This window comes from Coptis chinensis, chromosome 1 (genome assembly GCF_015680905.1).
Source record: "Coptis chinensis isolate HL-2020 chromosome 1, ASM1568090v1, whole genome shotgun sequence".
Classification (NCBI taxonomy): domain Eukaryota; kingdom Viridiplantae; phylum Streptophyta; class Magnoliopsida; order Ranunculales; family Ranunculaceae; genus Coptis; species Coptis chinensis.
The window spans coordinates 37814288-37886376 of NC_141456.1; the positions used below are offsets into that span (position 1 = coordinate 37814288).

Here is a 72089-nt window from a genome sequence, read left to right on the forward strand (position 1 = left end):
TGGGGTATTGAGAGAGCAGTGGAGCAAGGATCTCTTTCAATTTTAATAGGAGGTTACTTGGTAAGCTTTGTTTATGCTACCATCATTATATTTATGTATATTGTTTTTCTACATAATAATATTTGCACAAAACTCTCTGACACTGTAGACTATGTCACCTTGATGGTAACTTTGTAGCATTTGCTAGTGGTGCAATTTTTGTTTGGGATTTTCAGTTATAACTTTTGTTTTATGCTTCATTTGAAAAAAGTTTTGTTCCATTTAGATAAAATTTTCCTATGCGGGTTCATAAAAGGATTTAAAATATTATAATGTCAATGAAACATGGGGTGTTATGCCAGATTTCAGTGAGGCATGGAGTCATGTTGTTTAGGGGTGCTTAGACATAGTAACGAAGACGTCCTGGTTTAGAAGACAACGCCATTTGTTCTGCCTTCAGCTTGAACATTACACAGTACACACCCAACCATAAATCATAAACTCATAAAGTAATATGTATTGTTCATTCGAAGGTTGCATACACAATTACACACTAAACCAAATAGATGTGATTTGGAAGCATATACGTATTTCCAAAGTATGGGTGAACATGCGTGAGTTTTTCTTCAAACAATTAACTAGCATGATCTTCCATTCATGTATACTATACCCAAATTAATTTTGGTGAGATGAATGTGACAAATATTTTCCATTTCCTACTAAATTTCTTCCATTAGTAAAAGCACATGAATTAAAGTATGTGTCCAAGACAAGAGTTGTGCAATTACTAAATTATTCATTAAGAGACCCGAGTAGTTCATTAAGACACCGATATAGTTCATTAAGAGACCAATATAATGTTGGTTTAAACCATGTCAATGAATATGAGTTACTTGCTGAATTCAATGTTTTTTTTTTTTTCAAATAAGAATTTAGCTGAATTCATATTGCTACTACCTTTGTGAGAAACAACGCAAACGAAGAAAATTTAAACGTTTCAATTTGGGTTAATGCAAATTTAATCAATAAACATTTCTCAATTATCTTTATTGCAAAAATTAATCAATAAAGCGTTTCCATTTGGGTTAATGCAAATTTAATCATCTTTAAACGTTTCCATTTGGGTCAGTGTAAAATTAAATCAATTATCTTTAATGAAAAAATTAATATATAAAACGTTTCCATTTGGGTTAATGCAAATTTAATCATCATTAAACGTTTCCATTTAGGTTAGTGCAAAATTAAATCAATTATCTTTAATGCAAAAATTAATCAATAAAACGTTTCCATTTGGGTTAATGCAAATTTAATCATCTTTAAACATTTTCATTTGGGTTAGTGCAAAATTAAATCAATTATCTTTAATGCAAAAATTAATCAATAAAATAGTTTCATTTGGATTAAGGCAAATTTAATCATCTTTAAACGTTTCTATTTGGGTTAGTGCAAAATTAAATCAATTATCTTTAATACAAAAATTAATCAATAAAACGTTTCCATTTGGGTTAAGGCAAATTTAATCATCTTTAATGCAAAAATTAATTAAGATAAATTGGCATCAAAGGTGGAGTTAAATAAATAAATGTCGTTTAGTTCAATAGTGATTAAGCATTTAAGCTAATAACGGTTGTTTTAATTTATAACTAGCTTCTTCTCACAAAAATCAGTTGTAGTGCAAATTATCTATCTCCATCAATAAATTTTTAGTAACTCTTTGACTCAACTTTAATAAACTTCATGAGATTCTTCTCACATTATTCCTCATATGGTGGTGTTTATTTCCAACTTGCTCCTATTAATCACAGAGCATTGCAAAATGTTTACTTCCTTTCAGTCATCGTTTCACCTTTTCTTCTTATTTTCCTCCTCGTTTCTCCCTGGTGTCGATTTCCAAGATTTATTAACCTAGTTTTAACTACAACCACAACATGGTTTACTTAGAACAATCTTACCAGGTATTGAACACATTTTACTTCATTTATCTCTATTTCTTTTCTTATGAATGTATGGATGATAGTAACACTGGGGACTGGGAATTTTTAATGGTATTACAGAGTTAAACATGGTAAAACTTAGAACATGAGATAACTAGACTGATTGGTAATATATTGTTTCATAAAAAATTGGTAATTTTATTGAGAATTTAACCATTATATTTGGACTCATTTATGGTCATTTTTTTGTCTCGACAGTTCCTGCATTTTTTTTTTTTTCCCAGTTGCACCTACCATCTCCGCATCAAATCAAGGTATACTCCTTGTAACTCTACCGTTCCAATTTTTTTATGAGATACTTTAATGTGATCTGCTATGAATTTGAGAATTGTTACAGTTACTCTATTTTGATGTATTATGTCTTCTTTTTAATTGTCGTGAACATATACACCCTTTTTTTACAATTATTTTTTACTTATATAAATTTGATATAGTAGCTGAATTTTTGTTACTTTTATATTTGAGTGCATTTAAATTGACGATAGTTTTTTTTTTTTTTTTTTTTTTTTTTTATGGGTTGTTGCACATCAGGGGCCAATTGTGTTGTCGTCCATTGCATTTGTTTGAGGCACCTACAAAAAGAATGACACATGCTTGCTTGAACCCACATATTTTCTTAGTTTTGTAACTTTTGGTTGCTTCATCACATTTTGTTTCATCTCTTACCTTAAATTTGGTTGTCTTATAAAAGTAATCCTATTTTATTACCTTCACCATAATGATAGTTTTTTATTAAGCAAAATAGCTATTCAAACAGTAGTTTATACATTGGATTTATGTAATATAGGGTAATAAAATGTGTAATATAACGTTATTTTATCTAATTATAAATTGTGAAACTAGGGAAATTATGGGTCGTAAGAGAAATTGGATTATTTGGAATTGTTCCATTCTTCCTCTCATAGTCCTGGTCAGACTTTGCCTAGCAAATTCTCTGATACCTCTAACATGAAACTTGAAGACCAATCATGTATCTTTCTTTCTCTACATTCCAACATTTTTCTTTTTCGTTCCTAGAAAAAGATTTTGAGAGATTTTTGTATTCAGGGTTTGGTTTTCAGGTTTATAATTCTCTTAAAAATGTGTTTCGGTTCCAAGGTACACCAAAGTCTAAAGTTCTTTAGAACTCCGTAACCAATATCTGGCGATGTATGAATACAAAAACCCTAATCCCTCTCTCTCTCCCTCTTTCTTTCTCTTTTCCTCTCTTCACCCCTCTTTTCTCTCTCATGCGGCCCCTCTCTCTCTCCCCACACTATTCCTGTTATATCTTCCTCCTCTCTCTCTCTGAGTCGTCCACCTGTCCTCTCATCTCACGGTTCGCCCCCCTACCGTACATATGCCACGTCCGCGGTCTAGGGTTCCGCAGTCACGATTCTGTGCTCCCCCCTTTTTCTTCAGTATCTGGCATCCTATCCCCTGCACCGCTGACTTAGTCCACTTCCCCACATTATGCCACTACAAATGCCCATTCTTGACTCCACGGTCCTATTAATGGATCCGGGGTCGAGAACTTTCATCACTTGTCTTTTTTGTCCACCGCCCACGCTCTCTTTCCTCGATTTGTGCGTGATGGGAACTATAATCATCATGCGTGTTTCCAGCCGCCCTCGTGTCTCGCGCCTCCACGTGTCTCATCCTGGCTGGATTGTCCCTCTAACTCCTCGAATTCACCACCTCTCTGCATTTACCCTTTTACCCTTCCCCTTTTTAAACCCCTTTCCTTCTCCCTCTTTCTCATTTCCTTCTTTTCCTTCTCTTGTTCTGCCATCGTTCTCTCATTTCCGATCAGTCTTTGTCAGCGTGTACTTCATTATTCTTCCTGACTTCCCTCCATTTTTGGCATCCTTTTTAGGCTTAACATCTCTTTCCTTGCTCCTATCGGTACGTTTTCTGGACTCCCTTTATTTTAGTTTGAACTGGTTATTTGGGTTTGTTCATATCTCGCGTCTGTTCCTCTACCCTTCCGATGTCGGCCACCGAATCCGACGATTCAGACTCTTCTCCATCCCTCGGGGTAGCGTCTCCACCCCCTTGCCTCTGCGGTGGTACCATCTACCTCGGGGCGTCAAGGTTCCTTGCTACCTCCACCATCTCGATGCCGCCTCCCTAATTTAGACTCAATTAGGGTTGCTTATGGCATTCCTTCTAGCATAAACCTAGAGCACGTGCCATCTACCACACATTACCCCCACCTGGTTCCCCGCCGTCCAAGGTACCTTGTAGTCACGGTGGGTCAAATAATTGCCGGTCTACGGCTTCCCCTCACCCTTCTGGACGTTGAAGTATGTAATCATTTCAATATCCCCCCATGCCAAGGCATCGGGAATTTTTTGTGGACTATGTATGCCGTGAATTCCTATAATAAAACTGGTGAACCCCAGATAACCAACCGCGATATCATCTCTCACTATTTCCTCAAGAAAAGCACCAAGGACGTCGATGTGGGGTACCAGTCCTTCTGTATGCGCCCTCAAAAGCCCCCCCTCTTGCTCCGCGTCACTACCTCCGATAAGGTGTGGCACCATTACCCTTTATACGTATCGGGGCAATTTCTGTCTGCAAAGCTTCCTTCAGGATTGACTCTTAATCATCTCGCCTTCATAGCCCGTGGTGAGTATCTTTATTCTTCTCATCTCTTTAACCGTCTGTCTCGATGCCCACTAAACTGCGGCTTTTCTCCAGTTTGCAGGTTGGCGACCGGATTCCAAATCCCAAATCTACTCAAGCATTTCTTGTCCCGTCTTCCAAAGGCTCCGCGATCTTGGTCTAGTTCAAGCCAAACTCCTAGGTATCCATCCTACCACCGCTACTCCCTTACTACAAACCCCTGGTCTACAAACTTTCCGCGGCTTCTCGGCTCCATTTTACCATCCTCCCCCTCCCAAAGAAAGGAAACCACAAGCCTCGCCCCCTCCCAGGAAAAGATCCCTCAACCAAGCCTCACACCGCCGTCATCCCCAAACTTCTTCTTAGTTACGCGAATCTCGCAATCCCCGCCCTTGCTCTGCTCCTGAAGACATCCCTTCTTACCGCTCCATATCTACTTAGGACGATCAATACACCTCTCCCCCTTCCCCCACTACCGATATGGATATTCGTAAGCAGAAATTGTTCGACAGCGACTCTGACGAAGATGATGATGTCAGGGAGATCCCCATCACTGAAGTCAATGTTCCTGCTAAGGCGCCACCAGCCAAAAGGCAGCAGACTTCCACCTCTGCAGAGTCTGACCAAGTCACTCAGCAAACATCCATTTCAGAAGATCCTAAACCCATCACTTCCCAACCCATTCAATCCGCAGTCCTTTCCCAGCACTCTCGCCGTCCTGGCAAAGAAGCGTGTCCCCCTGCTACTCCTGCTTCTGACATGACCCCTGTTGAGGAGTTTTGCCATGTGTTCAAGGTGCGCGATCGCAGGCTGAACACCGCGGACCCCACATTGGATAATGCGGCCGTCGCCTCTTCTCTATTCTACAATGCTTATTTGCCTAAGGACATAATGTATTCTGATAGGGATTCGTTTGATCACCATTGTGCATCACTGTATACCAATTGGGAAAGGGTACGCACTTTCTCTCTCTCTCTTTTTTTTTTTTTTTTACATCTCGCCCTATGATTCTAGGTAAGCTTGGATATCTCTTTCATGATTCGTAAGCCTCCTCAGTGCCAAGAACAAAGTAGTATCCCTGGAGAAAGAACTCGATCTGCGGCCCTAAAAGCTTAAGAAGCGCCTATGCTGAGCTTAAATCCGCTCTGGAAGCCGCCAACTTTGCCAAAATTAGGGCCCAGGATGAGCTTAGGTTCGCGGAGTCTACTCACCAACATGATATGGACAAAATCACCGAACGCCTGACCAGACAGAGGGAAGAACTTCTTCAACAACACCAATGTGATTTGGACGTCCTTGCTCAACAACATCAGGAAGCCGTGGACGCCCTTATGCAGAAACACCATGCTGACTCCACTGCCTCGTAGCAACAGCACCAAGCCGACATGGCGGCATTACACGACCACTTTAAGCAATTGGCCGACAAGCGAGTGGCCCGAAAGATTCAAAAAGAGCACGTACGACTCACTCGAGATGGAAGACTTCTCCCTGAAAGGCCCACCACCCCTGTGAATGAAAGAACTGATGTTGCAGTGGAGGTTGGATGGCCTACTGATGTCGTCCCTGGCCACACCAGTCAAGAGGACCCGCCCATCCAAGCAGCGGCTACTAATGAATCTGAAGCGACGGCCCTAGAAGGAGACTCTGATGTCAGGATTCATGATAACCCCGCATCCGAGCAGCTTTAACACTTCTCTTTTGTACTATGCTACATTTGAATTCATTATCTCTTAGCAGATCCACTATTTTATTCTGTAAACACTTTATATTCGTTTTGTTCCAAAAGATGCTTGTTTTTTCTTCATGTGTGTTGTCTCTTTAGTTGTGGATCCTAATGTTTGTTTAATTTGCACTGTACATATACCCCCGTCTCCTCATGCCTATATCTCCTGAGATTTTGCTATATCGACTTAGATAGTTAGTATTCTCTCTCGGCCGTTCTCTTTCTGCTCAGCTACCTAGCCAGAAAGGGGCCCATCTCCACGCCCTGCGTGTAATCTATACCTCTAGTCCGCGACTACATGCTTTAACTAGGACGCCTCACCTCGCCACAGGCTCCACTCCGGCCTTGTATCAGCGAAGGGCTCATCCCCTCCACTGTCTTTTGCTACTCCTAGGTTCAATCCCCCATGTGTAGTTCAACTCTCTTGTCCGAGAAGGGCTCATCCCACTTCGCGAATGGGGACAACTCCTCTTGTCCCCTGCTCAACAATAGAATTGTATCAGCGAAGGGCTCATCCCCCCTGCTGTCTCTCTCTATTCTGGGGCTCAATGCCCTACGTGTGATTTGTATCACTACGCCCGCGAAGGGCTGGTCCCGCTCCGCGGTGTTATAGACACAGGAAGCCACTTGGGGCATGTCATTTTGCCCCATGTATAATTCTGACCTTGTCTCAGCGAAGGACTCAACCCCTCCGCTCTCTTTCTCACTATGCTTGCATATCCCGTCCCATGTTCATTCTGGGGATCTTCTACTGTTACTGCTAACAATCTCATCTCAAAAGTGTCATTGTATTATATATTTACATACAACTACATATCTTTGCTCTGGATTTTCATTACATTCAAGTGTAAATTTTTTTGAGCATTCTAACATTCCATGGTTTCTCTACCAACTTGCCCTCCTTGGTCTGCAATTTGTAGGTTCCTGCTCTTCCTACATCTACCACGGTATACGGCCCCTCCCAGTTCGGACCCAACTTCCCATCATTCTCCTTTTTGTGCTAGGAGTCACTCGACGGAGGACCCGCTCGCCTATTTGGAATTGCCGCGGCTTGACCCTCTTGTTATATTGTCTCTGCAATCTTCTGTGGTACTCTTCCAACTTGATGCGGGCTATGTCCCTTCTTTCTTCCGCCAAATTCAGATCCTCTGCTAATATTCTCCAATTTGACCTCCACGGCCTTTGTCCGTGTTGTTGATGCTACCATTTCTGAAGGTATCACAACCTCCACACCGTAAGCCATAGAGAACGGGGTCTCCTGAGTGGATGACCGAGGTGTAGTCCGATAGGCCCAGAGTACATGATTCAGCTCGTCTGCCCAAGCCCCCTTTTTATCTTCCAACTTCTTTTTCAGATTGTTCATAATAGTTTTGTTGGATGACTCCGCTTGTCCATTACCCTCAGGGTTGGTACGTTTGCAAGAAGCCAGCCACTTTTGCTCCGGTGAATTGGGTCCCGTTGTCTACGCTATAATGGCATATGGTAGTCCAAACCGGCAAATGATATTCTCCCGCAAGAACTAGATTACTTGTGTCTCCTTCACCTGTTGCAAGGGTACGGCCTCGATCCATTTTGTGAAATAATCAGTGGCTACGAGCATGAACCTTCGCTTCCCGCTAGCCATGGGCAACGGTCCCACTATATCTATTGCCCACATAGCAAAAGGCCATGGAGTGGAAACATTGTGTAAAGGTTTTGCGGGGGCGAATATTAGTTGGGCGAATTTCTGACATTTGTCACATCTCTTAGCAAACCCCACTACATCCCTCTTCATGTGGGGCCAGAAATATCCTTGTGTCAATAACTGATGAGCCGTAGTTCTCCCTGTAGAATGGCTCCCGCAATCTCCTTCGTGTAATTCGGCCAACACCTCCGCTGCTAGCCGTGGACCTAAGCATTTTAACAGCGGTCCATTGAAGTTTTTCCAGTACAACTCCCCTTCGAGTAGAACGTATCTCTGAGAAGTCTGTTGCCACCTTCTTCTCTCCTTCTTGTTGGTCACTTCCTCTCCCGCCAAAAAGTGTTTGATAGGATCCATCAAACTCCCCTCTTCTCCCGTGACCTGATAGATTTCTATTGCATCCTCCATGCTTGGTCTTTCCAACCTTCTCAGTTGAATTGTTCTTTCTTCTGACCCGGGGATTGCGGCGGCTATATATGCTAGGGCGTTGGCATGCCTGTTCTCACCGCGACCCAAATGAATGAACCTAAGATTTGTGAAATAGGCATACCGTTTGCGCAACACATCCAAATATCTCGCCATTCGGGGACATCGGGCGGCAAACCCTCCATTCGCCTGGCATACGACCAAATTCAAATTGGAGTATACTGTCAGCTCCTTCACTCCCAAATCCTCGGCTATTCTCAATCCCGTAATTACTGCCTCATATTCTGCTTCGTTACTAGATGCCGCGAATCCCAATTTTGTAGTTTGTTTTATTCTGTCATTATCGGGTGTAACCAACACAACCCCTATGTCGCTGCATGCATCCGTGGCCGATCTATCGGCTGAACACTCTCCATCCGTTCCTCTTATCTCATGGGTCTAACAAGTCTAGCTCTACCTCTCTCTCTGGCTCCATGACCATCTCTTCTCCCCAGGTGGGATCCTCTGTGGGAAACTATGCTAGAAATTCCGCTACCGCCTGTGCCTTTTCCGTGGTCCTTACCTGATACTGTATTTTATAGGAACTTAGCATCACTGCCCATTTAAACATTCTACCAGATTTTTCTGTCCTCAAAACTTGCTTTAGGGGCAGATTCGTCACCACTACCACTACATGTGCCTCAAAGTAGGGTCTCAGCTTCAAGGTTGAGAAAATCAATGCCAAGGCATACCTTTCGATCCTACTGTACCATTTTTCTGCATCCAACAAGGTCTTGCTCTGAAAATATACTGGCTTCTCCACCTTGTCCACCAGGCGGACTAGCACTGAACTAACGACATACTCCGTGGCCCCAAGATACAGATATAGTTTCTCCCCTTGCTCCGGCCGCGACAACAAAGGCGCTTTGCCCAAATATATTTTCAACTCCTTAAATGCTTCCTCACACTCCGCGGTCCATACAAAATCAGGTGTACTTCTTAACAATCTATATAGTGGTCTGCACTTTTCGGATGACTTGGAGATGAATCTATTCAAAGCTACGACCCTTCTAGCTAGTCGTTATACTTCCTTAACACTCTGCGGTGATGGCATCTCCACTAACGACCTTATCTGTTCAGGATTAGCTTCAATTCCCCGATGGGTAACGATATATCCCAGGAATTTCCCCGTTGTCACCACGAATGTGCACTTTTCAGGGTTCAGCTTTAAGTTGTATCTCCTCAGTATCCCAAACGTCTCTCTTAAGCCTTATATATGTTCCTCCTCCGACATACTCTTTTCCACCATATCATCTATATAAATCTCCATCCCTTTTCGGATCTTGCCTTTGAACATTTTCTCCCCTAGTCGCTGGAAGGTATCCCCCACATTCTTCAACCCAAACGACATCCTCGTATAGCAATATGTACCCCCTTCCACCACAAAGGCCGTCTTCTCCTGATCTGGCTTATACATTGACAACCTGGTTGTACCCCATTGATGCATCCATGAAGGAAAATACTTTGAATCCTGCCGTCCTATCCACCAAATCATCTACTCGCGGCATCGGGTAACTATCCTTTGGGTAGTCGAGATTCACATTAGTGAAATCAACGCACATGCAAACCTTGCCATTCTTTTTTGGTACCGCGACTATGTTAGACAACCAATCGATGAACTCCACTTCTCGGATTATCCCAGCCCCATTCAACCTCGTGACTTCTTCATGGATTCCCTCTGCATACTTAGGTCTGATGCCGCGCTACTTCTGCCTCACGGGTTTGGCGTCTTCCTTCATGTGTAAGTGGTGACACGCGAACTCCGGATCTAACCCAGTGACATCCTCTATTGTCCAAGTGAAAACGTCTTTATTCTCGGATAAGAACTGTATGTATCAACTTATCTTTCCACTCCTCCGGCAAGCTGGATCCTACCGTCATGAACTTCTCCTCTTCCCCCTTCCCAATATTCACCATTTCAATTTCGTCGAGGGTCTTTGACCCCACTGACGTCTCCGCCTCCCCCTCCACCGAGGCGCACTGTAATTGCTATGCTCGCCTTTTTCTAGGATCAGAAGCCTCTCCTTCCGGTCCGCGGATCAATCGCTTCACGGTGCCCCGGTGACTATTCTTGGCTGTTACCTAGTCATCGTAGACCTCATACATGCTGGTAGGGGTTGGAAATCGTATCACTTGATAGTACGTAGATGGTACCGCCTTCATCTCATGGATCCATCGCCTCCCTAAAATTGCATTGTACTGCAAAACAGAATCTATCACCATGAATCGGGTGAAAACGGTCACCATCCCTATTATCACGGGCAATAAAAGCTCTCCCATGGGCTCTATCATACTTCCATTGAATCCGTATAGATTGGTTCGTGAAGGCTGCAGCTGCTTAGGATCAAGTCCCATCTCCTCCAACTCCCCTCTGAATAACAGATCCACTGCACTTCCACAATCAATCAACACTCTCTTCACCATGTAATTTCCCATCGCTACTGTAATTAACAAGGCGTCTTCATGCGGTGAGTCCACTGTACGGAGATCCGTACTGCTGAATACAATTTTGTCCTTCTCTGATGCCGCCCCTACATTCTGCCGTGGTCTGTCTATTCTCTCACTGATCTGTTGAATGCTCGCCGTCCGTCTTATCTTGTCTCTATGAGCATTGTGACTCAGGACCTCACCGTTGTAAATCACATTGATGGTTCCCAATATTCTTCCCTGCGGCGGCATACGTTCCTCATTCTGCTCTCCTCTCACAAACTCTCTCATCCCTCCTCTCTCCACCATCCTTTGAACCAGCCATTTCAATGCGTAGCAGTCATTAGTCTCATGATTCCGCACCTGATGATATGCGTAGAACGGTTTTTTCGGTATCTCTATTGGTGTACTCCGCGGTCCCTCGTACCCCGAGAGATTCTTGATTAAGGGCAAGATCTCGCTCAATGGCTTATTTAGCGGTGTCTGCTCTGTCTCTCTATATGGTTTTCTCTCCCGGTACTCTCGTCGGGAGCCCTCCCGATTTCCCTTTGCCCGTGCGCGGTCTCCGCGGTATCCCCCTCTTTGTTTTCCGAAGGTCTCCGCCCTCGTAGGCTCCTTTTCCTTTTCCAATGACAACACTGCTTTTCCCGACTTTCTAGAATCCTTCTACATCATGTCTTCATACCTTATGTACTTCTCCACTCGTGGATAAAGTTCATGTAAAGTCACAATCTCATTCTTTGCCACAGATTGGTGTACTCCTGTTCTCGGGCACAACCCTCTCTCAAATGCTATCACTGCGGTCCGTTCATCCAGATTTTCAACTTTCAATGTCTCTACCTTGAATCGACACAAAAATTCTCTAACGGATTCCGCGGATCGTTGCCTCACATTGAATAGGGCCGCAATATCTACCACTCGCCTCTTCTGGTGTATGAAGTGATCTATAAATGCCTGCTCCAACTCTTGGAAATTGTTTATGCTCCTCGCTGGTAACCTTTAATATCAATTTGATGCTCCTCCTTTCAGACTAGCCGGGAACATCATGCATCGCAGACCATCATACCGCGCCTCCTGCCACAGAGGCATCTGTTGCCGAAAATGATGGATGTGGTCCGCCGGATCTTCCTTGCCATCGTACCTTTCGAATCTAGGCTGAGCGAACCGCTTTGGGACCTCTGACGCCCATATTTTATCTGCTAACGGGTTGCGGTTCAACCCATCCACCACCTGACTGGCCACTCCTCCTTGACCCTTCTCTTGTCGACGGTTTGCCTCCCTATCGTTGTCTATCATCTCCTGGACTTGCTCTATGGTCAACCCTGCTACCGAGTTTTACACCAGATCTGGTCCAACCATCTCTTCCTCAGCTCTCTCCCCTTCAGATCCCTCATTCCCTTCTTCCTCGGCCTCATCCTCCGCCCTTTCTTTCTCCCTTCTCAGCTCTTCGTTCTCTTCTCGCATCAACCTCATTTCTTCTGTCTCCTTCTCCATCAATCACACCATCCGGCACTAGATCTGGTGTTGGGTTCTCAACCGCCACCCTTCTAGGTCTACCTACTTTCCTCTTCGGTGCCATTCCTATCTTTCTTTTGTTGTTCCCCACAGATGGCGCCAAATGTATGAACACAAAAACCCTAATCCCTCTCTCTCTCCCTCTTTCTTTCTTTTTTCCTCTCTTCACCCCTCTTTTCTCTCTCATGCGGCCCCTCTCTCTCTCCCCACACTGTTCCTTTTATATCTTCCTCCTCTCTCTCTGAGTCGTCCACCTGTTCTCTCATCTCACGGTTCGCCCCCGTACCATACATATGCCACGTCCGCGGTCTAGGGTTCTGTGGTCACGATTCTGTGCTCTCCCTTTTTTCTTCAGTATCTAGCATCCTATCCCCTGCACCACTGACTTAGTCCACTTCCCCACATTATGCCACTACAAATGCCCATTCTCGACTTTGCGGTCCTATTAATGGATCCGGGGTCGAGAACTTTCATCACTTGTCTTTTTTGTCCACCGCCCACACTCACTTTCCTCGATTTGTGCGTGATGGGAACTATAATCATCATGCGTGCTTCCAGTCGCCCTCGTGTCTCGCGCCTCCACGTGTCCATGACATGTCCAATTGAAGAAGTTGTTTTTCTATGTCCATATTATAGTGCTGAACTAAGCTTTAGGTCAATAGGATGCTCTTAGCAGTGCAAACTTCATGTTGAGCGCAAGAAAAGATCCCAATCTCGCTCTATGTTGACACTCTTGATTCTTGAATCAAATTAGTAAGTCCTACTACTATTTTATCCAATTTGATTGTGTTATTATCTGTTATATTCCTGTATACATAAATTTGTTGATTATATTGACTGGGAAAATAATTAGTTACTATTTATAAATGGTTAATTTTTGCAATAAACTTTTATGATGTACAGTGTTTGACAAAATATCATCTACTCTCATGAAGAACATTTTGTGGCATGTTTAATGATTATGTCACCACACAGTGTTTTCTTTCTCCACTTTTAAAATATTGCACCTTGCAACCTATGGTGAAGCAACTTTCACACGTGCATGTTTGCTCTTCGAAGTTAACGTTTCTATATGGCACATCACCACAAAGTAGATCCGGTTCTCCCAGTCGCTCTCTATCTCTCTTTAATTCATTAGTATCTTAATATGTGTTTATTTATATATTTATTTATAAATTTTTGCTTATTTGGTTCATGGCAGTATAGTGCATGGACTATGGATTCAACATGCAAATATATAAGAGCTTGGACCTATTATGGAAAGGACCGACAATATGTCATTTGACGTGGTGCAAGATAATAGTGACGTGCTACGAATACAAATGAGCAATTAAGTCCATCAACGAGAGGAGAATTAGTGGCACTGCCTTTCAACCAATATGTATTCCTAGAAGTCGATGTAAGGTTGGTGTATCCACTTTTGGCATTTAGGGAAAATAGTTTAGGCGGACTTACAAGTAAGCTTATAGGTAAACTCTGCGGTATTTGATTTTATGCAAGTAAAGTGACTATGATCTGAGTTAAACCAACATCCCTTGCTACTATCGATTGTATGCATAATTTTTATTTCAAGTATTATTTAGTCTAAAACAAAGAAACATATGAAGATGTTAGAGTAGAACTGACCATACATAAATCGGGTGTTGTCCTTGGCATAACATAGTAACATTATAATCATTATGATTCGTAGGTCTTTTTTCATAGGAATTTTATAATGTCATTTATATGTACATATGCATGCATTATTGTAATGAGCATTGACCCTGGACTACAAGACCATGTATTAAGTTTGGAAATAGTGTTGTGTTTAGAGAACGGCTGGGAATAGAACTATCGGAGGGATTGAATATGTGAAATTTTTGTGGCTACTTTTTGGGAACTATGAATCAAGAGATATCAATACCCTATTTGGCTTTAGAAGTCGCAATTAGTGCATGGTTAATTTGAATATATACATTGGTGTTTTCAATTCACAAACCTTAGCCTAAAATTTGTTCTTAGCTGACAACAATGTGAAGGGATTGGATCTAGGCTTCACATTGATAATTCAAAAGAATCATGTTAAATATATTTGTTTCGACCCCCACATACGTGGCAAACATCCATTAGTAGGGGTCTCTATTTTATTCATTTAATCAACGGGGCTAAATCCCAATTTACAATACCATGGATCAATGTACAGGCCCATTAACTTATGTGTCTAAAGCTGAACCTTAGCCACATGGCTTGCCACTAATGTACATTGATTTATGTCAAGATTCATTTCTTATCAAAGAGATAATTATCAGTTGACAGTTATATTCTATCACAATTACTCAAGCAACAAGATTACTTGAGCTACAAGGACTCTCTACTCTACCTATATAAATACCACATTATTTTTCATAAGGAACTACGTTGAAACTTGATCCCTAGATAATAGATCTTGGGTACGTAGGCAGCCATTATTTGGTTCAGTTTCATCTCCCCCAACATCAAATTTCTCTATTTCTTAGTGTGTTCTTTACCATTGCTCTCGTTATGTTGAAGCAGTTTATTGCCGAAACATAATTGGCGCCGTCTGTGGGGAATTTAGAATTCATTATCACATGAAACAATCAAGATGGTAAGCACAAGAAGCAGACCAAATATTCAACATATTCCTCCTGCTAATAGGAATTGCAACCCTCAAAATTCAAATCAGCCAATGCAAGAACCGTTGAAAGAGTTGATTGCAAAAGAACTTAACGATAGAGAGTCAAGGGATGTAAGAGTGAAAAACTTGACAGTCAATGATGGCGTACTTGATAAGTTTTCGCTCGACATTCAAGAAGCTTACCACCATCCCGACTTCAAACAACCCGATTTTGAACTTTATGATAAGTCGGAAGGAGATCCTGGCTTGCATGTTCTATCGTTCAAAAATAAGTTGGTGTTATGGGGTGGAGATGATCCGCTCATGTGTAAGCTCTTTCCATCAACTCTAAAGGGAGAAGCATTACGCTGGTTTAGTGAGTTGCCTTCAAGATCAATTCACCAATACAATGAACTAGAAAATCAGTTTGTTAATCGTTTCCGCCACAATTGCAAGACGTCAAAGGATGTCGACTCACTTTTGAACATCAAGCAACAACATGACGAAAACTTCATCCCAAATTGGACCGACCTAACAGGGAAGGCCAACCTCGCAGATTTGCGGAAAATTGCCATCCTAGACAGGTCCGTCTAGACAGGGAAAAAAGGCGTCATGGAAGAAAGTATAAGGAAAAACTTCATCCCAGACCGGACCGACCTGATAGGGAAGGCCGACCTCACAGATTTGTGAAAAATCGCCATCTTAGACAGGTCTGTCCAGACAGGGAAAAAAGACGTCACGGAAGAAAGTATAAGGAAAACCTTCATCCTAGGCTGGACTGACCTGAGAGGGAAAGCCGACCTCGCAAATTTGAGAAAAACTGCCATCCCAGACAGGTCCAACTAGGCAGGGATGGAAGGTGTCACAGAAGTAACTAGAAGGAAGACCATAATCCCAGACAAACTACCGACCTAGATAGGTTGGTTACACGCAAAGAAAAAAACAATTTCCAGTCGGACCCAAAAGTGTGTACCGCCTAAAATCTCTAACTCTTGTAAGAGGTAATGGCAGGTGTCATCTTCCACATAGGCTCGACCGGGGGCGTCTGTCTGTTTAAATCTTCTGGGTGAAATGGATTTCACTCTTCAATACAATTTTTTCCGATCTGCTGGGAAAAATAATGGAGGCTTATATCGATGATATAGTCGTTAAATCGAACAATACGGGTGATCATCTTTCCGATCTTTAACTTGTTTTTGATAGGCTTAACAAGTATAACATGAGACTCAATCTCGTCAAATGTTCTTTTGGGCCTCTCTTCTGGAAAATTTCTGGGATACCTCATGACTCGTAGAGGTATTGAGACTAATCCTGATCAGATACGCGCCGTTATTAATATGCCATCACCCAAAAATAAGAAGGAAATTCAACGACTTACTGGTCGGCTTGCTGCTCTTCATAGATTTATTTCTAAATATTCCGATCGTTGTCATCCCTTCTTCCAGACTTTAAAGAGGGCGGCAACTTGGAACATTGATTGTGAGATGGCATTGCAACAACTGAAGAAATACTTGGTCAGTCCTCCTATATTAACAAGTCCTTCAACGGGTCAACCTAGTGGCATATAGTTGGAAGCTACATTGATGGAAAAATCTATGGAAGACATTCTGCCGCCGCTAATTGGGGGCGACGAAGACCAACATGAAAACGCAATTCCTAATCCCATTGACATATGGATTGTTTACTCAGATGGCTCCCATAGTAAATTTGGGTCTGGAATTGGATGTGTTTTTGTTAAACCCGGCGGAGAAAAGATTGGGAAATCTGTGCGACTTGGCTTCGCCGCTTCAAATAACGAATTCGAGTATGAGGCTGCCATTTGTGCCTTGAGAACAGCTTTGACACTGGGGGCGCGAAAGCTCCAGTTATACACGGATTCTCGCCTTGTTGCAAATCAGTTTGGTGGGTCTTTTGAAGCAAAAGATGAGCGAATGACGGCTTATCTTAGTTTGATACATAGTCTTGCTCGACAATTTGATAGCATCTCTATCACTCAAAGACCCCGAAATGACTTACATCATGCAAATTCATTGGCTTATCTCTCTGCCGCCGTTAGAAGCGAAGGGTCAAGACACATCACTTTTGCAGTCAGCTTTTCGTCAGTATAAGTTTGAACGTTTTACGCTCGCTTAGTTCGTTACTCTCAATAAAAAAATCTGACGAAGTTACCACATTTAGCTTCATCAGTTTAAGTTTGAACGCTTTTTACGCTCGCTTAGTTCATTACTATCATTACGAAAAAATTTGACGAAGTTACCACATTTAGCTTTGTCAGTCTAAAGTTGAACGTTTTTTATGCTCGCTTAGTCATTACTATCGCTACGACAAAATCTGACGAAGTTACTATGTTTAATTTTGTCAGTCTAAGTTTGAACGCTTTTACGCTCGCTTAGTTCATTACTATCATTACGAAAAAATCTGACGAAGTTACCACATTTAACTTCGTCAGTTTAAGTTTGAACGTTTTTACGCTCGCTTAGTTCATTATTATCATTACAAAAAAAATCTGACGAAGTTATCACATTTAGCTTTGTCAGTCTAAGTTTGAACGCTTTTTTACTCTCGCTTCGTCCATTACTATCGCTACGACAAAATCTGACGAAGTTACCACTTTTAGCTTCGTCATTCTAAGTTTGAACGCTTTTACGCTCGCTTAATCCGTTACTATCACTACGACAATATCCGACTAAGTCACCGCGCTTCTTTTCGTCAGCCTAAGTTTGAATATTTTTACGCTCGCTTAGTCTACTTTTGCCAAGTTAAGTCAGCATTGGGGGCGTTTTGCTTTACATGGGAGCTTATCGTTCTATTTTATTTCAACTACATAAATCAACAATATTGTCAATTTTCTGCAGGTATGTTATCTGACATCACAACGATATTCAATTACCAACACATACTTTATTTTTATTTTCATTAAAAGAATTTTTGGTTTTATGGTATTACATTCACATAATCACATAATAATTGGTTTGGGAAAATCCAATGGTTCCTTACCAATTTTCCACTTATACAACTTATACAAATCTTTGTAATTCATCTTTTCACATTCTAGTTGATCTCCCGTGTCTGTTAACGTCTCTGTCAATTGTTTTACGGTCGCTCGATTAAATCTTCGTTTTCTTCTTCAAAATCTACATTCACTTCGCTAGCGCTTTCGGTTAACTATCTTCCAACTTCACTATTTTTTAAACATTGTGCCGATCTTTCTACGAGAAATTTTCCGAGCGAAAATTTTCGACAGCTTCGTTATTTTTTCTAAGGCATTCTGCCGATCTTTCTATGAGAAATTTTCCAAGTGAAATTTTTTGACAGTTTCATTATTTGTTTTTCTAAGGCATTGTGCCGCTCTTTCTCAACGAAACTTCTGCCAGCTTCTTTAATTTTTCTTTGGCATTAATTGACACCTTTCTGTGCAAAAATTTTCTCCGTCGACTTTTTGTAAACATAATTTGCTCGTAATACCGCCATTTCTTCGTACAACGAAAATTCGCATTACGTCAACTTTCTTAGCGAAAACTTTCCGACGACTTTATTATTTTTTCTAAGGCATTAAGCTGATCTTTCTGAGCGAAACTTTCCGAGTACGTGAAACTTTTCATCCGCTTCATTATTTTTTCTAACATATTGGGCCGATATTTCTGAGAGACACTTTTCGTCGGTTTTTCTGAGCGAATATTTTCTCCGGCTTTTTTATTTCTTCTACGGCATTGCAGCGCGATCACCCTGAACATAACCTTATTTTTTATAAGGCATTGAGATCTTTCCGCTCGAAATTTTTCATCAATATCTTTTGCTATAGTATTGTTATAGTCATTCAACAACAAACTACCTCTACTCCTCAATTTCAGGCCACCACCACCAATTTCCAACCCAATCTCCAACATTAAGTTATTCCACAAACTCATCAACTCACTGAATTCCAACAACAAATCATCCCTATCGATCTTTCACAACAATCACTATCCTATTCAAAATAAAAAAATTTTACAAGTTCGAGAGTTTGCAGGAATCATTGTAAGCGAAAAAGGAGCAAGAACTAAATGAGAATTCTTCTATAGAAACTGCTAATCTTCTATCAAGGATATTGAGTTTTGGGCATTCAGAGGAAACTTTCGTTGTAGATATGGTTATAAGCTTCATTGTAGCGACATACTACATCAGCAGCCTTGACATGGTTGTTTTGGTCAATCTCTTTGAATCCCCTTGTGGAAAAAGAGATACTAACAGAAATTCTGGCAATGAACCCCGATGTATCAGTTTATGACGAAGTAAGAGACATGGTTTACACTCCTGCATCGCTCTGTGAAAACATGATATTCTGAATTTTTTTCTCTCCACAAACTCATTATTCTTACCAATTCGAAATTACAGATCAAAAAACCCAAGTTAGAAAGCATCACTGTTAGTTACTTCGACTGCCCTCTGTCAAATTCATCCCCAAATATAAACTCATCAGTTTGCTAGCCGATCAATATCCTATTCGAAATTCGATTGAGATTAGGAGCCCCCAAATATATATTGCTCACGTCTCTTAGTAGTAGGAATCGGGTATTGTTTTCGTACCCAAATGGATTGGGATTAGAAAGGATTCGTGACTGTAATTGGACTAGTATTCGCGAGCATTTCGGTGATTGGGCGATCGAATCGGAAAGAGTGGAGTCGGTTTCTTCTGTTCGTGAGAAATTGGAGAGGGAAAAGGACTGTAGGAAACTATTGTTTTGACTTTTGATCCAGTGGTCCGGTTCTAGTATAATTTGAGGAGTGGTAGATCATAGCAAGGACTTAAGCCTTCATCTTGGGTAGCCCAAAGGCCCATTGCCCTTTTTAATTCCTTTTGTGTCTTCTTTTCTTTAGTTGGGCCCAATATCACAACTAACAAGGCCCATCCAAGTAAACCAAGCCATATCCAAATGCAAATAGTGAATTCACCAAGTTATTATTACGTAATGCATTCGATACAATTTAGGCCATCAATTTCGTTTGAAAATTTTTCTGTGCCCCCATTTCACTTCTCCTTTCCGCCATCTTTTATTTAACTACATTGCATTAGTTTGACATTATTTCGTTCCCGATAATTCACAAATTTTTCCCGACTGTCTATTTTCCTATCGTTTACGTTCACATGACACTTTGTTATACATTTCGCTTACTATTTTCGTATTCCATTTTTTCCTTGCTTTTTCTTCTCTTCTTTGCCATGTGAACTTTGTTCGCATGACAAAGAGGGGGCGGTGTTTCGACCCCCACATATGTGGCAAACATCTATTAGTAGGGGTCTCTATTTTATTCATTTAATCAACAAGGCTAAATCCCAATTTACAATACCATGGACCAATGTACAGGCCCATTAACTTATGTGTCTAAAGCTGAACCTTAGCCACATGGCTTGCCACTAATTTACATTGATTTATGTCAAGATTCATTTCTTATCAAAGAGATAATTATCAGTTAACAGTTATATTCTATCACAATTACTCAAGCAACAAGATTACTTGAGCTACAAGGACTCTCTACTCTACCTATATAAATACCACATTATTTTTCATAAGGAACTACGTTGAAACTTGATCTCTAGAGAATAGATCTTGCATACGTAGGCATTCATTATTTGGTTCAGTTTCATCTCCCCCAACATCAAATTCCTTTGTTTCTTAGTGCGTTCTTTACCATTGCTCTCGTTGTGTTGAAGCAGTTTATTGCCGAAACAATATTACCACCTGTTTTCCCCGTGCATGCATTCACCTTTGATGATTTGCATATGATTATTGTTAAGTTCTTGATTTTATTGCCATTTTATTTTCGTTGTTTAGATGCTACCGAAAATTGACGTAGAAGTAGCCAATATCATAGACATGGAGCCGAAGGGCGAGAAGGACATGAAGGAAATGGTTCAAGTCATGCACCGACAAATTTTATTGGAGACGGGCACAAGATAAGATAGTTGAATCATTGGGTGAAAATACAAACTGTCGCAGGAAAGTGTCGAATGAGGATGCTGACCAACATAGCAATCATGACGAATATGCATTAAATACATTTCATTGCAATTTGGTTGACCATCGGTTGGCAATCAATTTATGTTTCCGAAACTACTCTTGCATGTAATGAATCCCCAAGACATCCACAATACTTTTCCAATGATAATTGTAGGTGTACCAATGCATGATAACTTGGCCACCTACAGTGTAGAGCTATTATAGAGCGAAAAACTTATTATTATTAATTGATAAGATTGTTGTGGAAAGTGGGTGCTGTGAAATGACCTTTGTTAGTTCAAGCACATAGTTACTTTAATAAGATTGTTGTGGAAAATGGGTGTTGCGAAATGGCCTCTGTTTGTTCAAGCACATGGTTACATGGAATTAAGTGAAAAGATAGAGAAGGCAGTGACTAAGTTGATGGGTATATATGAAGAAATAAGAGAGAGGGAAATGAATGTATCCCCATCAAAACATATATGAGATAGATAAAATTCTCTATCTTTGTAGTTTATTTATTTATTTTTTTCTCTTAGTGAATTGTTTATTTATTTATTGACATTGTAATGTAAAAGAGAACTATTACCATATGTATAGCCTTGCAACATATTCGTTCTCCTATTTTCAATCATATGTTTGTGATTAGATTTCATGTGTTATGTCTTTCTCTTCTAAGCATACTATGTCGCATGTTCCATGGCACTAATATTTTCACTGTATTCTCTTTTGTAGACAACTTCATAGTATTTCTAATAAAGTTACAATATTATTATATCGTAGTATTACAATTTGTAAACATGCAAAGATGTGTCGTACTTACTATTAAAAACATCTATGTTTTCTCCGCGAAGGAATGAGTATGTTTAAGCACTCGATCACATGCATGGTTTGATTGTCATAGTGCGCGAATATGACTCATATAAAAAATATTTGATTGATATAATTCTTTTTTTTTCCCGTTAACGATTAATATAATTCTATGAAAAACAACATTAACGACATCCGTGTCGTGGGCACGAGCAATACCAAGATGCAAGTAACAAACAAGTTAGTTTGTTGGCATCCCTTCTTTTAAATTTTGTGCATAGGCCAATGTTCATGATTTCACACTTAATATCGGAATTCCACTGAATATTTCATTTTTTGAGAAGAAAAAAACATAGGGTCGAAATATAGTTAATTTCGGTTTTTAAGATTTTCAGAATTCCAATAATTTTGAAATCTTGAACTATGGCATAGGCTAATGTATTAAGGGTTAAGATTGTTGCTCATCATATGGAACTTACCATTTTGAAGTGCATGCATAGTTTGCTACTTTGCTCCTATCAATCTCAGTTACAGTTTGATCAGTCACTCTATTGCATTTTGTCTAAACATTGTCTAATAATATTCTTTGGAGTCTTAGGCTTACTTGACCATCTAAAAGAACATTTGAGATTCAAATTACATAACCATGTAAAAAAAATGATGCATGTCATATGCTCTAAACTTCTCAAGTTCTTTGAAAATAACTAAACAAAACAAGCTTCAATTCATTTTATTGTCCTAAGGTTTTGCCTTAATCAAGTAGTTTAATTCATATCTATTGTTTAGTTATGTGAGTGTGTAGTGTCATTTCACTTGAGAATATGGCTCACAGTGTGCTAAAACTACTCAATGTAATTTTATTTTGAAGATTAGAAGATTGTCTTGAAAATGAATATTGATGTACTGGACAATGTTTCATATGATTGTATATAAAGTTATGGAACAAGTTCATCAAAAAATTGTTGAAGGCGTGGTAGAGGACGACGTCCATGACAATTTTTTCCTGAATAGACTTTAGGCTGCTTTTGTTCTTTTTTTTTTTTCTAATAATTTATGTATAGATCGACTCTATAATATTGATTAGGTACAATTTACGTACCCAACTATCACTCATGTCCGAATAATCAAATTATTTTGCACATATCAATATTCAAATGTTCAGTTCATTAGATTTTAGCTTTGTAATTACCAGAAATGAATAAGGAGTAGCTGCATTTAGAAAAAGTGAAATTGATACCTGTCAAAAAGCTCCAACTATAAAAGGGCACAATGTTTTGGTCTGAGATACCACCACATGGTTGCATCCACAAAATAAACAACCACTTCAAAATAAAATGTCTACAAATTTCCACATAGACCACACATTTAAAAATATTTTGGGTGTACCAAGATTAATGCCACAAACAACATAATAAGTACTACCTCATAACAAATCGTGTCGTAGGCACGGGTGATACCTAGTACATAACAACAAATTTACACTTATCAAAAGTCAACAGATATTACAAGTGTTAAGTAGGTACAAACAATTACATTATCATATACATATCAAGCAACACAGCAGGTAACATTAGTACAACATCATCACAACATAGCAGCAGTAGGCAGTCACCACCACACCACTAGTCTAGCACACCCAACACACACACCACCATTTCAAAACACACACACACCACACATGCAGTAGCACCAAAAACACACTCAACACACTACCACCACTACCTGCCAGCACACACTCACATACACACACTACCAGCCAACATACACCACCTCCCAGCACTCTCTCCATGGAACCTCATACTAACACACTCACATACATTACACAACATACAACACCTGCCACCACCACACAATAAAACATCATCCATAATTACTTGCAATTATAAACAACATCACTCATTGTAAGTTATGTTGTTTATAATGCAAACAATTAATAATCCACGACATTGCAATTCACATGTATAAAATAACATCAACAACATAATATATATCCCAAAGGAAATTTAGCACCCCATTATTAGTTAATCACCACAATATCTAAAATAAACTTAGTAATACTCAAAACATAAACAAGTAACAAGTTCGCCTCAAAGTCCTGCTTAGTGTAGCTTCCTAATGAAGTTTTAGTAGTTGTGTGTAACTTCAAAAGAGTTTGTAAAAGTGAGGTTCATCCTAAATTGTTTAAAGTTTGAGTGTGGGAGTTAAGAAGAAGAAAGGTAGACTCTTGGTATAGACTTGTTTAGTTTAAGTTAATGAAAACATGAAAACTCAAGTTGTTGGTATGGAAATGACATGAAAACATCGAAAGAAGTATTGAATTGAAGATTGAAACAAGAACAATAAAATAAGATTGAAGATTGAAACAAACAAAACAAAATAACAAGATTTAAATAAAAGGAAATGAAGAACAATAAAGTAAAAGACTTGAATTGAAAAACAAGACTAAATCTAACAAACCAAATGGTATGGACCCTAAAACAATGGATGTTTTCTCTCTTCCTAACTTTTAGATTATATACCCCCACTTTTGCCTTTTATAGATTTGCCTTTTTCCATTACAAATGAGACACCTCACATTTAACTTTTGCTTTTTGATTTCTTCTTGACCAAGGTAGGTTATTGAGAATATCATATTTTGAGATAAGGGTCTCCTTCTCTAGTCTTCTGAGTTAAAGGCTTTGACCTTTGCCTTTGACTTTTTCAACACTTTTCCATCAGCTTTTGGTCTTTATAATAAGCGTGATTAAGGCTCCTTTTGGTGCTAAGATGCAGCTTTTATGATAAGTGGTATGAAATCCTTTGTAACCTAAAAAGACCAATAAAAGCTATGAGTTGCCTTTTCATTATACGTAAGAAAGAATGTAATGCAATAATATAAGGGTAATAAAATACACATTTAGGAGCTGATCACCTAACCAACCAAGAAACCTTCACACACACCAGATGAGCTTCAGAACCATCACCCCCACCTCCCTGGGCATGCTCCCCATCATCTAAACAAGTAAAAGAAACAATAGCTAATTTCAAAACAAGTTATACAAAAAAATTCAATTACATTTCCTTCAAACCAACTAACCTCCCAAATAGGATACTAAAGCCACTAGCCTCATTTGCATGTCTGCCATCTAACCAAGCAAGCTTCATTGATTTCAACCTTGATCTTACATTGTCACAGGGGCGGATGTAGGATTCTCTAATAGGGGGGGCTAATAGCACTAATTCTTACTACTATTTTTTTATTTATTTTTTCATTTTTTTTATGGGGTGAACAGTTACCACTTGATAAGAGCCTAAAACTATAGTTTTAACCCCTTAATAATATTATATTTAGATCAATTATGCTTATAATAAATAAGAGTTAGTACTGTTTACGTACTTTTATGTATTTCAGGTCTTGGAGCCAACTATGTGAAGAAATATGTCACTTTTGCAAGAGAAAGGATCAAAGGTTGGTTGCTAAGAAGTTCTATGATTAAAGCCCAAGTTTCAAGGAGAAAAAACTCTTTTCAAGCCCAGTCAAAGCTAAAAAAACAAAGTCAACGCGGGCAGAAATAGAGCATAAAAGTCAACAAAACTTCCGCATGCCGTTTCTTTGCAGTCAGACCTTGGAATTAGGCCTACTATATGTCAAACCGACCGACTCAGAAAGATCGGTCTAATGGTCCAAGCCTTGATCCAATCAGAGGATTAAAAGTTGACAAAAAGGCTATTGCAGTAATTTCCAGTAGAGAAACCCTTTATAGACTTAAGTAATTAGATTTTGGGCTTGATTTAATGGCCCAAAACATAGCTCCAAAGCCCGTGCACGAAATTGTAAACCTAACTCTCTCCTATGTAAAGAGGGTTAAGGCTAAACAAACCTTGGCTACTCCCCTTTTTAGATTAGTTGTAAATTAGGCTCTCTCTCTCTCTCTCTCTCTCTCTCTCTCTCTCTCTCTCTCTCTCTCAATAGATAATAAATTAGTTTTTTTCTTTAGTTTTAAAACTTAGTTATTGTTTTATTAGCCTAGCCACCATTAATTCAATCAAATCAAATTCCAATACAAGTGTTCTTTCATTATGTCTTCTTCTTTCTATTATTATGGCCATGATAGTCTAATGAATCATAGCTAAACCTCTAATATTAAAACCTTGATGAAAACTTGATGTGTTAGTATTGAATAGTTGTAGTAAGATATTATACTCTAGAAGGTAGTTAATTTACCATGATAATGGGTTTCAATTGCCTTACATGCTAATTATTAGTTGGTAGAGATGTCATGAATAATTAGGGATAAAAAGACCTAACATTTATGTGAAAACATAAAGATTAGGATTGCAACAACTCCGTACTAGCATATTAGGGATTAATCAAGGTGGATTTCAAATCACTCTATTTTTCTCCATATTTTATCAAGTCATATTCAATTGCTTAGTTAAATTATTATAAATTAAATTCATATATTCAGTTTCATAGTATAAATTTACATCCATAAATATTGCTCTCACCATTGTTTTCTTGTGTTCCATTAGTTAAATTCGTTTAAGTCTAGAGAGTTAAGAGTGGAACGATTCCTTACTCTATATATATTGCATGAATATATATGTGAGAGTAGAAAATAAATAATTGATAACATAAGATTAAGTTAGAGAAATCTAGTTTTGCATTTTTACGGTTATCAAATGGCGCCGCTGCCATCTTAAACTCATTCAGGACAAGAATTCAATTGGTTGAATCCAAAGGGCAATCCCCCATTCTCTACCTACCCACCCTTTTAATTTTTCATTCTTGTTTCTCATATTTTCATTACTGTTCAAGCTTGAAATTCACTGTTTTAAACTAAGAGAGCCCCCTCCCTCTCTTTTGCCTTGCAAAAGCGTAGCTCCCTTAAGATCTAGGACTCACGAAGGAAGAATCTGTGGTAAAGGTATTTTAAAATTTTCGAAAATTTTGAAATTTTTCAAGAATAATCTTTAAGATGTTGTTGATTTAATGGAATGTTTTCAGATTTTTCCTAGTGGTTTTACCTAGTGAACTATTACCATATTTACACCTGTATTTTAGTTTTGATTTCAAAAGTTCTGGGAAAACGACGAGTGAAAAATTCTAAATTTTTTACCATTATCTATCATAAGTCAGGAGTTTCAGTAAAATGTTAAAGAGTTTTTATTTGTTTTGATCACCTAACTAATAGATTGTTTCCAGTGTATTTCTATTTTTGCAACACTTAATTTCTAGAACAACAGCCAATAAGAAAGGTTTGTAGAACTCAAATTGATCTAAATATTTTATAAGAACACGCATGATCTATCAAGAGTCTCCAGTAAAAGTTTGGCAATTTTTGGTTCTGTTTTGATTGGTTAACCATTTGGTTGTTTGTATTGTGGCCAAAAACTATTTCACAAACTTTGCAGGGTAGTCGAAGGACTTTCATAACTCCGATTGTTCTGAAATTTTATAGGCTACTACGTTTTTTTAAATTTTTTATTTTTAACTCTATTTTTCTGAGCATGCCCACACCCTTCCAAACTTCTTTTTTGTTCAAGTTATTTTTTATTCAGTGTTCCAAACTTCTTCAATACACTGAGATTGCATATCAAAGACGTTATTCATACATGTAGCAAGGAGGCATTCTGGTACTCCTTCTTCCACTCCTCGCCTCTTCTGTCATAGGAGTTTCAATTCTAGTATATCAGGGTTGTTTGACTGTTGTTCATATTTCTTTTATATTGGACTTAGCCTTGCATGAGATTAAGGTCTGGTAAGAAAAAACCATCTAGAGTTATATATCGTAAACGTCAACACACATGCCTATCTAGAAATTTATAGTTAGAGTTTTGTTTGCATAATACTTATCCTAGAATATATTTTTAAAACCAATATGGCATATAAATATGTAAACCAACAATCATGTGGTTATTATGCAAACCCTCCACCATGTTCATGCTGTGGTAATCCTTACCATTGGGCTTCTCAGTGCCCATCATACCAAGAGTTTGGACCTACTATAGGATATAATAATAATTATGAGCCTCAATTTTCAAATTTTCATAGTAACCAATACAATCAAGAGTTTTTTAGTCATCCAAACTATACATGGAGTCAACCAGTGTCGTCTACTTCTAGTTCCGTGATGAGTGTGTACAACGAACCAAATATTTTTTTCGTGCACAATTTGTTCAGATCCAGACCACACCGCCCATTCATGTCCCATATTTATTCAACCTCAACCTAACCCATCACAGTACGAGATCAACCAGAGTCACTCAAACGCCATATCCCAAAAAGGACTCATATCATATCCATTCGCCAATAAGTATGACTGTCAAACACCATACCAACTAGAACCACACAACCAAGTTTCCCCTCCGCTAACAACATTCAATGAAATAATGGCCTAAAACAAAATAATACTTCAGAACCTAAAGATGCTAAGCTCACCTACGCTAGACATTTCCACCATACTAGAAATTACCCACCCATCTAGTTCTCCACCCTTCCTAGACCGAATTTTCCAAACTATGCTTCAGAACCTAACTATGCTTCAAAACCTAGCCAAGATGATTTCCATGATCCCCTCACCTAATACAGAACTTTCAACCTTGCCAGAGATTGACACACAAGTAGAACAACATATTTCCATAACCAAACCATTCGACCTAGTTAAGACATACCCTGAATTTCATGAACCATTACCTTCCCATGTCCCTCCCATTAATCATTATATTAACTCCACACACTACCTGGATGAGGAAATTCTTGAAGACGACTTTGTAGGACATGTTTTGGATGACCATGATGACATTGAGGAAACTTATATTGTTTTAGAGGATGAGAGTAAGGAAATAGAAATCAACAATTCTAATCTAAGGTATGAATAAGATAATGTGCAAGAATTAAACGAAGTAACTTCTTTAGCGCAATGTGAATCTTAATTTAGTGTGGCAGCTGAGGATCCACCAACTAATGAACCACCAACTGACCACCATCTACCTGAGTTACCACCTCCTAAAATCCAATCGTCTACCACAACTAAGGCATCCATTCACCCACCATTTCAGAGGAACCTCAAATTTGCACTTGAGCCAATTTCCTCAGAGACCTTCTATAATTTTTCAACCCTCACAGTGAAGAGTGTTTGCCTAGCACACAATCTCATGAGTATACCATTCCTGTAGTTGAGAGCCAAGCTTTGACCGAGTGTAGTGAGAAACCTAGTTTGTCTTATTTTTTCTCATTTGAGCCTCATGAAAGACATCAGGATCCATACTTCATTTCTTTCTCACCTAAAGTATCACTAATTCATCTTTTGGGTCATTCTAATTCTTTAAAATAGCTACAACATGATGGTTTACATAAGTTCTTTGATGGGTTGCATAAGTTTTCATTCATTCTTCTACATGTTTGCTTCCAATTATACAACTTCATTCTGTTTGGGGGTGCATTTAGTATCATATTTTTATGGCTAGACCCCCAACTCTTTTGACTATTAGTTTATAGTTGAGCACGCATCATCCATTTTGTGCCACCTCAATTTCTTACTTGTTTGGGGGTGTGCACAATCTAGGGAATCTAACTTTAAAAGACCTATATAATTTTTTTGTAAAATACCACCTTAATGGAGTATAGGCCACAAAAATTTTCAAACTTAAAAAGAGTTTTCAAATTTTATTTGGGGTTGGCGTATTTTGGTATTTCATTTCAAATCTTTTTGCCACCCTTTCTCTGTCATGTTTACTCCAGTATAATTTATGTTAGTTAGTACGTAACAGTTTAATTGTGCTTCATGTTATCATATTATCTTTATAATATTTCTGTTACAGGTACTGCCAATTTTTACCACATTTCTATGGTAAATTCTTTCCTTATCTCTTTACACTTTAAGGACAAAGCGTTCGATTGTTTGGGGGTGGGATAGAAACATTTGAAAATTTTTAAGGCACCTATTAGGATATATATGTATAATATGCACTTTGCTTTCAATATGTATATATTAAAAAAATAATTAAAAGTATTTATATTATGCACTTAGGAATATTGGTATTGTTTCTTTTTCTGTGATGATAGTAGTCTAGAAGTTTCACTTTAGCTCTTAAATTAGAATAACTTTTAGAAACTTAGGTTAATATGTAGGTAATAATTATTGCATCTTTCCATAAATATATTGCATGAGTATCTATATTTGTATTGGCAGTAAGTTTCTGAAATCTAGGTTAAAGTACTTATTCTACAAATTCTGTGAGAATATAGCCTAAAAAGCCTTATGAGTGAAATATCTGAGTAATAACACAAGGGAGAAGTAAATTCCAAATAGAGAAATCACACGTCCACTTGCTTGATCATTATACCATATCATAAGCGAGAATTTAGGCCATTTTTGGATCGATATAGCCAGAAATTCAAACCTTTATGAAATTATTTTCCGCTAGTCGCCCCTCTGAGCCTTTCTTTAGCCTTTCATAAACCACAATTCCTTTACCCTTTTACAAAAACAAAACAAAATAAAAATTAGCCTACCCATTTTTGAATGAGTTTGAGAATATAGTTGAAATAACGAATAGGAAAGAGAAAGACCTTTGAAACCAAGAATTTGTTGGTTGCTTCAATAAGAAAATAAAGTTTTCATCCAAAGAAAAGAAAAATAAAATAAAATAAAAAGTTTGTGAGTATCTTCTCTGGGAAACTCTCACGAGGCTATAACTTGTCCACTAGAGAATTCCTAGTGGTTTAAAGCCTTATTGCATATGGTCAATGCAATTTCACTCAGCGAAACGAGATTAGTTAGAACTCCATTTTTTGTCACTTATTTTAATTTATCATATTTGCTTGAGGACAAACAAAATATTGTTTGGGGTGGTTTGATAAGTGCCCAAAACTGTAGTTTTAACCCCTTAATAATATTACATTTAGACCAATTATGCTTATAATAAATAAAAGTTAGTACTGTTTACGTACTTTTGTGTATTTCAGATCTTTGAGTCAACTATATGAAGAAATATGTCACTTTTGCAAGAGAAAGGATCAAAGGTTGGTTGCTAAGAAATTCTATTTTTAAAGCCCAAGTTTCAAGGAGAAAAAAACCTTTTTAAATCCCAGTAAAAACTGAAAAGTCAAAGTCAACGCGGGCAGAAATAGAGCATAAAAGTCAACAGAACTTTTGCAGATCGTATCTTTGGACTCAGACCTCGAAATTAAGCCTACTATATGTCAAAACGACCGGATCGGAAAGAGATTTCTAATGGTTTAGGCCTTGATCTAATCAGAGGAGTAAAAATGGATGAAAAGGCAATTGTAGTAATTTCCAACATATAAACTTTTTTGGACTTAAGTAATTAGGTTTTGGGCTTGATTTAATGGCCCAAAATATAGCTCCAAAGCCTATGCACGAATTTGTAAACCTAACCCTCTCCTATATAAAGAGGGTTAAAGCTAAACAAAACATGGTTACTCCCCTCTTTAGTTTACTTGTAAATTAGGGTTCTCTCTCTCTCTCTCTCTCTCTCTCTCTCTCTCTCTCTCTCTCTCTCTCATTAGATAATAAATTAGTTTTCTTCTTTAGTTTTAAAATCTAGTTATTGTTTTATTAGCCTAGCCACCATTAATCCAATCCAATCAAATCAAATTCCAATACAAGTGTTCTTTCATTATATCTTCTTCTTTCTATTATTATGTCCATAATAATCTAATGAATCATAGCTAAACCTCCATTAGAGGGATTTGATTAAAGCCTTGATGAAAACTTGATGTGTTAGTATAGAATAGTTGTAGTAAGATATTCTACTCTTGAGGGTAGTTAATTCACCATTAGAATGGGTTTCAATTACCTCACATGCTAATTATTAGTTGGTAGAGATGTCATGAATAATTAGGGATAAAAAGACCTAACCTTTATGTGAAAACATAAAGATTAGGATTGCAACAACTCCGTACTAGCATATTAGGGATTAATCAAGGTGGATTTCAAATCTCTCTATTCTTCTCTATATTTTATTCAAGTCATATTCAATTGCTTAGTTAAATTATTATAAGTTAAATTCATATATTCAATTTTGTAGTATAAATTCACATCCATAAATATTACTCTCACCATTGTTTCCTTGTGTTTGATTAGTTGAATTCGTTTAAGTCTAGAGAGTTAAGAGTGGAACGATTTCGTACTCTATATATATTGCATGAATATATAAGTGAGAGTAGAAAATAAATAATTAATAACGTAAGATTAAGTTAGAAAAATCTAGTTATCAAATGGCGCTGCTGCCATCTTAAACTCATTTAGGACAATTGAATTCTTGATTTTTGGCTTTAAGTCCCTGAGTCCATAGCTTTCAGCTTTGAGTCTTTGACAGTTGACTCACTACAACAAATAGGCTTTTTAGCGACAAAACTTTTAGTGACAATAAAAAAACATGGCTAATGATCATCTTTGGCGATGTTTATAACGTCGCAATTTCTCTAGTGTCGTACCCTTTGATGAAAAACTTTTGGCTACGATTTTCATGTTGCTGAAAGCCTTGTTCAAAAATTTTGGAAATTTTATAAATCAGAAAAAATTATTTGGCGACAAAAGGACGGTTGGAAAAACATTTTATCAATGACGACGTATTTAAGCGTCGGTGATGATAGAGTATCCCAACGTTGAAAAAAAAACGTAGCTAGAAATTACTTTTTTGGCGGCATTTTTCATCGTAGCCTATAGTTTGGCATAAATAGAAATTAAAAATCCATATATGGCGATGATACCAATTCTGAATTTGAATTTGTGATTTCAGCGAGTCAAAATTTTTGTTTCGAAAAATTTCAGGCTCTAAAATTTTTTGGTTATCTCGTGCCCATCCAATTAAAAAGAAAAGGAAAAAAAAAGAGAGAAAAAGGAAAAAAGAAAAAAGAAAAAAAACCTAGCTATTAGTACTACTCAGTATTCACGCACTCTCTCTCCCACTGAACCGCCATTCTTCTCGCCTCCACCACCAATTATTAAATCACCTCAACCAATTTGAATAACCCTCCCCCATCAGATCGGAGAACCGTTTCAGTAGAAGATACACTCTCCATCACTCTATTCTCTCTCTTAGGGTTTTAAATTTGATTTTTGGGGTTCCAGCTCGATTAGCAAATGAAATTCATTCTAGGGGGTTTACTTAATTCTGGCTGCATATTTTGTTTTTCTCTACTATTTTTTTCAGTCATGGGTTTCTCACAAATTTCTTATAGAAATTGTTGCTGCAAGGTTTCTTCTCTGGTCTCTCAAACAGAAGACTTTCTAGAAACCAACCTGCTACAGGTGCGTGTTCTTCTTCCATTTCTTTATTCTTTCTTTCTGCAAATTAATTGTATAAGAACAAATATGCCCAAGTTGTTATTTTCTGTTTTAGTTGATGAAGAAGTGGAAATGTTACTCAAATGACTCAAACTGAGACAGTGGACAAACATTTTGAGCTTTTTGGCTATTTGACGAGTTATATTAGAATCCCTTTTCTCCTTTGTCCTTAAATTTTATATACTATGGTTTTTACCATTCTGAAATATGGTTTTTCATCTACTTTGTTTGCTTATTTTCTTTGTTAAGTGTTTTGTTTTTGTTCCTTTTTGCATTCTTTAAACAGAATCCAATTCTTAGATAAATGAGTATTATGAAATTAATGTTGAATTGGAATTGTACATTTCAGGGAGCTATCCAAGCCTCTCGGGTAAAATGGAGGGCAAGCTAGCACCCTCCTAGAGGCCGGAAATTCATATGATTCTTTTTCATGGATCGTTTCTGAAGAACAATTCCTCCAAAATGCAGAAATTGTTTCTAAGAGGCTACTAACTCATGGATATGAGGTCGAAAATATATTCCAACTTTTGACAAGTCAAGAGTTACCGTCTATGTTAAACACATTATGAGCAAGTATCCACAGAGAGATATTTTATTACTATTATGTTACTTCCTTGACTTAATTTTTTTTTCTCGGCAAATATGTTGTGGTGGATTTTCTCCGTATAGGAGGAAAGTTAAAGGTGCTTATACAGATTCACTCAGATTTGATGTGATCGATTAGTGGGAAAGATGATCCTTGACCCCAAAAGATGGCCTTCGCCTATAGATGGGAAAGGGTTCAATGAAGTAGCCGAGGAAAGTACATGGCATAGGTTTAAAGTTTGGGATTCATGTCATGAGAGGAGTAAGTACACAAGCAAATCAATGCAAACTCTCCCATCTTAGACATTACCACGGTAAACCCTTCAATGTACATTGCACTTTTCCTTTTTTTCTTTTTATTTAAATAAGCTACCATTACCAAAAGTTTGGCACATAACAATCATCATAATCATACAAATGATTTGAAAGGGTACCCTTATGAAATATAATTGAAATTAGATTGCAGCATGTGTGAGCCTCATTGAAAGCCGATAAACATTGAGATATACCTACTCCCTCACATACAAATCTAGAGAAATAAGTATGGCCATTTGTTGTTGGAAATCTCAACCGACACTAGTGGTTTCTCGGGTTGGTTATATGGAGTCCGGAAGACAATGGCGTGCAAAAAGATATAGGCCCGACAGATCGAAAATGTGCATGGATGCCACATGGTTTCATGGCGTGGATACTAAGTTGGGAGCTGGAAAAGCCTTCTTGAGGTCACTCTGTCATCAGAATGCTGAGTGGGGTGTGGATTTCGGTAATATATTTCTTTGCAGTTGAAACATATTTTTGTCTGCTAAAGCGTGCGTCATCTGACATGGTACTTTAATCTAAATGGAAGAGCATTCTTCAGACACCGATATACAGATGAAACCACATTCAGATTTTCGTACCACTTTTGTATGCTATTTTGTGCTCTTATTATCCTAACACTGCTACTATCCACGACCAATCAAGAGGAATTGTACTATTTGGAATTTGTAATATCATATGATCCAAGTTTTCAACATGAATTGGGTATTATTCTCTGAAAATTTTGTTTAATGTTTTCCCCATTTTTGACACAGTGAAGCATTATTGTATCTTTGGCGATGATTTGAACATCAATGAAGTAGCCATAGTTTCAAGGTACAATGTGACAAATTTTCTTCTTCTACCAAACCGGTAATTTTCAGCTAGAACATTTTAGAGGGGGTTGGATGATTTTGTGGAGGATTTGCATAAGGAAGAGATGGCATAAAGAGCTCTAATTTATGCAGTCTTGAAGGAGCTTGATCGTCCTATCTTGTATTCTCTCTCTCCACGGAACCAAGGCAACACCAGCCATGGCCAAGGATGTGAGTTATCTTGTTAACATGTATAGGATTACTAGAGATGATTGGGATTCATGGGGTGATGTGGCAGCTCATTTTAATGTATCCGGTATATTGGTGTTCTACTCTATTAAGCTTCGAACTACTAACTCCCATTATTAATGTCGATGAGGATTGCATGCTCACTATATTTCTTTATGGTTGCTCGAGAGTTATGAAATAACGATATATTGACTTGTGGGCGGGGACTTTTCTCTGCTGCTAATATGATAGGAACTGAGGGATTAAAAGGAAACTCATGGCCCGACTTGGACATGCTTCCGTTGGGGTGGCTTCTTGATCCGGTAAAGAACATTGCTAGATATGACACAATCAGTATTGCCACAATATTGCTATCACCTGTTTCCGCGAAACATTGTCCCCTTCAACGTAACATTCATAACCTTGTGAAAAGTTAAGGTAATTTTGAAGAACTTGCCGCGATCTATCACTTCGCGTTTTTCACAAGATCACACACAATAACTTCGCCTTATCTAACTCCTTCACTATGAAAGATTTTATTTGCTTCGTGCAATTCGGGGATGTGTTTGCATGCAAACGTAGTTTACTAAACCATTATAGGTTTTGAGGGATTAATATCTGGTCAAACTATTGACACCATAGTAGCAGAGACCATATTTGACCAAGTGATACTATATACTCTTTGAACAAAAGAAGACTCTTCTTCAATGAAATATATGTTTGTCACGCTTAAATCTCTTACGTGTTAATTACTGTATTCATGGGGTGATGTGGACTTCTTTTGTTCAAAGAGTATATAGAATGAGAAAATATTAGATATTAATGTGATTTAACTTCTTTCACAGTTCTCATTATAATGTCCAGCTGCCGCCGCTGCTGCTAGACATTAGAATGAAAACTGTGAAATATTAGACATTCTTATTTGAAGTGGAAATGTGATTTTGGCTTATATATTTGTGGTCTTTAGAGTCTATGCTTTCTTTAGTGCCTTGCTAAGGAGGTATATAACTTCGTACTGCAGACTCCTCTAGCCTTGTACCTTTGTGCTTTCATATTAATGAAATTCTTGTTTTGTATATAGTTCAATTCTTAGATTTATCTCAATGAATACTAGCTAGTAGAGGTCTAATGGATAAATTATTTGGATACAATTTAAACTTAACATAATTGTTAATAGTTCACGGATTTTAATTTTGTCGGAGGAAACTATTATATTTTTGTTTCCATTTTTTTTTGTGGTCTAATAGATAATATCTTTGTATACAGATACTCTTACGTCAAAATGGATTGGTTTGGTATTAGTTTTTGTGAAGAAATGGCGGTTTGGAATTGCAAGAGGCACTAGAGGAATCTAAATGCTATTTATTATCATTTTTTGTGAAGATGGTTCATTCACAAGCTATTTGAGGGATGTTTAGAAATGTTTTTGTTTAAGTTAATACTTTTCTTAAGATGAGTTCAAAAATAAAAGTTATGAAAAGGGATGATGCAACTCTATTTTGTTGCTAATGGAGTGAATTAACTCACTTTTATTTATTGAAAATTTGTTGTTTAAGATAATTGATGCTCACGTTATATCGTTTATTTGTTGAATAGAGGGGGGGGGAGACAATTGTACAAATGGTGCACAATGTCGGCAACAATATTAGTGATCAAAATAGTGTGGGAACATGATCACAACTAACCGATAGCTACAATCAAAACGTCACTTATAACACTAATTTTTTTTAATTTGTTTTACCTTTTTTTCGACGATAGAAACGTCACTAAAAATACACAAAATTCAAATATTTTAGATCTTTAACGATGATAACAACGTCGTTTATATAACTAAAGTTTTAAATTACTGATATCTCTAGTGACAATAAAAATGTCGCTAATAAGATTTTTGATTTTTAATTTTTTGGGACTTATAGCGATGATTAAAACGTTGCTAATAATGCTAAAATTTTCAAAATTTTCAGACTTTTATTGACGTTAAAAGCGTTGCTAGTAATGCTTTATTACCGGCGATTTTAAAAATGTCGCCAACATTTCATCTTTTGCGACGTTACTATATTGAGAATACCAAAATGAGTTAGCGACGAAATTAGAGAAATAGCGATAGTAATAAACGTCGGTAAATATCTGCTATTTTGCGACGTTAAAATAGCGTGGCTACATATCATTAACGACTATAGCATTAGCAATGTTGACTCGACACTCCAAAAAGCGTCGCCAAGTTGTATTAGCGACGTTTCTGCGATTTTCAGCGACAATTTTTTTTGTCGCCAAAGACCTTGTTTCTTGTAGTGACTTTGACTTTTCGGCAGTTTTGCTCCTAAGCTGGAATCTTCCCAAGCAGCATCAATAACAATCTTTTTTGCGCTAAAATGCACGTATTAGGAATATACGTCCTAAATGGCATGTATCCTGCAAACGGTAACAAAAGCTATAAGTTGTCTATTTAATAAGCATAAAAAGGGCATAATTGAAGTATTGTAAAGGTAACAAAATGCACATTTGGGGTCTAATCAACTACCCCCAAACAGCATTTTGCTTGTCCTCAAGCAAAGATAAGAGAAAAAAAACTAAGATCACAAATGTGTGATTTATTATACTTGTCTCATTTCGTGAAGTGCGATACCATTGACCATATGCAACTAGGCTTTCAACCACTAGGAATTCCCTAGTGAACTTTAGTACAAAGGGTCTCGTTTCCTTATTTAATCTTAGAGGTTTATACATCTCATTAGCGGGGGAATAAAGAAAAGATCCTTTGAACTCATAATAATATATATACAATAGTTTAATCTTCTAAAGATAAACGTGCAAAGCATGAGCGGTGAAATGCAAAAGCATAGTCATTTTTTAAGCTTTTGGAGAGCGTCCTTAAGCTGAGTTCTCACAGGGGTGTGTTGCAATAACAACTCTCTTATAGATTCACTCAAGTTTTGTTTTCTCAAGTGCAGAGGGCACTTATATTCCTCATATACGCGAATGACGTCCAAGGAAACCGGGGTCGATTGATCACAATATCCACTTACTATCACACCATTCTATTCCTAGTTGAACTAAAGGTCTTTTATTAGGAATTATGGGGATAAGGTAGTGGTTTAGAAATAAAGGGAAGGGAAAACAAACTCTGATAAGTTGAGAAATTGGGTCTTCGGATATTTGTACGAGAGAAAAACCTCGTTTTGTTCTTTTTTGCTCCAAATTTGTGATTCAATTCATTCTTTATCCCTTTGGCTTTGTGACTCCATTTTGATTTTTGGGAGTTCTAATTTTGTTTTTGTTTCTTTTGAATTCAACTCCTTTTGATTGATTTTGAACTTTTGGGGGATTTCGATTTTTGAATCTTTTCTTTCTTTTTCTTTCTTTTGAAGCTTCTAACTATTCTATTTTTGTACAAGGCCTTCTCTTCTCTTTTCACAGTTCATCCAATTCTCAACTCGTCAACTGGGTACGCTTTTTATTGTGTGTGTAGTAACGGTTTAGGGATTGATGGCGAAGAAATAAAAAGGCTTTCAGAAATTGGTAAAGGCTCAAGGGGGGGTAACTAGAGAAAAAATTATCTTTTTAGGTTTTTAACGTTTATTTGGCTATATCAATCCAAAAAAGGCCTAAATGATCTCCTAGGATATGGCGTGGTGATCAAGCAAGTGGACATGTTATCTCTCTATCCGGACATTCTTGTGTCATCACTCAATAATCATTCAGATGAGGCTTCTGGCTAGATTCTCATAGGATATGTAACTTAACTGTTCTAACCTTGGTCTCAGAAACTCACTGCTATATACGATCAAATGTTGATGCATGCCATTCATGAAAAGGTGCAGAAACTGTTGTATGTATATTAATCTAAGTTCGAAGAACAAATCTTTACTCTATTGCTATAATGAGACTTCTAAACCATTTCTTCATCATAGAAAAAGGGAAAACAATACTTTTAGTACTAAAATGTAAAAATATTTTTGGTCTTTTTTGAAATATTTTATGAAAGAAAGAAATATATTAAATCTATCTAATATAAGAATGCTATATAATAAATGCCTAGTTTTTGCAAAATATTACTATACCAATATGTTTTGTCCTCAAAGTATGAAGAAAAGGAAATAGATTACCATAGGAACATGAGCAAAAACGGCAGTAACCTATACTATGTTCTTCGTTATGAAAATATACCACCCCCACACAAGTTTGGAGCGTCGGTTGATAGATATAGAACGAGAAATACATGGTTTATCTAAAAGGTAAAAAAACATAATTATTCTAACATGAAACTTTTGGCTTTTTTGAATTTTATTTGTAAAAACATGCATGGTGTAGAAAATACGAAAATTTGGGCATGATGTATTTGTATTTCTTTCTACTCATATACCACAAATCCTTATACATTCCACAAAACACAGGCATACATACAAATAATACTATGAAAAACTAGAAGTGCAGAAAGTAAAGACATGTACTACAACCAAAACAAATATATCTATCTATGCGGACACTAGGGAGCTGTCTAGTCAGATTCTGCGTGGGCAACGTCGAGACGAACTCGAGCTACTCCTATCTCTTCCCTCTCATCTAGCTCTCTCGGGCGTAGAAGCCTGAGAAACTAACTCGTCTCGCAGCTCTTGAAGCATCTAGATAGTGCTGGCCTGAAAGTCGCTACTGCTCTCTGAATTGTACTCAAACCGCTGATGTAGTTGACCGACCCCTCATGCATGAATCGTGTGATTTGCACTTTTGCACGCTTTAATAATTTATTCTTAATACACACTCGAAAGTACATTTGTTCAAGTACCCTCACTCACGTGCACGTTGAAATATAATTGAGTGAGGGTTTCGCTCCAAAACCTAAGGGCTAGAACTCTAATTAACAACCAAGTGGAGGTTTTTCTAAGAGGAGATTTAGTGAGTAGGATTTTACAAATATTTTAAAACTATTTTTCAAAATGACTGAAATTGCAAGTTACTAAAATGTGAACCTAATCAATAAATCTAATTGTTGTAAAATGGAAATAGCAAAAAGACAATAACTTCTAATTTATATATAAAGACAATATTGGAACATATAATAAGACATAAAACAAATTTTGTTCACAACTAAATATTAACCAAATTACAAAACTTAAACCTTACATGGAAAACTTTAAACTCCGACTAAAACTACACTATGGAGCCAAAGTTATGTCTTGCTACTAAAGACATCTTTTTATAGGAAAATGAGAGTGCTCATTCTCCTTTCTTTCACATGAAATTCAACACTCAACTGCATCATTTAATGTTCCAATTGATTTTCTTTTCCTTCCCAACTAAATAACCATGACTTTGTGACACTCTCTCTTTTTGCGTATGTAGATGGTATATGGTCGTTGAACAAAAGAGAAGCGTATCAAAACCTAACTATCCCTCAATAAATAAAGGATGAGTAGGGTATCGTTCCACTTTTAAGTGTATGTTATGTGAAGAACGAGACCTTTGGAAAGGGGTTTGAGGGATTAAAACTAATATTGTAGAGATTGTAGATTCTAATGCTAAACTAAGCTAAACTAACTAAACTATTGAGAATTTATAAGAGAGGGAATTCAAGAGATTAGAATCCACCAATACTTTTAATCTATGATCTTACTGCTTCATGGTTGTTCTTACAAGTAGACTACAATTAGGCAATCGAAATGAGTGCGATGCCCTTTTTGATGAAACATCGTTAAGAATTAACTCTACTTAAGGTTGTTCCTATGTTTATGCTATTAATATCTTCTTTCCTTTTATGTAAGCTCGGGCAGCCATTCAATGTATTACCAAGAGCAACATCAAGGAGTACTTTCTAATAGGGCAGCCATTCAATGAATCACCACTTAAGGCAAACACAAAGAATACTTCCCCTAGGCACCACTCCCTGAGCTACCCTTCTAAGGCAACACAAAGAATACTTCCCTAACTCTAAAGAATTACACTACTAGAAGAAAAAGTAAAGAACACTAGCATGATATTAATATTGCAAAACATAAACCCTATTCTATACTTCCATCCCCTGGTGGGCAATGGAACTAATAACTACAAACATAAAGAACTAACCTGATTGAAGAACACCATGAACCCGTAAGAATCATTTAAACTTTAAGCATCGCTTCATCTTCCCTTGAAGGAGAAGATTAGCCTTCCATATAGAAGGAAGAACACGAAGAACGAGAAGAAGAAGAGTTGAAGAACATAAGACTAGAAAGACTAATTTATTAAGACTTCGGCTAGTTAAAACCCGATCTTTTATTATTAATCTCTCTCTGCCTCCAAGTTAAGGAGACAAGAATATAAAGTGAATTGGCAAATTACATGAGGCACTTAGGTCCTCTATTTATAGGGGTTACAATGAGCTCTAGAAGCATTCCAAACCGTCATTTGTTTCCTAATACAAATAGGTTTCTTTCGAGTCCAACTTCATGTCCAAAACCGAAAGGAATTGGCTACATTGTCGATTCATGCGTCTAGACGCATTATCCATGCGTCTCAGACTCAATCAATGCGTCCCAGACTCAATCAATGCGTCTGGACGCTCGATCCATGCGTCCCAGACGCATAAGCCGATTTTCTCTCTTCTGCTCTATCCTTCTATCCTCTTTTGCGGGCTTTGGTCCAAGCAACGAATCCTTTGGCCTTGGGCTTCCAAATAGACTTTAATATAGGTCCAAGTCGCACCTTTAACAGCTCCAATTCCTTGGCCTTCTCCATGATTGTCCACGGGCCTCCCATGTGATCCTTAATGCTCGAATTGCTTCGCTTTTACCCCATTTTTCTCTAATATTCTACAAAAACTCTTTTTTCACGTAGAGTCTTAAAACACAACTTATAAACACTATTAGTCCACTAAGATGGCTAAACAAGAGGCATAATCGAGGGTTAAATAGCACTTTTTGAGCACTTATCACAACTCCCAACTAGCCTTTTGCTAGTCTCTTAGCAAATAAGATAAAAAATAGATAAGTGATCAAAATCACATCCTAATAACAAAAATAAAATCCTAACTCATTTTCAAGAGGCATCGCGATTGCATTTACCATATGCAACAAGGCTTTAAACCTTTAAGTTCCCCAAAAAGGACGAAGTTATAGTCTCGCGTGAGGGTTTTCAGGTGATATACCCACAAAATCAATCAATAGCATGTTCAAGAATGATAGTATTTTTCGAGAGAGAAATTCCTTACCCACTTTGTGCTTACTCCAATAGACAATCTCCATTGCTAATTACATTGCTGCAAAGACTCATAGATTATGATGAGAGATAGTAAAATTGACAAAAATTCTCAATCAAGGCTTATGTGTGTACTTAGTCAATTTTCTATACTCTCCTATCCAAGAAACGGAATCCCTAGTTTACCATAGGTAGATAATCTTGACTTTCAATCCTCACCGGGTCATACTCTCAAAAAAGAATCTCTCGAGAAGATGGTCTACTATTTTACCTCATGTATGTGGGGAAAAGAATAATGCATCTGAACATCCCACATACTACCTTGAAAAACGGACTTCCTCATAAAAGTAGTCTCATGGAAAGAATGTCAATCACATATGAAGTGTCGGGTCCTTCACTTTAGCATCCTCTCACCTATTCTAGACTTAGCACCATCTTGTAGTGATAAGTCATGGGTTGTAACTTGGCTTGGGTATTGGTTTATGAAGGAAAGGTAAAAAGGATTCTAAGGTTGTTTAAAAAACACTAAGGGTTTTGCTTATTTCTTTGGAAGATTTCTTCAAATTTTGTATTGCAGAAAAATTCTTCCTTTGTCTTAGCTTTTCCATCCATTCGCTCTTACTTTTTTTTTTTTTTTTTTTTTAGCTCCGATTGGTATATCCTTGATTAGTAATCGGATATGCTCGTTTTCCACTAGCTTCTTTCACTTGAACAAAATGATGGACTTCATTGTATCTCCTCGATATTTCCTTGTAATCTTCCTTTTTGTGGTCTTTCTTCCTCCTTGTGCCCCTCGTATTCTCGAAAACATATGGGTATGGATGATAAAGATTTTGGCTATACTCTTGTCCGGAGTTGGGTGATGGGTCAAGGGTTTTATGAAAAAGAAATGGCTTATTATAAGGCTCAAAAGGGTTAACATGATGGTCCTACTAGGTGGGATAAAGGCTGAATGGGTTCACTACTTGACTTATCAGTATGATACTCTGTTTTGAATAGACTACAAGACCTAATGGCTATCTCCCCAGTTGATGTCACTTCGTGATTAACCAAATCAACGAATAATGAGACTATATTACAACGACATAAAGAACTGAAAAGATGATGAGTCACTAAGACTTCGGATTTTTCGTAAGAACTCTCCAAAGAATGAGTATAAAGCTCAAGTCTCACGGGCTAAGTCTAAAAATTCTACTTCCAGTTTACTAGGGGTTTAAATCTCTCTTCTAGCAAAAGTACACAAAACTACCAAGTATTATGGTGGTGCCTTGATAAAGAATTCTATCAATAAGAACTATGTCCGAAAGCATAATAAATAGTCTAAGCGGCAATGAAATCAATAATATCAACTATCTATCAAATTCAACACTAAGCGTTATAGAATATATATCCCGACTCATCATTAAAATTCATTTTTTCATCATATCTTGATATAAAACAAAAATGTTTTTGTTTTGAAAACTAATTTTTGAAATTAGTTTCTCAAGTACACCCTCCCCCCTACTTATGCATGCATTGACCTCAATGTATAAAGAAGTAAATGAAGTGGATGAGAAAAGGTAGGATATTACCATTGATGCCGAATATCAATATTTGATCTTTCTCATCATATAAAGGTTAAGCTTACAAAATAGAGGTGGCGAATCTCTGATTTCCCAAGAATGGGTTAGGGTTTTGGGTTTTGAGGTGATGTGGGAAGAGAATGAGTTGTTGGGCGAAATATGAACCGATTTGGCCCAAACCCATATAATCAAATTTTTTTTTTTTTTTTTTTTTTTTTTTTTAGAAAGACTAAAATTACATGTAAAGGGAAAGGAAATCTTAACATTAGTTTGAAAACTATCGGACCTTAAAAGCATGGGTTCCTAATCAAAATTTAGGTGTATGAAATGAAGTGATCGTAATAATTAAAACGAAAGTTTTCAAAAGAATGATAGGTCTTTTTCGTCGGATCCCTAAGGCGTAATGTGAGTCTTTTAAAGTCGGATCCTCAAGACTAGAATTCCCATTCCAAAACTGATCTCTCAAGAACATGCTTACTTCCTATAGACATTTTATACTTTCGGTCTACTACTAGAGTTATGAGACTTTGACTCCGCCTTGCAACTCCTCCTCGATGAAATGATAAAGTTATGAAAATCGAGGGTCGGCTATCGGTTGCACTTATACTAATGAGATCCTAAGGAGTCAAGCTTACGACGGCTTGGCTTCCTCATGCAAAAACTTAAACTAGACAATTAACAGGTTCAAGAAGACATAGAATGTAATCTTTAAGGTGTGTAGGTAACTTACCCCAATTTTCCGCTTAACAAGTGGTTTTGATAAACCCGGATCCTTGAGAAAAATGGCCTCCACGTCTCCGATGAGGTAACTCCGAGGAAAAGGCTTTAGTCGATGAGCATTGACTTTGAAACGAGTCCTTCTCTTTATGTCTTCTACTTCAATAGCTCCAAAAGGTGTGACATGTCTTACTATAAATGGTCCCGGCCCATCTAGATCTCAAACTTTCCAGGGAAAATTTCTAGACGAGAGTTGTAGACCGAACCTTCCTACGTCGTGTTCAAAATCTCTCTTGAATTCTTCTGTCATGTAATGCTTTAGTCTTATCCTTGTAAATCCTTGACTTATCATAAGCATCACTTCTCAATTCCTCTAATTCACTGATCTGAAGCTTCCTCTTTTCTCCTGCTTGATCTAGGTTGAAATTCATCTCTTTCACTGCCCAATAGGCTTTATGTTCTAACTCAACAGGTAGATGACATGCTTTTCCATATACCAAGCGATAGGGTGACATCCCTATGGGTGTTTTGAATGCTGTTCTGTATGCCCATAGTGCATCTTGGAGTCTAAGAGACCAGTCTTTCCTAGATGGATTTACTGTCTTTTCCAGAATACTCTTGATTTCCCTATTCGAAACTTCTGCTTGACCATTAGTCTGAGGATGATATGGTAAAGCTAGCTTGTGAATTACTCCATACTTTGCCATAAGATTCCCAAATACCGCGGTTCTGAAGTGAGAACCGTTATCAGATGATGGCTCTCGTGTTCCAAATCTTGGTAGAATGTTCTTCTTCGAAAAGTCCACGGCGACTTTATGATCGGCGTCTTCTTCGTAACTGCTGCTTCAATCCATTTTGAAACATAGTCCACAGCTAGTAGAATATAGGTGTAACCAAAAAGAAGGAGGAAATGGTCCCATGAAATCTATACCCCATACATCAAAGATTTACGAGATAAGGATCGGTTGTTGAGGCCACTTTCGAACCTTTTCGAGATCTTACCCAAAAAATTGGCATCTCGGACATGCTTTGCAATAAATATTTGCATCTTTAAAAAGAGTAGGCCAATAGAATCCAGCTTGTAATACCTTGTCTGCGATGCGTTGCGGGCCAAAGTGTCCTCCATGAAATTTGATCATGACGGAATGATAGAATGGATTCTGTTCCACCTGGGATGCATCTTGAACAATTTGATCCTAACACTTCTTGAATAAGTATGGATCATCCCAAAAATAATATCCGCCTTTGAGTAGAATAAATCTTTTTCTTGCTTGCTCCAATGTGATGGTACCTTGTCGGTCACAAGATAATTTGCAATGTGGGTCGTACCCATGGCACTTCGATATCTTGAACAAGCTGTTCATCGGGGAAAAAGTCTCACATTTGTAAATTGTCTTCCGTATTCTCCACTAGCAATCTAGAAAGGTGATCAAGAAAGCGACATTCTCTTCCTTTCTTATCACGTATCTCCAAATCAAATTCTTGTAAAAGTAGTATCCATCGGATCAACCTAGGCTTGGCATCCCCTTTAGCGAGTAAATGACGCAAAGCAAAGCATGGTCGATATAGATAATCACTTTTGAACCTATCGGATATTGTCGAATTTGTCAAGAGAATAGACAACGGCTAAGAGTTCCTTCTCGGTGGTAGAATAATTAATCTGAGCTCCATTTAGAGTCTTGCTAGCATAGTAGATTGCATCGGCACTTTCTTGTCTCTTTGTCCTAGAACGGTTCCTATAGCATAATCGGATGCATCACACATGATTTCAAATGGTCGGTTTCAATCGAGCGCGAATGATTGATGGTGATGTGAGAGTGCTTCCTTTAACTTCATAAAAGCTTCAACGCTAGATGTATCAAAATCAAAGACAATATCTTTTCCTAACAAATGTGACAGCGGTCTTGCAATTTTGCTGAAATCCTTGATAAATCGACGATAGAATCCCGCGTGACCTAGGAAGGCACGGATATCTTTGACAGTTCTTGGTTTGGGTAGATCCTTTATAATATCAATCTTCGCTCGATCTACTAGAATTCCTTCCTTTGAAACTTGGTGACCTAGCACTATCCCTTCCTTTACCATGAAGTGACACTTTTCCCAGTTCAGAACTAAGTTGGTGTCGCAACAACGTTTAAGGACTAAGGAAAGATGGTGTAGGCAATCTTCAAAAGATGATCCAAAAACTGAAAAATCGTCCATAAAAACTTCCATGTATTTCTCCACCATGTCGTCAAAAATACTCATCATGCATCGCTGAAAAGTGGCCGGTGCATTGCATAGACCAAAAGGCATACGACGGTAGGCGAATGTTCCGGATCGGACATGTGAATGTGGTCTTCTCTTGGTCCTCGGGGTGAATATGGATTTGAAAATATCCCCGAGTAACCATCAAGAAAGCGAGTAGTAAGCTTGTCCAAATAATCTTTCTAACATCCGATCGATGAATGGCAATGGAAAATGGTCTTTCCTTGATCGCTATTCAGTTTCCTATGTCGATGCAAACTCTCCATCCGTCTGAATCTGGTTGGTATCAATTCATTGTTCTCGTTCTCGATCAACGTGGTTCCGGTTTCTTTGGCACAACTTGAATCGGACTAACCCATTGACTATCGAGAAATAGGGTAGATAATGCCGGCGTCAAGGAGTTTGGCGACCTCTTCTCTAACTACTTCCTTCATTTTCGGATTAAGCCTCCTCGTGGTTTGCTTAGAAGTCTTGGAATCCTCTTCGGATGAATCCTATGTTGAACTATCATAGGGGCTGATCCCCCTTGATATCATCAATTGTCCAACCTATAGCCGACTTGTGTTCCTTTAAAAGTGCCACTAACTTTAGATTCTTGCTCCGTGAGTCGGATCGATGCAATGACTCTTGGGTAGGTTCCCAAATCTCCCAAGAAAACATACTTGAGTGTAGGCGGTAAAGGCTTCAATTCTAGCTTAAGGCGGCTCCTTCTTAAGCTCTTTAGGTGGTTTATCAAGCATAGGTGATTCAAGCTTTTCTTTGAACTTGATGTCATCCAAGGCAATTGATGAATCAAAATCGCATTGATTGACTCAACACTAAGTTCCTCACAATCTGAAATCTGTCGAGGCTTTCAATAACTTCGTCGGCAGGATATGAATAAGTTAGATAATCCTGTCTTCTAACGCTTCAATCATGCATACCTCGTTCACGATTACACACCTCCTCGTGGTTCTTTGTAACATATGGAAAACATTGGTCTCGACTTTCATATTACCAAAGGATAACGTCATATTACCGTTTCGACCCGGTTGATGAGTGCATTTGCGGTGGCCAAGAATGGTCTGCCTAGAATGATTGGTATCGCCTACCGATGTAGGTTCTGTGTCTAGTACTATGAAATCAACCGGATAATAGAAATCTTCGATCTTGACTATGACGTCTTCAATGAGTCCTCTAGGTATCTTCACTGATCTATCTGCCAACTGTAAAGTAACATCAGTTGGTTTTAGATCCTTCAAACCCAACTTCTCGTAGGCGAAATATGGTAGAAGATTCACTGGCACCCAAATCTAATAAAGCTTGTTCCTCCAAAGAATCTCAATTCTGCATGTAGCGGTTGGACTTCCGGGATCTTTCGGTTTCACAACCGATAGATTCCGTAGAATGCGATGAACATCTTTGAAGCGATAAAAGCTTCTTTCGAATGTTGGTCTTCTTCTTTACTAGATCTTTCGGGAACTTGGCATATGAGGGAACTTGCTTGATGGCGGTCGAAATGGGATATTAATCAGTAAATTCTGAAATACATCGCAAAATCTCCTTATCTTGGTCATCCTTTTACGGTATTCACTAGTTTGAAGGAAGCGGTCTTTGGATTCTTCAATATCGGTTCTCTTCTTTCGAACGGTTGGCTTGGTAACAAATAGTGGAGTGGCAGTGGAGTCACTTGTGATGGCTTCTTCTTACTTACTTCCACGATGGTTCCTTCAATGGTTTCTTGGCCGAGGTTGCACAACACTAGATATATCACGGAATGTTAGAAGCTGGGTGGGATGGTGGGGACATAAGTTACCTTAGGCTCCACGAATCTTTTCTGGTTCATAGACAATCTTGTTATCAACTTTCTTGCGACCTCCAGTGGTGACAGAATTAACTTGGGCATTTGACCGAGGTAATCTCCGGGTTATCCACCTGCAAGACACCTTTTCCTTTTGGATTTGGCTCCTCCGCTCGGGTAATGCTCCTTTTGATCTCTGTCAAAGGCGGCAGCGATTTGCCCTATCGGCCTTGAATGACACTAAAGTTATTCTCCAACTTCTGGGTTCTTTGATTTATGCGTTTTACTTCATTGACAATGGTGGTGATAGCATCTTCGGATGTGGGGTAACCTGCTTTGCTTTCGATGAGGCATAGAGCAATATATCCACTCATAAGATCGGTACTAACTCTCTACGTTTGTGTTGGCTTGGTATTCTTTGGTTCTCGGTATGATTTGTTGATTTACGTATGGTTGTTGGCGGTTTTGGAACCCGATCTCGGTTATTACGAACCGATTTGGCTGATTTTGGAATCCTTGAGGAAAATTCACGTGATTTGTATTTTGAGGCTTCCAATAATTACGTCCTTGATTGAGAACTGGTTATTTCTTCCTAAAGAGTTGATACTACATGCCTCCTGCATTAGTATCCGGATAATCTGAACACTCTTGATGGTATGGCCTTCATCGAACATAGCTCACAAATGGTATAACAAGGCTTGGATGGGTGAGGTTTAGCTTGGAAATTGTTTGGTTTTGGAGGATTCATGGAGAACCCGATCAAACTTCTTGTTCAGATTTTCAAGTCCTGTTGATAGGCTTGCCATAATTGATAGCATTGCTTGATTTGGGTCTTCTTGAATTTGGTTGCCAAATTTCTTGGCACCCTCCACTCTAGCTTCGTCCTCGTTGCTAGTACTCCATTGTTGAGTGTCTTGACTAAATTCTCGAGAAAGTTGTAAGCTTCCTCTCCATCCAATGTAAACTTACCTTGATGCATTGATCATCATCCGCTTTTGTTCATAGTAGAAAGTCCTCGAAAAGAAAAATGAGCCAAATGTGCTCTTATCATAACCATGATGTGGACATGAGACTAGCAGATTATTGAATTTCTCCCAAATTTGATGATATTCTTGATCACCTTCCCTTTGAAATTGCGATGGCTTGCTGCATGGCATGGCATCTGTCTTCCGGGGTGGGTAGAACTTGTTCATAAACTTTGTTCTCAACTTCTCCCAGTTGTTGATTGAATTGATCGGTGTCGCGGTTAACCATTCGGATGCTTTTCCTTCGAGGAGAGTGGAAAAAGAATTAACTTGATACTCTCATCCCCGATATTTTGATTCTTGAAAGTTAGAGGGGATAGAAATTTGTTCATGTGAACATAAAATTTGAACATTATGCGAACCATTGAACTTTGGAAGCATAGATTTCTTGATGCTCTAAGTTCAAACCGATTAGCTTCGTCTCGGAAAAACAATATCTTGGGTGGGTCTCCAATGATTGGCGAATAGAAATCGCTCAACTTCTTTCTCTTGTTGCTTTGCATGGGTGGGATAACTTCGGGATTATTGGTGTCCAAAACACCTCCCTCATTATGTGCGGCCATTGTATCAATCTCGTCTAGTATTCTTGTGAGTCGGTTGTTAAACCTTGTCCACTGTTGTGTTCTTACTGGACGATGATATGGACGACGGGGCATACACTAGAAAATTCTATGCGAAAATAACAATAAACTATCCTACTATGCAACTATTCTAACTTATACTAGAATGTAAAACTACTTTTCTTCAACTGAGTTGGGCTTTGCAGCTAGTACCTCGCCCGTTGTCTAAAGCTGTCTCTTCGAGGGCTATGGTGAATCACTTGGATTGCTTAAGTACCACTGCCCACAGACGATAGTCCGTTTGTCAAGATTCAGACAAGAAACACTAGAGTCTGATATTTCGCTGTGTTGGCTTACAACTTCAATTGTTGAAAAGATCCTAAATGCAATTATACTAGAAAGCAATAAAACTAAACTATGATGCAACTATACTAAAAAGCAATAAAAAGAATGAAGATTTGACTAACCTGGATGGTAGATCTTGTCTTCGAGATGTCCTTCAAGCTTCTTTCTTTCTTAAAAGGATGGATGATGCGGCTAAAATTACCTCAAGATCCAAAATTCTAATCTTGAAAGAAAACCTTAAACATAAACAACTTTAAAACGGCAGCGGCGCCAAAGGCAACACAAAGAATACTTCCCTAACTCTAAAGAATTACACTACTAGAAGAAAAGTAAAGAACACTAGCATGATATTAATATTGCAAAACATAAACCCTATTCTATACTTCCATCCCCTGGTGTGGGCAATGGAACTAATAACTACAAACATAAAGAACTAACCTGATTGAAGAACACCATGAACCAGAAGAATCATTAAACTTTAAGCACTGGCTTCATCTTCTCCTTGAAGGAGAAGATTAGCCTTCCATATAGAAGGAAGAACACGAAGAACGAGAAGAAGAAGAGTTGAAGAACATAAGACTAGAAAGACTAATTTATTAAGACTTCGGCTAGTTAAAACCGATCTTTTATTATTAATCTCTCTCTTTTCAAGTTAAGGAGACAAGAATATAAGTGAATTGGCCAATTACATGAGGCACTTAGGTCCTCTATTTATAGGGTTACAATGAGTTCTAGAAGCATTCCAAACCGCATTTATTTCCTAATACAAATAGACTTCTTTTTTTCGAGTCCAACTTCATGTCCAAAACCGAGAAGGAATTGGCTACGATGTCGATCCATGCGTGCCCGACTCATTATCCATGCGTCTCAGACTCAAGCAATGCGCGTCGGGCCTTTCGATCTATCGTCCCGGACTCATTCAATGCGTCTGGGCGATTTCGATCCATCGTCCCTGCAGCGATAAGCCGATTCTCTCTTTTGCTCTATCCTTCTATCCTCTTTTGCGGGCTTTGGTCCAAGCAACGAATCCTTTGGCCTTGGGCTTCCAAATAGACTTTAATATAGGTCCAAGTCGCATCTTTAACAGCTCCAATTCCTTGGCCTTCTCCATGATTGTCCACGGGCCTCCCATGTGATCCTTAATGCTCCGAATTGCTTCGTTTTACCCTATTTTCTCTAATATTCTATAAAACTCTCTTTTTTACCTGTAGAATCTTAAAACACAACTTATAAACACTATTAGTCCACTAAGATGGCTAAACAAGAGGCATAATCGAGGGTTAAATAGCACTTTTTGAGCACTTATCAATGGGGTTTTAATTAGTCATAAATATTAGGATGGGCTTTAACAATTGGTTTTGTTATAACAACATTTTGTTCCTCTTGTTGGTTGGGTTCTGGACTGGTGGGAAGAATATTAATCTCAGATATGGTATCGATTAAAATGGATTGGAGAGAATAGAAGGTCTTTACTATCTGTTGTATTTGAATTGTTTGCTCGGCCATTGCTTGGTAAAGTTGGTATATGATAAATGGTGGAGTGGAATCTGAATTTGAAATGGATGGTGATGTAAATGGTAATGGATTGTTAGTGAACCCATATTCTGACTGACCAGGTAGATATATGAATGATGGTTGACTATCTGTGATGGAACTCCATGAATTATTTGCATGATTAGAAAACTCTGTAGTGTATTGGGTACTATGGAAATTTGAAAATTAAGGTTCGTAATCATAAGAATATTCCATAGAGGCTCGAACTTCGGTATATGATGTGCATTGAGATGCCTAATGATCTGGACTGCCACAACAAGATGACAGTTGTGATGCATATTGATAAGCCTTGTATGCTCAAACAAGAATGGTGCACAATCTGCAGAAATTCATTTGTGACCTTGAAGTTTTTGAAAAATTTGCATGCAATGTCTGTAGATTAGAAACTATGCCCTGTCTGAATTTAACATTGGGCGTGAAACTGGGTTTTGGGAACTACACGCGTCAAGGGAGAAGATCACTACTTCACCAGATGGTGTACCACCAAGAATCTTACCCACAGTATTTCTGAGGGAGGAGAGTGAGGAAGGTGGTTGGTCTACTGGAATCTGGTAGTTCACTACTCTCTTTGTTCGTGCTAGATGTTTGTCCTAATGGATGTGACTAGACCGCTCTCGCTTTGATTGATTTTATCTTTTGTTTAATTCTATGTAACAAACATTTCCATGGCGTCCGTTCTAAAGTGGGGGGCTTAATCCCACTTTTTGTTCTTTTTAGGGCTTTCGGGTTTAGCCTTTTAACATTAATGTACGAGACAAGACTGAAATGTAAATCACACAATCATCCAAATATGCTTAGTAATACACAAGTATCCTCTTACACTTTGTAGTGAGGAGGTTTAGAAATTACCGGCCAAGGTGTGCGTACACGACCCTTGTGGTGAAGGCGACGTGGTGGGGTTGACGAAGTGTTTGGTGTCTTGCATGTCAACCCACCATTCGACCTTTTCCTTACAGTTACAAGTTTAATCTAGCTAAGACCCACAAGTCGGTTGAAATGTTGGCAAAGCTAATAAGTTACAACTGGTTGCCTTCGTGGGCCTACAACTATAAAAGCGGTAAACACAAAAATTTAACTACGTTTAGCTAAAAAAGTATTCACTAATTAAACAAAATACATAAAACTTTGGAAAGTGTTCACAAAGATTGGAACTTCAACCCCAAGTTGGGTTGTAATGTCTTGGCGAAATGGTACTACTCTTTCGTGGCCTCGCACATCCAACTGGGTCCAAGTTGGTTGAATCCCCAACTCTTGGTAAGTAAACTTAAACCAAAAGACTAAACTTCCAAAACTTAAACTATTTTGTATTTATCCTAATTATATTTTTGTGTTTTAACTTAACTATATGATATTATCTTAATCTAATAATGCATAAACAACAATTAATGAAAACTAAAACCTAAACATGCTACTACACTAACTTTAATATTTAACATTGCTGATGATTACTAATTCATTTTAATTAATAAAAACTTTTAATTAATTTTTTTTTTAATTGAATTTTTGGTTTTTGAAGACTCAAAACTTTGCAAATCTATCTACTTTTATATACTAACAGTTGAATTAAAAAAGACCATGGGGAAAAGTGGACTTACACACGAAGATTCTGAGCCAACAGAATCTTCGTCTGAGAAAAAAGAGCCGCAGCAAAGGTCAATGAGGCACGGACTCGTGTCATTTGCGGGCGTGTGTGAACGTCTCACGGGTGCATGTCATAATGCTGGCACGCGTTCCGACATGTCGTCGATTTCGATGCGTGGATGGCGCATGTGACAAAGCTTGCCGAGTTCTTTTCTCCATTTGCACTCATTTTTCGGACAAGTTCTGGTGATTCATCTCGTGCTATTCTCGGACTCCGCTTTGCACGTATGTGCTGAAACATACTGAAAATGAAACATTAGTAACAAAATTTAGAAAAAAACTAAAAAAATGAAATTAAGATTGAGAAGAAGGGTTCAATGAGTGTTATTTTTCTCTATCTTTCTCTTCCCATTTGAATCCATGACAACGCGCCATTTGAAGAGTATGTGGTAGTAGTGGTGTTGAGGGTGTTGTTCATCTTAAATTCTTTGTTTGGAGGATGGTTTTGATGGTTGGAAAAACAAGACTTGTAACTCTTCTCTCCTACTCTAATGGTTATTTGAAAGTATTTCTTAATATGAAACTCTTAGTTGATTTGTATAGGGATTAAGACTTGCTTTTAACTTGTTGTTGAATTAAAACATGGAATGAAATTGGTTTTGGTGATTATCTTACTCACAAAGTTATACTCATTTGAACTTGTCAAATCAGTATGACTTGTGTTGTGGGATTAAAGCAATATGAGATAAGTAGAGAAAACTTGTATATAAGATAAGATGATAAACTTGTATTGAAAGGACTAAGAACTTGTATTGAAAACACTAAAGCTTAAAGAACATAAAAATGGAAAACAAGTAAATAACAATTTAAATTAAAACATTTAATCTACTCCTAATGACCAAAGATTAGCTCTGTGGTCTCTACTCCTAACAAACCAAATGGTTTGGACCCTAAAACATTGGATAACTAATTTTCTACATCTCTTTTGTTTATATAAGGCACTAATTACATCTATGCCCTTCCTTCTAGAAAACAACCTTGTGGGCTTTTGACCTAAGCCCATACAATGGAATTCTTGATTTTGGCTTTAAGTCCTTAAGTCCTTAGCTTTCAAAGATTAAGTCCCTAAGTCTTTAGCTTTCAGCTTTAAGTCCTTAAGTCTTTGAGAGTTGACTTTGAAAATTGACTTTGACTTTCCGACACTTTTTGCTCCCAAGTTGGAATCTTCCCAAGCAAAGCATAAATAGCCATCCTTTTTAGGCTAAAATGCACGATAGGAATATCGTCCCTAAATGGTTTGTATCCCGCAAAACGGTAGCAAAAACTATAAGTTGTATGTTCATTAAGCATAAGAAGGGCATAATTAAAGTATTGTAAAGGTAATAAAATGCACATTTGCGTACTGATCAGTTGTGGAAGATACGGGGGATATGGATAAGTTTTAGAAGGAAGGGGTAGAAAGAATGAGAACTTTGATTTAGCACAAAACTTATTCATGGTGTAGGTCTGAACTATCTCATATCTGAAAATGAAGATGTCAGGTGGCTTGTTCTTGAGTATTATTTCCGCATCAGGAAAGTTTAGAAAATCATGAAGCACAAGAGAAGCAAGAAGGTCAAGTGCAAACTCAGGGTTCATTTGAAAAGGTGGAGGGCGGGGAATCAAGGTGGTGGTAAATAATTGGATTTTATGAGGGATTAACTCAGGTAGATGATGGTCGGGTGGTGCTCTAGGTAGTTCTTGAGAGGGTGGATCATTACAGGCTCTTAGAAACTCATCGAATTCCTCATCTAGGTTGTTCGCATCCACATAATTATGGTAGTCATCTGCATCTTTGAGGAATTCATCTATCTCTTCCATTGTAAGATTAACTATATCTCCCATAGGGTCAGAAGGCAGGGTGGAAAATTCTTCCTCTATTTCAGTTATGTTCAAAGAGTAGAAATTGTGATCTTTGTCTTCTTCCCTTAGAGGGGTATCTACTAGTGTGGGGATGAAAGTGTCGGCTATACTAAGGTGAGAGAAAAAACTCTCAATGGATTTCACTTCTCCTTCTACAAGCAAACCTAGTTGTCCATACTTGAGTCTAAACATGTTAACCTCCACAAAAAGATTTCCAAAAAGAAATAGTCATCGATCCATCCCGCAATTGATTTGGGCATTTCGCGGTTGCCAAGAAAGGATGCCCTAAGGTGATGGGAATAGAATCATGAGCAACTTCTATGTCAAGAATAACAAAATCAACCAGGTAGTAAAAATCCTAAATTTTAACGAGAATGTTTTCAACTACGCCTTTGGGGTATTTAATAGAACGATCGGCTAACTGCAAAGTTATTTTGGTTGGTTTAAGTTCATAGAGACCTAGCTATTTATATAAATAAAAGGGAGTAAATTAACACTTGCCCCCGTGTCTAATAGTGCAGTTGTTATAAAGTAATCTCCCAAGGTGCATTGCACAAAGAGGGGGCTAATTGTGGTTCTTGTAATTAATAATTCCATTATGTTCAAATAAATATGGGTATTGGTCAATTAAAAAGGCTTCTTGGGGTATATTGGTTTTCCTCTTATTGGTGCACAACTCTTTTAGAAACTTAGCATGTCCATGTAGACTTTTGATAACATCTAGAAAAGGTAGGTTTATAGTCAGATTTTTAAACATTTCCCTAATCTCATCAAAGGTCTCATCTTTTTTAGGCACGGCTAGTCTCTGGGGAAACGGTGGCTTATCTCTATACTTAGCATAAGGGTTATCAATATTATTAACCTTGTCTTTGTCTTTAGCATGAGGGTGAACATATTTATGAACCGTTATTTTATCTTTTGGTGTATTCCCTTTTGGTTGTGGTGTAACTGGTACTTCTACAATTGTAGGGTCTTCAGTTTCTATGATAGTATTAGGTATGATTTCATTTTTAGCTTCCGTTTGTGGGCAATCTTCAGGCATAGTTACTTTGTTATCAACTACTCTCCCATAACGAAGGGTAGTGACTGCCTGTGGGTCCCCTTGGTTTATATTGTCATTACACTAAATACCGTTTACTTCAAAGGCAGTGTTTGTTGAGTTAGGATTAGGCACTGCTTGACTTGGAAACATGCCTTTTTGGTTATTATTTTGGGTAGGAGACATGTCAATAACCTTTTGGCACAAAGACTACATCATTTGTTATAGCATGTTAGAGTTTTAATCATGTTGATCTGTCATAAATTTGGAGTTTTGTTCATTTTGTTCTTTCATCAAGTTGGAGTTTTGTTGCATAATTTGATTTTGATGTTGCAACAAAGTTACTACTACATCCTCTGTAGATGGTATAACTGGTGGAGTGGTTATAGGAGGAGTGACTATAACTAAGGCTTGTTGCATGGTCATGTCTTGTTATTGATAGTTCTAGGTCATGGGCATTAAACTTCAGTTAGTTCGTCACCTAAATCTCCTTGTCCTAGATGTTGGTTACATTGGTGGAAGTTTGTAGTGGGACTATCATTTTGATAATTAAAACCTGGAGGTGTAGGTTGTTGTTGTTGATTATAATTAGTGTTCTGCTTCCATTGTGTGTTAGGGTTGGTGAAAGCGTAATTATCTACTCGTTGTGGTGGCGGTGAACCGTAAAGTAAAGGACAAAATGAATTGGTATGGTTGGGATTAAAACAGACATTACATGGAGGGGAGTTGATGTTCACGACTGGAGTAGGTATCGCTTCTTGTTTATGAACAGAGAGGGCATCTACCTTTTTAGTGAGGGATTCAATAAGAGTTTTAAGCTCATGGCCAGGTTTAACCTCAAACATACTGGTTGCCTTAACTGTTGAAGAAGAGCAGGAGTAATTGTTACCTCCCCAGTTGTTGTTTTTCTTGGATTGATTATCTAAAAAGTTATATGCGTCTGTGGCTCCTTTACTTAAGAAATTTCCTCCATTCATGACGTCTAAAGTCTCCTTATGGTCTTGAGATAAGCCTTTGAAAAAGGCTTGAACTAGTGTGTCATTTCCAAGGTTATGATGGGGGCACTCTACTAGAATATCAGTGAAATGATTCCAAACCTCAGAAAAAGATTCATGAGGCTTTTGGCAAAAGAAGTGAATATTTTGAAGCATTTCATCAGTCTTTTGTGGTGGATTGTTCTATAAATAATTCAACTAGTTTTTCCCATGTGTCGACAAAGTTCGGCTTTTGTGTTGTTAGCCAAGAAGTCGCTTTGTCAGCTAGGGTGAAAGGAAACACCCTAAGCTTTACTTGTTCAGGTCTTACATTAGGATGAAGTAAGAACTTGTTGTATCCTATGTAAGTGTTGATAAGGCTACTCATGGTCTAAACCATGGAAAACTAGTAGCAGATCAAATATATTAGGGGGGATTCTAAAATCTCCCGTTGTATCTGCAAGAATAATGCAGAACTCAAGTCCATCATTTAAAACCTAATAAAAATCCCTAGCTGACAATGTATTTCTTCACTCATTGCTACAGATGTAGTGTTGTTGGTGGGTGTAGGTAGTGTGTGTGTGTTGTTATGTGAATTTTTAGATAGGTGATTATTTTTGCGTCTACAAGAAACTAATATGGTAGGTTTATGCGTACCATATCTTAATCTCATGCAAGTTTTAAGTCTAATAGGCAATTCCTAATGAGCATGCAAAAATAGCCCCGATTATTACTAGAAATAGAATCCTCTTACGGTAGCTTTGATAATGTAAGGAGGTGTTACCCGAGCGCCATTGCTTTCGCATATAAATAGCTTCAACAGCCTTGAAGCATGTCTATTTGTTACTTGAACAATTATAATGAGTAGTAATCGGTCCGGGTTCATGAGGTGGATTGTAAAGTCCCCGTAAAAGTTTAACCCCGATTAGTGCTAGAGTTTAAGAATAAGGTTCAAACTAATTACTATGGGCTTCGTGGTTCGCCCGATGTGAGGCCCGTGAAACGGGCTTTGGTAGTGGGGTGGGCTTATTAATTTAACTACTAATATTTTTTATCAAACCAATGACCATGCCACTTAAGAATTGAGGGAGGTTGTCTATGCGTGCACATTCCTTAATTAGATAACCCCAATTCTTTAAGTTTTCTGGACACCGTATAGTATGAATTTTTTTGTTATTAAATACTATAGTGGATGGGCATACGAGTATCGTACTGCACTCGTGAGGTAATATTGCACTTAATGTAAAAACAATTAATTTATTCTACGCAAACGAGGTTGCTTGAAAATAGGCTAAATTGGGCGCGGGTCGCGCCTAGGAGAGGGAGCGTGGGGCACGTTGTAAACAGGCAAAATGAGGGCTCGGGCACACTCTCAAGTAAATAGTTGATAAAGCACATAAATGTTATATATTTATGCTCAATTTTATATTAGTTAGTCCGTTTATTTTATTTGTTTCATTTAGATAGTGTGTTTTTAGTGATTTTGCAGGATCGGAGTTAACTTGATTAAAAGTGTTGAAACTGTCGAGATTCGAAGATATTAGTGTGTACGTTGATTTAGTTCAATGGAGGTATCCTAGGTTGGTCAAGATATTGGATTTGGCGTTGTTGTCTGCTAATGAGAATTTGGACTTGGTACCTTACTACCTCAGCGCCTGATGATCAGTAATAGAGGAACAAAACTAGGCCTTGAATATATTGGCTCAAGGATGCACGTAAACAGTACAAGCTTGCGGGTTATGGGCCGACATCTAAAGCCTGAAATCACATGACTAAAGGAAGTGCTGAAGACCGGACCATGTGCAACTAAAGAGACCAGCCCATAACCAAATAACAAAGCCCATATACTCAAAATTCCATACCCACTAACTGGCCACACCATTCCCCATCCGGCTTGATGTACCGTAACAGCCCTTAGCTCCTTCTCCAGTTTCCAATTCGCGAAACAGAAACCAAAAGCTCCTCGAATCCCGGCGATACAAATCGAACATATCAACACCAAAGTCCAAATAAAAAAAAGCCCACACCAATATAACCCACCATACATCCGGACCACCGAATCAAGCCCTTAGTTCCTTCTCCCTCTAATTCGCGAACGAACCAAAACCCTCTTATTCCAAATAAACAATTGAATCATAACAACTAAAACGGTAACCCAATGCACTTCTATTTCCTTCCAATTAGAATTCTAAATAGTACCGAATTATTATACACCATGGTACCATTCGATTGTTTCGAGCCTAATAATTAAAACCACGAAAAAGTCACAATTCCAATAAAACTCTCGAGTTCGTGGAGAGGACTATATATAAACAGTGGAGAAAGAGAGTTGAGGGGGGCGCTCCAGAATATCCAGAAAATCAGATCTTGGGGGAGGAGAAACTCGAGTTAGCGCCGGTGGAATTGAAGCTTGGGCAAACCGAATTGGGAGAAGACAACACCACTGCTGGACTACGGTTTTGCGATGATTGTCTCTTCTTTTAATTTCGTTTTTCCCTTCAGTGATATTGTTATGTGTAACTAAACTCTGTCTAGGACTTTGATGAAACTTTAGATTACTGTTTGTGTATTGGGATTGATTTTGATGATTTCCAGTTGGTTTAATATCGTTATATTCTTTTAAGTTCGTAATTTGATAGCAAGAATTTATCTTTCATATAGTATGTCACGCATGCGATATAGTTCGATATTCATCGTTATTGATTAAGCCCGTTTTAACTGTTTGTATCAAGTTTAGATATTACTCGTGTCGTAAAAAGACGAGTAATCTTTTGAGTTTGATCATTAGTGCTGAACTTTTAGAAGATACATGTTTAGTTAAGAGTTGTCACGATCATATCTTCGAGAAAGCAAGGGTTACCTTTCCCTCGTGCTACTCGTATTAAATCTGGAATATTAAAATTACTCCTAGAAATATAAACAGAAGTCTAAGGTGGATTCAACAGTCCTAGAATTCTCTCTATTTGATAAAACCCAATTATTTAGTTTATAGTTTTCGTAAACGTAGTTAAAATAATTAGCTTTAGTTAATAATAATTCCAAATTTCTATAAAACAACATTGTCGAATTAGGTTAGGTAATATTTTAGTACTCGTTTGTCCGAAGTAGCAATCCCTGTGGGATCGACCCGTTTGCCGCAACTATTTTCAACGATAGCTGTGCGCTTGCGGTTTAACTAGGGTTAGATTAGTCTAATTAATTTAGACTGACTAATTTCCTATCAATAGTGAAGGGGTTGAATTTTTTAGGTCAGGTCAATGGTACAAGGAGTTGGATTCTCAACTCGTATGCACTCAGACAAGAATGAAATTTTTAAGAAATTACGAACAATAAAAATAGTAGAGAATATTGAAAACAGTTTTTCGTAGTTTTAATCTAAACACGCAATACGTAAACAAGGAAGATGGCAAGCGGAGCCGTCTGATAAGATAATTAAATTAAATGTGAAAATAGTGTTTCTACATGCTAAAGTCATTCTAATCAATCAATATATTATACTCTTAATATCATGTGATAAAGAGGAGAGTAACCGTTTTCGATCCACTCTTGTTTGCACGCATTTTGTAAAACGAATCTAGAATAAAATACTATTAACTAATTATGAGAGTAATTTGAGATGAAAATAGTAGATAAGATCAAAAAAATAATAGATTTAAAGATTGGAAGGAAGATATAGAGAGGGGTAATCCACCACGCAATTCGATTGGCTATTAGTTTAGTCATCGAATCACTTTTCTTGGTCCCTAGTGAATACCAAGTCATCTATGATCATGGCTTCACTAGCATGAGAGTTTAACTCCCCCACAAATCTCTTTGATGGTGGCTCTAAACTCTAATTCACCATTATGAGTTCTATCTCTAGAAACTCACAACGAAAAACTTGAAACACTTAAACTAACGACTACTACATTAACTACCAATCATCCTCACGTGGCTTCATAAACCCCCTATAATGGAGGTTTTAGCCTTGAGTCATTGGATATTCTATATTAAAACAATAAGAAGAAGACATTAAAGTAAAAGATCTAAGCTTTATTGAATGGTTTTTATGGAGGCTACAATTATAAATCTTAATTCTAAACTATACTAAACTAAAGAAAGGGGAGAGAGAGAAACCTAAATTAGAACTAAACTAATGAGAGGAGTAGCCTAGTTAGGTTTAACCTTAATCCTCTGTATATAGGAAAGGATTAGGATTACATTTTCGTGTATACTGGAGGCTAGACTTTGGGCCTCTAATGTGAGCCCAAAGTCCATTAGGTTAAGTCTAAACGGGCCAATTCTGCTGGAAATTACTTCAGTACCCTTTCCATCTACTTTTTCTAGGTCTGATTAGGTCAAGACTGGGTCCATTGGAAAGCTTATTCCGAGCCGGTCGTTTTGACATAAAGTAGGCCCAATTCCAAGATCCGAGTCCAAAGATACGCCCTTTTGAAGTTCTGAAGGCTTTTTGACTTCCCAGTTTTGACTGGGCTTGAAAATGTTTTTTCTTCTTGATTCTTGGGCTTTAAACATAGAATTCTTCTATCAATCATCTGACTCATTTTTCATGCAAAATGGCATCTTTAAGCAAATAAACAACTTCAAGACCTGAAATACACAAAAATACGTAAACAATACTAACTATTATTTATTATAAACATAATTGGTCTAAATGTAATACTATTAAGGGGTGGGTTTAAACTACACTTTTGGGTACTTATCGGTGGCTCATCACATACTATCGAACTCGAAAGACTCTTCATCTAGCTTGGGTGTATCCACATAATTATGGTTCATTTCAGAAATTGTAAGGATGTCACAAATCTGTTCCATTGTTAAGTCTTGAACGACCAAAATAAATTGAGATTCGCGTTCCACCATAGATTTTATATCCTCTTTTTTGGGCACTTGATTTTCTTTTTCCTCTATCCCTAATTCCCTATATCTCCATAAATTTTCTCAATGTCATTGTCCAAGTTTGTCGAGTTAATATCTAACACGAGTTCTTGAGTTTCTTCTGCGGGAGTTTTCTCATTTATGGGTGATGCTGCCTTAAGCCATGTGAGAGAAACTGGGACTTTAGGCATATAGTCATCGTCATAATAGTTGGAATCCTCATGATATTCAGGTGGAGATTGACGGGGATTTGATTGGTCATGAATATCGGGGGTCAGAGAAGGTATCATTTGAATTGGATTGGAGAAAACACAAGATTTGTGTCATTTCCTAAATTGTTTTTGATTATTCGGCCATTATTTGGTAGACTTGGTCTGTGATAGATGGTGGAGTGGAATATGAATTTGATATGGGCTGAGATGTGTATGGTGATAGACCGTTAATGAAACCATAATCTGACTGACCAGGTGGAGATATGAATGGTGGTTGACTATTTGTGGTGGAATTTCATGAATTGTCGGCATGACTAGAAACCTCTTGAGTGTATTGGGTACTTGGGAAGTTTAAAAATTAAGGTTTGTAATCGTAAGGATTTCCCGTAGTAGACTCGAATTCAGTATATGTTGGACAATGAGATAATCAATGATAAAGACTACCACAAAAAGAACAAAAGGCTCGGGTTTGCATTGTAATTCTATGACGGTTCTGATGCATATTGATAAGACATGGATGCTCAAACAAGGATGATGCATAAGCAATTAATTTTTTTTTTTTTTTTGAAAATGTTTGCTTGGTCTATAGATTACTATGCCTTGTTCAAACGAACAATTGGGCACGAAACTAGGATGGATCTACTACACAGCTCAGAAGAGTAAGCAATCACTTCACCAAGTGGTGTGCTACCAAAAATCTCACTCACGGTGAATCTGGGGGGGGGGGAGGAATGAGGAAGGTAGTTGGTCCATGATAAGAGCCCAAAACTGTAGTTTTAACCCCTTAACAATAATACTTTTAGACCAATTATGCGAGTAATAAATAAGAGTTAATGATAATTACGTGCTTTTATGTATTTCAGGCATTGAAGTAAATTATGTGCAGAAATATGCCACTTTGGCGATATAAAGGAGCAAAGGGTTGGTTGCTAAGAAGTTCTAGGATTAAAGGCCAAGACGGGGAGAAACAACATACAAAAGTTAGCAGAACTTCCAAAGATCGTATCTTTGGACTCAAGCCTCGGAATTGGGCGTACCTTATGTCAAAACGACCAAATCGGAAAGAGCTTTCCAATGGTCCAAACCTTGACCCAATCAGAGGAGCAAAAGTGGACAAAAATCCTGTGGAAGTCGTAGCTAGCTAAAAAGAGCCCTGTAGACTGAAGAAATTGGGCTTTGGGCTAGATTTTCCGGCCCAAAACATGGACCCTCAGCCCATGCACGAAAATGTGGATCTGGTCTCCTCCATTTCTACACACAAGACTTAGCTCTTAAGTATCAATTAGCTTAGGTTAGAAGGGAGCCATTAGAGTAGCCATTAAACCTTAGTTCTAGATCTAGTTTTGAGAACTTTAATTAGTTTATTAATTAGTTTTTATTCCTTGTTTTAATTTAGATTATTGAATGATTGTTATTATTCATTGGATTAAATAAAATAGTTAGTCTTGATAATTTCGGTTTTGACTTATTGAATTACTTAGATCTAAATTCAGTTATTAGTTGTTATTCATTTCTTAATTGTTTAATTTAGTTTTGAATTATTGATTAGAATCTTTATATTAATAAAGTTAGAATCTTTATGTTATGTCTTATTCAATTTCATTTGGAAATGATAGTTTGATGAATCAAGGCTAAACCTCCATTAGAGGGGTTTGATGAAGCCTTGATGAAAACTTGATATTGTTAGCTTAGAATGGTTGTAAAAGTCTATTCCACTCTAGAAGGGCATTGATTCGCCATGAGAATGGGTGGACGTCCTCATATGCTAGTTATGAATTAGTAGAGATGCCATGTATAATTAGAGATTAGAACGACCAATTCTTACTGTAAGAACGTAAGAATTGGATTACAACAATCTATGCTAGTTTCTTAAGTTGGATTCAAGGTGGATTCAATTCCCCCCTAATTCTTATTCTAGATTCAACCTTAGTATTCCATAGCATTTCGTAGTATAATTCGTAATTCTCTCATTGACTTTGGTAGGATTGATAGTCGTAGGAAACTTGAATGCTAAAGAACTAGGAGTGGAACGAATCTTCTATTCCAACTCTACTTCAATAGTATCGAGAGTAGAAATTTTTTATAAGTCTAGTATAAGCACAGTTTTTAGTTTTACTTTCGTTTAGAGTTTCATCGCTTTATTCATTAGTAAAACTATTCTTTTTACGTATTATCAAATGGCACCGCTGCCATCTTAGTTGCCTTTAGCATTGTTTTCTTTAGAATTGTTAATTTTCCAAAGTCCCATAACCCACCCACCCTTGTTTGATTCTCACTGTGGTTGTTCGTTTCTGATAAGTGCTCAAAAAGTGTTATTTAACCCTCGATTATGCCTCTTAGTGGACTAATAGTGTTTATAAGTTGTGTTTTAAGATTCTGGTGAAAAAGAGAGTTTTGTAGAATATTAGAGAAAATGGGGTAAAACGAAGCAATTCGGAGCATTAAGGATCACATGGGAGGCCCGTGGACAATCATGGAGAAGGCCAAGGAATTGGAACTGTTAAAGATGCGACTTGGACCTATTTTAAAGTCTATTTGGAAGCCCAAGGCCAAAGGATTCGTTGCTTGGACCAAAGCCCGCAAAAGAGGATAGAAGGATAGAGCAGAAGAGAGAAAATCGGCTTATGCGTCTGGGACGCATGTATCGAGCGTCCAGACACATTGATTGTGTCTGGGACGCATAGATCGAGCGTCCAGATGCATTGATTAAGTCTGGGATGCATGAATAATGCGTCCAGACGCATGAATCGACACTGTAGCCAATTCCTTCTCAGTTTTGAAGACGAAGTCGGACTCTGGAAGAAGTCTATTTGTATTAGGAAACAAATGACGGTTTGGAATGCTTCTAGAGCTCATTGTAACCCCTATAAATAGAGGACCTAAGTGCCTCATGTAATTGGCCAATTCACTTATATTCTTGTCTCCAAAACTGGAGGCAGAGAGTTAATAAATTAGTCTTTCTAGTCTTATGTTCTTCAACTCTTCTTCTTCTCGTTCTTCGTGTTCTTCCTTCTATATGGAAGGTTAATCTTCTCCTTCAAGGGAGGAGATGAAGCCAGTGCTTAAGGTTTAATGATTCTTCTAGTTCATGGTGTTCTTCAATCAGGTTAGTTCTTTATGTTTTTAGTTATTAGTTCCACTGCCGGGACCAGGGGATGGAAGTATAGATTAAGGTTTTTATTTATTGCAATTGAATATCACGCTAGTTTAGGGTTTTATTTATTGTAATTGAATATTTGCTAGTGACATGCTTTTATTTATTGCAGTTGAATATAATGCTAGAATAGGGTTTTATTTATTGTAATTGAATATTATACTATTATTCTCTACTTTTCTTCTAGTTGTGTAGTGTTTTAGAGTAAGGGAAGTATTCCTTGTGTTTGCCTTAGATGGTGATTCATTGAATAGCTGCCCAAGCTCACATAAAAGGAAAGAAGATACTAGTAAACATGAACATAGGAACAACCTTAAGTAGAGTTAATTGTTTAACGATGTTTCACCCAAAAAGGCATCGACACTCACTTCGATTGCCCGATTGTAGTCTACTTAGAGAACAACATGAAGCAAAAAAGTCATTGAATCAAAAGCATTGGTGGATTTGAATCTCTTGAATCTATCTCTCTCATATTCTCTCCTATTTCCAATTCTTAGCTTTAGTATAAGTTTAGTTAGTTTAGTTTAGTTTAGCATTAGAATCTAAAATCTCTACAATTATAGTTTTAATCCCTCAAACCCCCTTTCCAAATTCATCATTCATATAAACATACACTTAAAAGTGGAACGATACCTTACTCATCCTTTACTTATTGAGGGATAATTAGGTTTTGATACGCTTCTATTTTGTTCAACGACCATCATCTATCTACATAACCCATACCACATCTCATACACAAAAAGAGGCAGTGTCAGTTTCAGCACTGAAAATTTTCCTCGAAAAATTATATGGAGCGCGACCCGCGCCCTGGATAGGCATAATTGGAGTGCGACCCGTGCCCAAGCGCCTGGAACTCCACTCTTTGGCTAAGCGTGACCCGTGCCTTGCCAAGGCAAAACACAAGCGCCCCCTACGCTGAAGCACCTGGACCTCGAGGTTTTCCCTGAGCGTTACATGCTCCCCACCAAGGCTAAATTGGAGCACGCCCTGTGCCCAAGAGCCTGGAACTCGAGCTCGAACCTGAGCACTACCTGCGCCCTACTTAGGCCTATTCTGAGCGCTACCTGCGCCCTCTGCTGAAACTGCCCGATTTCCACAGGTTTGTTTCAAATTTCCATTTCTTCATAGTTTCAGTGTTTTAACTTGTTATACACACTGAGCATGCGCAAACAAGATGCTATTTATAAGTGAAGTAAGGAGGCATTCAGGTACTCTTTTCTTCCACACCTCGCATCTCCTGTTAGAGGTTCATACTAGCATATCAGGATTGTTTGGAGTGTTGTTATGTTTGTTAAGATTGGCTTAGCCTTGCATGAGATTAAGGTCAGGCCGAAGAAAAACGCCTAACGTAATCAACCGGCAACGTCAATAAACACGCCTTTCTAGTATACCACTCACTACACCTCTAACTAATATACCACACACACCACCTAAAGTAATGGCTGAAGAAAGAGAGTCTCCTCTCTCTGACTTTTACAAAGCCTTGAACGATAGCCCTAAATCTTGCATCGTTCTATCAGACCCAGTGGGGGATTTCCGAATCCCCCCAAATATATTTAATTTGTTACCCATTTTTCATGGGTTAGACCATGAAAAGCCTTATCAGCACATGCGTAGGATTGACCAAGTCCTTACTACATTCCACCATCCTACAGTTGGTGCTGAACAAATTAAACTGAGGGTATTTCCCTTCACTTTAGCCGATAAAGGCGTCTTTGTTAACGCCCTGCGCCAAATTATATGGACTCGTGGGCTAAACTTGTTCAACTATTTATGGAACATTTTTACCCACAACTGAAGACCGATGAAATGCTTTCCAAGATTCATTTCTTTCAACAGAATCCTCATGAATCATTTTCAGAGGCTTTAAATCATTTCACCGATCTACTTATAGAATGTCCACACCATAACCTCGCAAAAGACACGCTAGTTCTTCTCTTTTTCAAGGGACTGTTACACCACCACAAGGAGGTTCTTGACATAATGAATGGGGGTAGTTTCCTAAGTAAGGGAGCCTCAGAAGCTTATAAATTTTTAGAAGATCAAACTAAGCATAATAATAACTGGGGGGTAGTGACGATATCTCCCTTGGCTAGTTCTTCTACAACAAAAGGCGCCCGGTATGTTTGAGATGAAACTTCGATCCTAACTTAAAAATTTAATCGAATCTCTAACTAAAAGGTAGAGGATATTTACGTTCAATAAACGCCGATCCCCGTCATGAATGTCAACTCCAATCCATGTAATTTCTGTTTGAGTCCCGAGACATCCCGACTCTATTGTCTTCTAAGCCTATGAACAACAACAATCACAACAAGATAATGTTTGCTCGATTAATAGTTTTCCTATTCCTAACTTCCCTTGAGAAAAGATCCCAACTTCAGTTGGAGAAATAATCAACAAGTAACACCTCCAGGGTTTAATAATCAAAATGTTAGGCAAGCAAACAATTATAACCAAGCTCCACCACGACAAGGACAAGGTCAGGGTAATTATAATAATTATAACAACCAAGCGCAACCACGACAAGGTCAAGCACAAGGTCAAGGTAATTATAATAATTATAACAATAATAATTATAGTGCTAATAGAGGCATCATTCCGGTAAATAATAACAATCAAAATCCACCCATTAATAATCAATGTGACATAGTTCCTGTCACACAATCTATAGCTAACACTCTTCCACAACCGGATCGTTTCGATACATTTATGCAATCTCAACAACAGATTTTACAAGCTATCCAACTTTCCTTACAGCAGTTAGCTCAAGAGAAAGTGCAACCGAAAGGTGTGTTTCTAGGACAAGCGATAGCTAATCCCAAAACAACAAACACAGCCTTTGAGGTAAATGGTAATACTAGTATGGGAAATAAAAATATAGGTGAGCTAAATGCCATCTCCACTCTCCGTTCTGGGAGAGTGGTTGATAACAAAGTAACTATGCCTATAGTTACCCCACCAGTTGTCCCTACACCGGAGATTGTACTAGATACCGTAATAGAAACTAAATAGCCTACCCCTGTAGAGGTACCAGTTAAACCACAACCTAAGAAACAGAAAGCAAAGGTTAGACATCCAGTTGATCCATACGCTAAATATAGAGAGAAACCACCGTTTCTCCAGAAATTAGCTATGTTAAACAGGGATACAAACTTCAACGAGATTAGGAAAGTTTTTAAAATTTAACGATAAACTTACCTTTTCAGGACGCAATTAAAAAATTACCTCACCATGCTAAGTTTTTCAAAGAGTTGTGCACTAAAAGGCGTAAGACAAATATTCCTAAAGACGCCTTTTTAACTGAACAGTTTCCAACTTTAACGGAACACAATGGAATCGTTAAGTACAAGGACCCTGGTCGTCCTACTGTACAATACACCTTAGGAGATTCCCACATGATGACTGCTTTACTAGACCTGGGGGTGAGTGTTAACTTACTCCCGTATTATCTATACAAACAAATAAGTCTACAAGAGATGCAACCTACTAAAATGACGTTGCAATTAGCGGATCGATCAATTTAGTACCCTAAGGGTGTGGTTGAAAATGTGCTTGTTAAGGTCCAGGATTTCAACTATCCTGCTGATTTTGTTATCCTCGATACAGAAGTCGCTAACGACTCTGTTCCGATCATTTTAGGGCGTTCCTTCTTAGCGACTGCCAACGCGCTTATAAATTGCCGCGATAGGTCGATGTCCTTGTCTTTTGGCCATCTTTCGGTTAAGGTAAATGTTTTTAAAATGATAAAACAATTACCAAATTCCTCTATAGATGGAGAGGTTAACATGATCAAGAGCTTAGCTCAAGATTACTTTAATAACACGTTCTCAGAAAACCATATGCATAAATTCCTTTCTTTTGGAAGTTCAGATTTTGTCGATGACTCCTACATAGAGGAAGTCAACACCATTTTCGAGTCTACACAAATCGTAGACCCTTCGGTTGCTCCATATACAGAGTTTGAAGACCTGCTACCTAAGCAAGTATTCATTACTCAAGATGAGGACCCTCCTAAGTTAAAGTATATTCAACTTGATCCGGATGGCAGTCATCCGGTAATTATATCTTCTCTGTTATCTAAGGAGGAAGAGACACGGTTGATTAGGCTGATTAGGGAATATCATTCTGCGATTGGTTGGTCCCTAGCCGACATTAAGGGAATTGACCCTAATGTGTGCACTCATCGTATCCATTTAGAGGATAACGCAAAGACTTCCCCGAACCTCAGCGTCGTTTAAACCCTGCCATGAAAGAAGTGGTTAGGGAAGATGTCTTATGGTTACTCGATGCGGGTATCTTATACCCAATCTCTGATAGCGAATGGGTAAGTCCCATTCATGTAGTTCCAAAGAAATCAGGGATTACCATGGTACGTAATGCCAAGGGTGAATATAATGCCACGCATGGCCCTATAAAATGGAGGATCTGTATTGATTACAGACATTTAAATGCCATGACACGAAAGGATCATTTTCCTTTACCCTTTATAGATCAGATGCTTGAACGTCTAGCTGGTCATGCTTTTTATTGTTTTTTAGATGGCTACTCTGGCTATTTCCAAATTATTATTGATATTGATGACCAAGAAAAGACTACCTTCACATGTCCTTTTGGAACATACGCCTATAAACGAATGCCTTTTGGCCTTTGTAATGCTCTTGGTACCTTCTAGCGGTGTATGCTTCATATATTTAGTGACATGGTAGAGCATTTCATGGAAATGTTCATGGATGATTTTTCTATCTATGGAGACTCTTTCACTGAATGCATGTCTAACCTGTCTAAAGTTTTAACACGATGTGAAGAGAAAAGTCTCATTTTAAATTGGGAAAAATGTCACTTCATGGTGAAAAAAGGCATAGTACTAGGTCACATCGTATCTAGTGATGGCATCGAAGTCGATAAGGCCAAACTAGATAAGATAGCGACTTTACCTATACCATGGACTGTCCGTGATATTAGAGCCTTTCTAGGCCATGCAGGTTTTTATAGGCGATTTATCAAAGATTTTTCGAAAATAGCTAAACCTTTAACTAATCTGCTTTTAAAGGAGGCCATCTTTGATTTTAATTTTAACTGTAAACAGGCTTTTGAAACTTTAAAAGTCGCCTTAACTTCTGCACCCATTATACAGCCTCCCGATTGGTCTAAACCTTTCGAACTCATATGTGATGCTAGTGATTATGTAGTTGGTGCTGTCTTGGGACAGAAACTAGATAATAAATCCATTGTTATTTATTATGCTAGTAAAACTCTAAACGATGCTCAAAGGAATTATACAACTACTGAAAAAGAATTCTTAGCTGTCGTTTATGCTTTAGATAAATTTCGTCCTTATTTGGTTGGTTCTAAGACTCTAGCTTACACGGACCATGTAGCCCTTAGGTACCTTCTCGCTAAGAAGGATACTAAGCCGAGATTGATCCGATAGATTCTTCTTCTGCAAGAATTCACATTAGAAATAAAGGACAAACGAGGGGTTGAAAACGTAGTTGCCGACCACTTATCTAGACTTACAAACGACGATGATAGTGATTCTGACTCCATACCGGACTCTTTTTCGGATGAGCATCTGTATGCTATTTTTTCTGCACCATGGTATGCTGACATTGTGAATTATTTAGCATCTGATGTTATTCCTTATGATTGGTTAAGAAATGAACGTAAGAAGTTCTTGGCTAGAGTTAAGATATACTATTGGGATGAGCCCTACCTTTTCAAGTATTGTGCGAATCAGATTATTCGTCGTTGTATTCCTCAATGGGAATGTAATGAGGTTCTCTCATTTTGCCATGACAAAGAGTGTGGTGGCCATTTTAGTGGTATGAAAACAGCTGCTAAAATTCTTCAATGTGGATTTTATTGGCCTACTCTCTTTAAAGATGTCTAAGTGCAATGCAAGACGTGCATTCGTTACCAACAACTTGGGCGAATCACAAAGCGTAATATGATGCCATTGAATCCAATATTGGTGGTAGAAATTTTTGACGTATGGGGCATTGATTTCATGGGTCCCTTTCCAGTTTCCCACGGTTTTATTTATATTCTAGTCATCGTGGACTACGTGTCTAAATGGATAGAGGTCATGGCTTGCCGTAGCAATGACCATAAGACAGTTGTGTTTTTTGTTAAAGAATATATTTTCTGTCGATTTGGCATTCCCAAATCCATCATTAGTGATGGTGGAACACATTTTTGCAACAGAGTTGTTGTATCTCTAGTGAAAAAGTATGAAGTTACACATAAAGTAGCAACTCCGTATCATCCACAAACTAGCGGACAAGTAGAAATTTCTAATAGGGAAATCAAAAAGATATTAGAAACAGCTGTAAGTCCTGATAGGAAGGACTGGTCAAAGCGTCTATCTG

The 72089-nt window shown here is 37.9% G+C and overlaps 1 protein-coding gene and 1 pseudogene across 1 annotated transcript; one reads left to right on the forward strand and one right to left on the reverse strand.

Annotated features, from left to right (window-relative positions):
- Nucleotides 1–10534: 10534 nt before the first annotated feature.
- LOC147523848 (uncharacterized) lies at nt 10535–11188 on the reverse strand. Its single transcript, XM_086572664.1, has one exon. The coding sequence runs from the start codon at nt 11186–11188 to the stop codon at nt 10535–10537; it is 654 nt and encodes a 217-aa protein (XP_086428790.1).
- A 22279-nt stretch (nt 11189–33467) lies between these two features.
- LOC147523849 (alpha-galactosidase mel1-like) lies at nt 33468–35455 on the forward strand (annotated as a pseudogene).
- Nucleotides 35456–72089: the final 36634 nt, after the last annotated feature.

Bases quoted from the DNA above. Each gene is read 5' to 3' on its own strand.
- LOC147523848 (XM_086572664.1), bottom strand. From the start codon at position 11,188: ATGGTGGAGAGAGGAGGGATGAGAGAGTTTGTGAGAGGAGAGCAGAAT.